Source organism: Centruroides sculpturatus, unplaced genomic scaffold, assembly GCF_000671375.1.
Source record: "Centruroides sculpturatus isolate CEXI.00-Female unplaced genomic scaffold, Cexi_2.0 scaffold871, whole genome shotgun sequence".
Lineage (NCBI taxonomy): Eukaryota > Metazoa > Arthropoda > Arachnida > Scorpiones > Buthidae > Centruroides > Centruroides sculpturatus.
The window spans coordinates 1-68,232 of NW_019385033.1; the positions used below are offsets into that span (position 1 = coordinate 1).

The 68,232-nt window shown below is 28.6% G+C and overlaps 2 protein-coding genes across 2 annotated transcripts; both read left to right on the forward strand.

The window, feature by feature from the left end:
- Window positions 1–140: 140 nt before the first annotated feature.
- LOC111633679 (reelin-like) lies at window positions 141–2,748 on the forward strand (the record flags this gene model as incomplete). Its single annotated transcript, XM_023378292.1, has 3 exons — window positions 141–349; window positions 2,338–2,513; window positions 2,592–2,748. Coding segments are annotated over 3 exons (524 nt in total), but the record flags the coding sequence as incomplete, so codon positions are not given.
- Window positions 2,749–22,725: 19,977 nt separating this feature from the next.
- Window positions 22,726–59,282, forward strand: LOC111633683 (sorting nexin-16-like). Its single transcript, XM_023378295.1, has 8 exons — window positions 22,726–22,905; window positions 23,753–23,825; window positions 33,947–34,367; window positions 51,636–51,725; window positions 51,809–51,957; window positions 58,168–58,308; window positions 58,852–59,013; window positions 59,083–59,282. Exons 2-8 carry the CDS (start codon window positions 23,770–23,772, stop codon window positions 59,165–59,167), a joined length of 1,104 nt encoding a protein of 367 aa, XP_023234063.1. The 5' UTR covers window positions 22,726–22,905; window positions 23,753–23,769; the 3' UTR covers window positions 59,168–59,282.
- Window positions 59,283–68,232: the final 8,950 nt, after the last annotated feature.

Consider the following 68,232-nt stretch of genomic DNA (forward strand, 5'->3'; position numbering starts at 1 on the left):
TAATTTTCACAATAGGTTAATAGTAGAAAACACAAGGTTTCTTCATTTTTTTTCATATATTCTTTTATTTAACAAAAATATAGAATTTTAGCTTTTAGTATACATAGAACATACTAAGATGAATATGTAATTTTATACAGTATTTATTTTTAATAGATGGACTCGTTTTCATTGGAATCAAGAAGCAACTCAAGAACTTTCAGTTTCACATAATTGGGGTATAAAAGATATTTACATTGGTCCAGCCTGTAAATATAATTGTTTTGGACATGGTTCCTGTTATAAATTCCAATGTAAATGTGATAAAGGATATTCTGGAGAGTATTGTAGAAATGTAACAGCAAATATAGTAAGTTCTAACACTGTACTTAAGTTTTATTAAACATTAATACTTTTTTTTATTTTATAATGTTCTAGTAAAAATATGATACAAACTAAATCACAAATCTTATTTATTAAATATAAATCTGAAAAGTCAAATAATTTCAGAATATGTTAAGGCTAATTTTTAATTAATTAATATCAAAATTTTATCTAAATATAAGCAATACCTTAATGAAAAATGAATAACTTTAATCAATTTCACTATCAGGTGAAATTGATTCAAGTTATTAGAACAGGCAAAGAATAAGTTAGAATATTTCTATAAGAAATAATAGGAAACATTTCCCAATATCCAAATTCTTTGTATTTTGAACTATTTTTGGGACTACATTAGATTTGGATGATGTGGTATGTATATATTTTATATTTTTCAGATATCTTTAGGATGCAATGCTTCATGGAATGATCCAATAATACCTGTCAAATTAGAATTTTCAATTGATTTTGGACAAACATGGCATTATGTTACTCCTCAGTTTTTACCATCTGATCCTGGATTTTCAGGAGTTGCACAGTTTCCATCAATATATCAAGCACCTATGAAATGGCAAAGAATTACCATTCCTTTAACTGGATTAGCTAAATCCAAGTAATGATAAAAATATATTTCAATAATACTTTCTCATGCATAAATTTGTAAAATTTAAGTATAAAATAATAAATTTAAATATAAAATAAAAAATTTAATAAGCAATTTAAAATGTTTTATTTTTACTAAGATAAACATTAATATTACAGACTGGCAAAGTCAATAAAAGATTATCCAACCACTTATCAAAACAATCTACAACTCATAAAATTTTGCAAAACAGGAATATTTCTATGGGGAAAGCCAATAGCATCTCTAGCTTCTCTTGCTAATTCAATTGATGATAATTTATGAATAATTTGAAATGAGATTGAGAAATTTTAATATAAGAAATTACCACAGTACCTTTATCTAGTATAGTACACTTGTTTTTGTATTAAACAGAACTGATACTAAGATAGTTCTGTTTTATCATAGATGTTATGAGTTATGTGTTTAAAAACTTTCACATTTAAAAACTGTTAAATTTAAAAATTAATTGAACAGAAAAGTCAAAGATTTTAATTATGCTTAGAATTTGATGATGGATGCTGCAAAAACAGTTGATTATTATTGACTAGAATTCTTTATTGAATTCTGTTATTACAGTCAAGTCCACATAAGTCAACACCCCAGGGGAAGTGGAAATGTTTCAAGTTATCCGATATAATGACTAAAACAAAGTTGAAAAAACCACAAAACTACAATTAGAAAAATAAGTAGTACTTTATACAGTACATGCAATGTATCTCTCTGACCATCCATCACTGGCACTAATGTTGGTTTCTACTCCAAGTAACTCAGTGATTTCCATTGCATTTTGTTTTAGAGTTGGTCCTGAAACAGGAAGATTTGATGAACAAATTTGCTTTAGCCAACATTCCAGAGCATCTTTGACATCTTTCTCTGGCATTTTCAAGATATGTCAACTTTCTCTGGCATTTTCAAGATATCCATGACAAAGACTCAACAAAAAGTTTTTTAATTTCCTCTTTTTTTCCAGAATTCTAATGTTGTTCTTGGAAGGTTTTCTTGTTTTGCAAATTCGGTTTGCAAAGTTTTATTACATTCAAATTCAGATACAAGTTTATATTTTTCCTTCAGCATAAGCATTGTTATGTTTTGAATACTCATTTATAACAGAAATGTGAAACACTTGCTGCAAATAATACATGAATGAAAGGTGAGAATATGCAAAATTGGATTCTGCTAAGACGTTAAGCTGTGTGCTGTGAACTTAATTTTTTCAGGAGGGCCAGTTGACTTATCAGATGTCTAAATGAGTGTGGGACTGAAAAAGTATGNTAAAACATTAATGTTTTAAAACTTGCATTTAATATTTTTGAGTTTTAAAAAAATTTAAATAATGGTTTTGATATTTTTAGAAATATTTTAAAGACACATTCAATTATCCAAAAATTGACACCACCTATTGGTCCCAAATATTTGGTGGTAAAATAGATTATCCTTGTCAATCTTTGATAGAAGGTATGTCTATTACATTTAGTGGATGGGGATTGAGGATATTAGAAACAACAGATATGGATTTAAGAGATGCAAAGTATGTATTTTTCTGTTTAATTTATTGAATTATTTCATGCAATGTTATGTAAAAATTTATATAGTTTTCAATTTATAGATTCATTCAATATATTGCTCATCTTGGTGGAAGTGGAGATGGAATTGCATGCATTGATGCTTTATATAGAAATCAAAGTATTTTATTGCAGTTTTCTATAGATGGAGGTATGAAAAAATTATTTAATTTAGTTAATTAAACTATATTGAAGATATTTCATATATTTGACCCCTTTAGTTATTCGCCCGACAACTACATAACTGGGGCAGGTTACATAGCGTTACAGAAAACTCGGTTCTTTCGGCTCCCCAAAAAAAATATTTTTTTGGATTTTTGGAATGTTTTTTGTCTCCAAATTTTTTCAAAAATTTTTACCCGCGCGAAAAAAGTTTATCGCGATTTTAATTTACCTTTAATGACGCACGATTGTTTTTTAATGGGATTTTTTTATCAAATTTAATTAATCATTCTAAAGTTGTAGTGCACGGATTTTACTTCCGTAAAGTTATTTAAAGCTACTTTCTGATATCAAAAACGATCTCCAATAGTTTTTTAATTTTTTTAATTAATATATTTAATTATATATACGTTTAATTAAGTCGGGGGGTCGGAAATTGAAATAAAAATTTAAATTTTTTAAAAATATTTAAAAATATACGGACAGCTAGTATTCACTCTACTTTAAACCCTTGTCCTCCCGAGACGTCTATGAGAATGTCCCGGGAAATCCGAGACCAGATGTTCTCAAGGTCATCCAGCTGTGTAAACAATGACTCATCAGTGTCAAATTTNATTCCGACTGAAAATCTTGAATAATCTTATGCAAAAGGATAAGTATTTGGTATTGTTACGAGATTATTTTTTAAGTATGTTTTTGTATATTAAGCTGAAACATTTAAAGATAAAAAGTATGAATGTATATAATAATAAACTTTAAATTGTTTTGTATATTCTCTAATTTAATATTATATTGTTTTCTTTATTTTACTTTATTTAAATATATATGATTACCTAAAATAATTTTAATATATATGACCATAATTTTTTAAAACAATTTCCTATGGCATACTATAAAAGAGAAATTTCTGGAAAATATTTTAGGAATTAAATTTTTCTCAGAGAAATTTTTTATATATTTTACGATTAATCTAAATAATTATTTTAATTTAATTAAGTGAATAAAAGTATAAAATTTTGTGTTAAATGAGATATAAGATTATATCAATCAATCATTCAACTTTTATTGTATAAAGGAATTAGTTTCCTGTTATATCGGGGATAATACAATATTTATATTATAATTATTAGTTATAAAAATTCCACAACAGTTTCTTTTACATTTTCTAAATAAAAAATTAAGATTAATTTGTTCTTAATTTAATTTCGGTTATAAACGGAAGTAACATCTCCAGTTATCTGCAAATTAGAGTATTAATAATTGTAACATGATTATTTTAAATTACAATATTTTCCCATATATTTTTAAGACTTCGTAGGGAAATAATAAATTAATCATATACAGTATGGAAAAGCTTTAATACTTTCCAATTTAAGGAGTTGTATCTACATCGTAGTTCATTAGTTTTATTACAAGCAAGAAACGTGAAGTTTAGAACTTATATTGTTACATCTATAATAATTATCATTAGACAAATCATATATGATCTTATTAATTATAACAAAATCTCTATTCAATCTCAACTGTATAAAAAGTTTTTAATATTAAATGGTAAATTAACAAAATAAATAGTTGTCGATTTGTGGATAATTTAAAATAAAAGAGTACCGTTCACGATTTTTAACTTTAAGTTTGTCTATATCTTTTGCCTAGAATATCTCGAAAACATTCTGGACCAATTGAGAGCAAAGGTTATTACTAGTCTTTCCTCTCCATAAATAGCCCTATAGAAAATCCATATCTATTCAAAATACAAGCATCTTGATCAACCCAGTTATTTTCATTAGAGCTAGTTCGCATTTTTTGATACATTTTTAATAAATTTGATGGTAACAACTCACACTCTCTTATTTTATTTATTTATTTTTTTAAATTGACTATATTCCTTACATAAAACGGATACTATCCGAATCTATTTAACTCTAGTCCGAAAGCTCTTCCAGGTATATTATATTCTAATGAGACCATCTTACAAATAAGATTAAAGATTATATTATATTAATGGCGCTTAAACTCTAAAAATTATACTATTTCAAGATTTAAATCTGTGTTAAAAGTTTGCACAGGTGTAGTTAGTTCTACACAAATTAAGGCATGGTACTTTCAGGAACCTCAAATAAGCACAAACATTTATTGGCACTCGATCTTGGTTCAGTAATATTAGCTAGAATCACAACTTTTGAAAATGTCAAGTAACGTGTAATAGGGTGTTTACGTTATATAAACTTATGTAAAACGACTTCCACCAGTACCAGATTACTCACAAAGCCCGTGAGGCATATTTCTAGGAGCCTCAGCTGTAAAATTATGTAGAGAGGCGTCCAATCTTCTGTACCTAGGGACTCGGAAGGTCCACCACTGACCTCCACGCTTCTAGACTTAGAACAATGTAAAAAAATTCAGCAACGCGAAAGTTAATTTCCCGGTAACATTTAAAATTGCATGTGTCGCCATCTGTTATGATATTTTATTTTTAAAAATTTTATATTTGTAATTATTATAAAATGGCAAAAAGCTTAATTTTGAGAAGGAATGCGAGAGTTTTACTAAAAAAAATGGTAAATTGGTAAATGCTAATAATCGAGATATGATACACGACCACCTTTATCTTCTCATCTGTTCAACCTTTTACCACCAAAATTTAACTGCATCAATACCCCTAATACACAAACCTCCTTGCAAAATTTCAGAAATTTTCGACAAAAAGCACAGAAGTTATTAAGCTTCAAAGAAGGTGAACAAAATAGTACACGCTACACACAATTATCCATACAAAAAACACCCAGTTTTTTTGCATTTCTCGGCGTTTGAAGGTACCCTGAGTCCACAAATGTAAAAAATTGGCTCGAAAAAATGTGTATATTGTATAAAAGATATATGTAAAAGAAGTAATTTATAAATCTAAAAATCTTCTTTATTCTTTTAGACTATTAGGAAGAAAGAACGAAAAATTTTAAAATTAAGTTACATTAATTTTTACTAATAAATCTGTTTCTAGTGTGATGTTGGCAAAGTTTGTTCAATAAAAAAATTAAAAGAAAAATTTTTCATTGAACGGAAATCTTTTATTATATGTAGAGTAAGTAAATTTCTATTTCGGTATTAAATGATTTTATTTTATTAGGTTCTTTTTTCACATTTACAAAGTTTCTAAATTTAAATTTTTAAATTGGAAATCGTACAATACATTTAAAGGCCAATAGCAATGTTTGATTAATCTATATTTAAACAAATTCCTTTTAATATCGTTGTTACTGTCCAAACTTTTTTCTTTTTATACTTAAATATTACACTGTTTATAAGTAATTTATTAACTTTAAATTCTGTATTAATTTTTAATTAAATATTTTAATTATTTATTTGAATATGTATAATTTTTTTAATTTCAGTTTTAATCTATAATCAGTTTTCATTTGTAACGTCGTTTATAGTAAAAATACGAAGGAAATTAATTTTAATTTTTTAAGAAAATTTATAGAAAATCTTTCAAAAATACTTTGAGATAAATATTAATCTAGAAACAATAGAAAATAATCTGATTAAATTATAAATTTATTTTGATATTAAAAAATTTACAGTAAATAAGTTTCTAAATTATAGTAAATATTTTTTTTTTCTTTTTTTCCACTCTGTAATCACTAAGAGGGTCTTCTACCATGTTCATTGTGGGTTTTGTCCAAGGTCCTAACCTTGGACAGAACCTACAATGGAAACCCACTGATCGAACCCACTGATTGAAACCGAAGGTCCTAGAATATATTCTAGGACCTTGGGTTCGATCAGGCCCACAATGGAATGACAGAATGATGAGGGACAAGGTCATAGAGAACTTGTATGAGACCCGAGGGTAGAGTGGGCCCCTTTTGCCAGTTTTTTGAACAAATGAAATACGTGGAATTAATTTAAATATTTTATTTTCTCTTAGTAAAAATAGAATTAATTTGTAAGGATAGAAACCACTTCAGATATCATTAAATTTTTTTAATTAAAAAATTATCAAGCATTTACTTGATACAGGTAAACTTGGTGAATTCTAACCGGGATAACTCGAAGTCATTTTCTTTCCCAGATCATCTAGCATAGGGAATTTACGCGTTAAATCAAACTGGTATTTCCATAAATAGAATAATTAACGTTCATCTATCGAATAAACTAATCAGAAACTTTCTATAAAGTGCGGAAACTACGCATGACTAAAAATAAACATCCAGTGATGTCATGGTGGGAGGGGGTGATGATTTCTAGACAGCGTGTGACCTAGATACCGTAATACCATTCGAACCTGTTTTTTTTTTGTAATTTGATTGCTGATGGATTTCTCCGACTAACAATTCTAAGTAAAAGTTTATTAGGAATCATTAATAAAACCACGCATGAAATTTCATTTTTAGGCGAATCCATATAACTCGAAGTCCGAAATTTTTTCCTCGACCGATTCGATTTAACCAGGTTCTACTATATTATTTATTTATATGAATTGTGTTAGCTAGAATGTGGTCTAGTTAAATATTGTCTAATGGGTGAAATATTAAATTTAATGCTCGTTAATTAGGTTGACGACTTCTATAAAATAATCAAACCTGAATATATCTAGCATACTTCTATATGAAAGTCAAAATATCGTATTTATTAACCTCTATTATCGAAGAGACTAGACAAAAATATTGATGGTTTCTGCGTTAGAAATAAGTATACGAAATAATATACTAAATGAAACAGACAGCACTAACTAAGTTATTTATGTAAGATAAACAGTATCATATAGAATTTCAGGCGAACAGTAACCAAATACATTTAATTAAAGCAACATTTGATATTTATTCTCAGAAATTATTTATGGTAAATATATTTTTCACTTATTAGTTAGTTTCATGTATACAATTAAAATTGCAAATTAGCGATTTAGTCTAATTGTATTGTTCTAAAATTGATGTACTTCAATATACTGTATATTTATATATTTAAATATATATTACAATATATATTTCACAATGGATCGTACTAACAGATAGCATTTATTGCGTATTTTACGACATATAAGATGTGACTTTCGTTCAAAAAACAGGCTTAAAAAATCTTCTTGCCTCTTATAAGTAAAGTTGTGATCTCTCGTAGATCAATGAATTCCCTAACGCCCTTCAGTAGACTACAGTAATCTCTGCTTAACCTATCTCTTGAATAAAAATGTTATTGTTTAATAAAACATTATAATTACTGGGCTGCAATCTGAAAAAACTTGTAGACCTATAAATTCCTACTGTCGTCCGTCCGTCCGTCTTTCATTAACCTTGAGAACGGAGTTAGGTAGTTGAAAGTCAAGATAGATTTGGAAACCTTAGGGACAGAAGATCCCGATTAATTGTATATGAACTTCCAATGCAGATCGGAAGTTACGTTATTTCAATTCAAAACTTTTCCCCTGAAAGGAACTCTACAGTTAAAGGAAAAGTATGATGTACAGTACAGTGATTTAAACTTAGTAAATTCTTTATTTTATAATCTTACAATTTTTATTCTTGAATTTAAATAAAAGTGTCAGCAATGGATTTTTCGGAATCTGTACACTGAAATGCTGTAAGATTGGATTTTAAAGGTGTCTATTATAATTCTTAACTTTGAAACAAAGTAACATCTTCGTTTTACAGGTAGAATATTCCAGTAAAGATCTATAGTATATCCAAGATCCAAGTAAAATTTTTATTTATTTTTCTATTTTTTTAAGTTAATAAGCGGAAAATTATATTGGTGATTCAGGATGTTTTAAAACATCATACGATGTCAGCGCATGCACATGCAGGTGACGCACCGAGTTATACGTGTGATCTAACGTGATCTCCATTGTTCCCTCCAAGAACTCGTTCTGTAGGATCGAAGTTTCTGTTATGTAATTTTAGTAATGTAATTAAATTGGTTTTATCTTTATCTAATTCGTAATAAAGCGTATTACGGAAACGAGAGGACTGAATTACTCTTTCACAGGTTATGAGCGCAGACTACACTTCCAGAACGAATTAATACTCTAATGAAATGAAAGTAAACTTTTTTTTCTAGAATAGTCTCTTAAGTCGTAACCCAAAACTCCACTCAACCTTGAAGATGAATATACAAATGTTTCAAATAGAAAAGTTGGATAAAAGCAACTATAATTGCTGGAAAATGCAAACGAAAATGCTTTAGATCCAAAATGATCTTTGGAAATATATATGTTGAAGAACTAAAGATGAATCTGATGAAGAATGAGCAAAAGACCAAAAGACTTTAGCAATACAGTGGTACCTCAGGATACGAAATTAATTCATTCCGAAATTGAGATCGTATCATGAAAATGTCGTAAGGTGAATCGTTTTTCCCCATACGATTACATGTAAAACCAAATAATTCGTTCTAACACCAAAACACACTCAAATTAAAGCTAAGTAGTACAATAAAAAAAATAACTATAGTAAGGAAAACACCGAAAAATACGTTTTGTAGTTGTAAATGTATAAATAACCATAATAGAATAATAATTGATAAAAAAATAATGTAATTTTATTTGCATTTTACCTTTGAGGATAGATGACGGTGGAGGTGTAAACTGGTGGCGGAGGAGAGAGAGAAGGGAAATGATACTAAAACTTAACTTACATAACATAGTGTAACAATAACTTAAAAATAACTTAGAAAAGATTAAAAAAATAAATTAGTGTTGTTTTGAATATGTATATATAATTCAAAACAAATATATATATATTTCAATATATATATATATATTTTTTTAATTTTTATTCACTGCTTTTTGCTTTCTTTCCTTCACTTCTACCAGCAACTTTCACTGGATAGAGGTTGCTTGGTAAAATATCTATCCGAAGAGGTTTGGCTTTGCCTACTTTTTAAAATGTTTCTAAAATTACTTAGGCAAATACCGAGCAGCAATACGGCCAGTGTGAACCATTTCGGAATGTTTCTTTTCAATAAAATCAGTCACTTTCTGATAATACCTCAAGATTTCCTTTATTGAGCGAGATTCTTCCACGATGAAGCAAACACGCGGACTGAGACCAATGAACAGAATTGAATAAAAAATGGCGCTGCGAACTAATGTAACGTCGTATGGTAAGTTTTTGTTCGTATCGTGGAGCAAAAATATGTTCGAATTTCATGTCGTATCCTGAAAATTTCGTATGCTGGGGCTTCGTATCCTGAGGTTCCACTGTAATTATTTTAAGCATAAAATACTCANATGAAAAATGCGAACTAATGTAACGTCGTATGGTAAGTTTTTGTTCGTATCGTGGAGCAAAAATATGTTCGAATTTCATGTCGTATCCTGAAAATTTCGTATGCTGGGGCTTCGTATCCTGAGGTTCCACTGTAATTATTTTAAGCATAAAATACTCACAAATAATTCACGTTAAAAGTTGTAATACAGTACATCAAAGGAAGCATGGGACAAGTTAAAAGAAATACATCTGCCAAAAGAGCCGATTACGAAAGTAAGTCTTACGAAATAACTATTTCAAATAAAAATGAAGCCGAATCAAAGCATAAAGGATTATTTAGATGTCTTCCTTGGAGCACTGGATAAATTGGCAAAAATTGACGCACGTATTTCTGATGACTTTTTGTCAGTATGAGAATTATAGAATGGCAATCGAAATAAGAAATCATATCCCTGAACCCAACGTATTAAAGGCGAAACCTACAAGAGGAGAAGAGGAGATGCAAGAGGCAAATATAACAAGTAAGCAGATAGTCTTCATGAGACACTCAAATGAAAATAAAGGTATAGCTCAACTTAACTCTAAGAAAAAGAAACAATTCTCTTTCAAGTGCTATACCTGCGGAAAACAAGATACAAATTCTCTGATTGTTGGTGGAACAAAACGAAAAAACACAACATATCTTCAAAAGAATCTAACAAAATAGCAAGAGTAGCTACATTTGAATCTTGCGAATCTTTACCTTAAACTCTAAGAAAGGAGGAATGGTGTTTCGATAGTGGAGCAACAGCACACGTATGGAGCTGGAAATAACGCAGATTGATCCGCAAAACATGCAAAAAGGATGGGCTTGGATGTTTTAAGACAACCTACAGAAAGTTCTGCTCTAACTACTGTAGCCCAGAAGCGGCAAACAGAAGAAATTAATCCGAAAATGAAGGATATCAAGATATGGCATGACAGACTTGAACATCTAAACTACAGTGATGTAAAAAACTTACAAACGAAATGGTGCATGGCTTGCAATTTGATAATTCTTCTGAAGATCTGAGGCTTGTGAACTTATTATTAGAGGAAAACAGACATGGTTATCATTTCCAAAAAAAATCTTCCTCGAGTTCAAATCATGTACAACTAGTTCATACAGACATCTGTGGTTCAATGAAGGTTAGATTAGGTCTTCTCTTGGTGAGCAAATATCTTGGTGGCAAGATATTTTGCCACGTTTATAGATAGATGATAAATCCAGATGGATGTCTTTCTACATACTGAAGTACAGAAATGAAATATTTGATGCATTTAAAACGTATAAATTAAGCTAAGAGAAGCAAACTGGACAAATATAAAAATGATTAAAAGTGATAACGGACAAGAATGTCTAAGCAAGAAGTTTACAAAATTTCTTCAACACGAGGGAATAAAACATCAGCTCTCAATATTCAACCCTACAGAATGGCAGAGCTAAACGTGCTAATAGAATTGTTGTAGAGATGGAAAGATACACGTTGATAAATTCAGAATTACCGGAGTCATTATGGGCTGAGATGATAATTATCGCTGTATACATCAAAAATAGCCGTCCTACTAAGAACATAGACAAGATCCCAAAAGAAATTTTAACCTCAAGAAAACCTACCATATCCCATATTTGTGCAAAGCTTTTGCTGTAAATAATAAACCTGAAAAAGTAAATTTGCGCCAAGAAGTAATGAATATACAGGGTGTCAAATAAGTCACTAACAAATTTGATTGAGGATAAAAAATCAGGGATTTGTTGCATTGACATGAAACTTGGTGAGAATACTACTGAGACCAAAGGTAATTAGTAGATGAGGTTTTCGAGTGGCTTTCCTTCGCGGGCGATACAGGACCGTAATCAATGCTCAAAACCAGCGATCATATTCGCCAGAACTTCATCAGGAATGGCAATAGGATTCCGATAAATCCTACCCTTGAGATAGCCCCAGAAAAACAAAAATCCATTGGATTGAGGTCCGGGGAATAAGATGGCATGAAATTCCTCCTTTGCCGCTCCTCTGGGAACCCTTTAGCGATCACCCTTGACCTGAAATATGATTGTAAAATGTTGAAGGCATTTTCAGTTCAATGAAGAGGCGCTCTATCTTGCAGTGAGGTTTTCATCACATTTGTACCAACGTTTAACCAAAAAAAAAATGCATTTATCCACTGAATATTTGCTCGTTTTTAAATTTTTCTCGAAATTTGCCCGTCAGTACTAAAAAATTGCCTTTGTTTACAAGATGGTAGCTGCAAGATATCAGGATCCTCGGAGGGATTAGTTAAAAAGTTAATCCTCAAAGTTGTTAGTGACTTATTTGACACCCTGTATTTTAATCGGAAACAAAAGCATGCAAAAGCATACCGTATTTAGAAACAAGGTACAAACCAAGTTATCAGAAGTAGAGAAGTCCATTTTATTGAACTAAGCCTTACCACAAATTCACCAAAAACTAATGATCCAAGTTGTTATAGTATCTCGACCAGCAGGAGCAGATGGAGAAACAGGAGAGAATAAATTGTGATAAAGAAAAACAGCAGTGCGAGACAAAAAATAAACTCAGAATTTCCAAGACAGACAAACAGGTAGAAATTCTGTTGTAAATCCATACGAAATATTTAGAAAAGGTAAATATCGGTTGCTTGGAAAATTCTTCATATAACAGACAATAATTCGTTTAAAAAAATTTACAAATAAAATTCCTAGTACCAGGTAATAATCAGTTAACTAACTTAACTAATTTTTGATATCTTGGTTAAACTGACTTCTGGACCGCTATATTAAAATTTTATTACAAATTCTACATTAAGAATAATCTATGGCGAAAAATCTTAAAATTTGAATCATTTACATCATGTAATGGCAATATTTTTAATGCCGTATTAGAAATTTGTGAAAAATCTCGCGATCACCGAGAACGGATTGTCCTCATAAATCCCTCATAAATTCCTCAATTACTAAATGTACAATTTTTGCATTGTCAACGACATTCATATTGTCAAACTATGTAACTTTAAAACACTCAAAACATGTGTAAACTTCATTACTTATTGTTTGAGGCATTTCAGTTTAGACACTTGATTTAGTGTCATTTTCAGAAGTAAACAAATGATACTTAGTACCAATTCGAAGTTTCACCGTATATAATATATTTTATGTCAAAGTCAGAGTTGCCGATTTTCGGGAGTCGATTTCTCCTCCCTTCAAACACCTGAAGTAATTCTGAATATCTCATTCGAAAGAAAATTGTCTTCTTAGGCAGTGTGCAAAATTTCAAGATTTTCCATAAAGTGGTTGCCGAAATGTAAACAATTGAAAAGTGCAAAAAATCGCCAAAAAGCTGTATTTTTTCCTTTTTCTTCACCTGGCACTGCAGACGCTCGTGGAGAAAAAACTACTGGGTCTAGAAAGCTCAAATTTTAAACTTAAGCCTTTCTCGTTATCAGTGAGGTCCTGGAGACACTTTCGGGTCGATAGGTCAAAGTTCACGGGAGTTTCCCCTAAAACTAATTCAGTTTTACGGCTAAATTTATTTCGCCTCTAAGCCCCAAGCTTATCTTTACCAAAAAAAAACTGATAATAAAAAAATTTTTACTGTCGTCTAAATTGTCATGTTTTTCTTGGCAAATTTTTTTTACATCTCAGATGTTTTTGTTTGGATTAATTAATTCTTTAAATTTAAGGAGGGAGCGAAAAGAAAATATTTGCAAAAACAATCAACAAAAAACAAAAAAAAACTCCGAAACAAATGAAAGAAAACCAATTCGGATAAAAAGTTTCTATTGATTTTTAGATTCCGTAAAGTGAATATAAGGATAGAAAAAGACAAATGACATACTGTATCTCAAAATCAACGCGTCTTTGAATTTGAAAAGAAACAAATAATTCGAAGAGAAAAAATGAATTATGAAAATGAATGTATCTTAAATTCGTTATTATGCTATGAAGTATTTTTGATTCTAATAAAATCGATAATTTAGAATTGTATAGAAACATGCGTGCTGTTTTACCAGTTTAATAAGCGAATTTTGTTTTGTCAACCTATTTACGTAAGACAATTTTTCTACTTAAAATCGACAAACTTGATCAGGGCTGTAAAAGCGGAGCTAGGGCCTGAAAAAGACTTAGTGGTTCCTCGCCTATAAAATTAATGTTACTTTTACTAACAGAACACAAAATCTTTAAGCTGTTTTTTATTATTAAAAAAATCATTCTATGTATTTAATTTGTTCAATATATATATATAACGGGAGCGCTCTACTACCCGGACCCCAAATAAGCTCTTGACTGCCCTGAATTTGAAACACCTCTGTAGAACTGTTTAATTTTTTACATGAAAATTTGGATACAAGCAGTTTTCCAACTCAGAAGGAATGAATCTGTATTCTGCTGAGATATCGATGTCTACTCGAGCTTGGGAAAATTAACTGGCTTCCGATTCTCTTTTATGGATCTAATGAAACTAAATGCTCGAGTCTTAATGTTCAGTTGTTGATGTACCAAAGTTATTAATCTTATAATACTAACATATACTCGTACGTCCATTTTTGATCCTACAAGATATCTATTAGGATCTGTATTAAATTGAAACGTGTTGTTCTAGTATTCTGGAGAACAGTTTAGTGACAATGACATACACAGGGAGAGGAACCTTGTGATCTTACATAAAGATACAAGTGACATAATGAAAGGGGGAGGCATCTCCCTAGGTAGATCGCCCAAGTGTTGCGTTGCCATAATTTAACAAACATTATTGATATAATTCATATATTGATATCATCCATATATTGATATAATTCATAATCTTTGGAACTGAACATGGTTTTACATATTTTTTAATTTGTAACTGATTATTTAGTCTTATTATTTGAACATCAAAAAAATTTAACTTATTATTATCTTCATTTTCTATTTCAAACTATATCATTATCTAAACTGACCTTTAAATTTGACCTTATTTAAAATTATCTGAATATTGGACCTTCTTACATCATATATTAAAAAGTAATCATCTACACAGAGCCGTAACTAGGCAGGTGCAACAGGTGCATTCGCACAGGGCCCACTTGGAAGGGGGGGCCAAACTGCTGTTTACAAGAAATTTTAGTTTTAAATCTTGAATTTTTCCTCCTTTTTATTGGCGATTACATTTTGTCTTATTTAGACCCTAGATGTCTGCTCACCAGTATTCCCAACCGTGGCGACTTTTAGAGGGACGTAGTGAGATAGCGGAGACAGCAGACAAATCAGCCAATCAGCGACTTTTGAAATTTTGTTTATTTATTTTTTGAGAAATTTAAATTTATGTTTGTAGTTTTCAAATTTATAGATTTTTCTCTACTTTATAGAGCTCTCTGGCGACGACTAATATTATTACGATATACAAAACTGTATTTCTAGATTTTTCTACAGTGTGCAGAGCTAGAAATCTGTAAAGGTAACATTTTGTAACAAAAATAAATCTGCCCGAGGATTTTTTTAAAATTACTAAATTGAAAACGGTAACTCCCGAATAAAATCTTAGTCTCGAGGTTGTAAAAGGCGTGCAGAAATTCTGACATCATTTTTTGCTTTATAGTGGTACGCATATGTGGTGTATACCTGAACGGCGGATTAAGCGGTAAGCGAACTATGCGGGCGCGTAGGGCCCCGAAGGGGCTCCCGCAGTCTTTAAAATGCTACTGAAAAAAGGGATTGCGAAAACGCAGAAGATAGAAATAGTCCAAAAAAACGCTTCGATATATATAGATACATGGAAGTAATAAATGATATAGCTTTATGGCCAACAATATTAACAGATGCTATTATTGATCATATTCTTAAAACAAACCAAAAAGTATAGAAAAGGGATTTCTTAATAAACGAAAAAAAAGAGTTAAGATAATGGAAATAGATAAAACACCAGATGAAGGAAGTAACTTGACACCCGAAAAATTATTTAAAATACAAATTTACAGTGTTCTTGACACTCTATTGTGTCAAATAGATTGGCGTTATGAAAAAATGAAAACTATCTGTGACGATTTTTGCTTTCTCTGTGGCTCGTCTTTACAGTACACGATTGTTGCTGATTTAAAAAAATCGGCTGCAGATCTCGCTATTAAATATAGCAAAGATTTAAAAAAGTACGAATTCACAAGTGAAATTGAAAGTTTTAAGTTTGAAGTAACGACTCTTATACAAAATATAGAAACTGCATCTCCGCTTAATATTCTACAGGCTCTTCATGATTTTGGTTTAATTGAGTCTTACCCAAATATCAATGTCGCTCTTCGAATATTTCTAACTCTTCCCGTTTCTATTGCTTCGTGCGAGAGAAGTTTTAGCAAGTTAAAATTAATAAAAAATTTATTAAGATTAACTATCGGGCAAGAACGATTGTCCAATATTTCTATTATTTCAATAGAATACATTATCATTAAAAATATTAATTATGATCATGTAATTAATGAATTTGCTGAAATGAAAGCCAGAAAAGTTCAATTAAAATAAATCTTATTAAAAATCTATTGTAATATATTTGTTTTATTATTTTCCCAAACCAAATAAATTAAGGGGCCTAAATGCAAATTCTTGCACAGGGCACAGGAATGGCTAGTTACGGCTCTGCATCTACATAACAAAAAATAGTTTTATACATTGTACCTTTATCATATGCTCATGCAATGACCTCATACATAATTCAGCCAAAATGGGGCCTATGCATGATCCCATTCGAATACCATTCTCTTGAACGTAATTTTAATACGCATATTATCTAAAACTGTGAAATAATGTTAATTAACATTTTTTCTCAAAATATAATTTTTTTTTAATAATTACTGCAATGATATAAGTAGGCTATATATTGCAGATATTTTGAGTTTTTGAAGTTTACAAAATAAAATCAGATTTTTATATTTGTTCAAGTATTATTTATATTTCTACACAAATAAAAATTATATAAAAGGTAACGATAGTTTCTAGTGTCGGTTAAATAAGCAGTTTGGAAAAGGGATCTAATGAAACTAAATGCTCGAGTCTTAATGTTCAGTTGTTGATGTACCAAAGTTATTAATCTTATAATACTAACATATACTCGTACGTCCATTTTTGATCCTACAAGATATCTATTAGGATCTGTATTAAATTGAAACGTGTTGTTCTAGTATTCTNTATAACAAACAGAAATAAATTTCACAAAATAAATTGTAGCTATACGTCGATTCCGCGCGACACGTCCGAACATGTAAGCTGGACAATAGTGTGGGAGGGAGTGAATAATCAAGAGTTGCGTGGCGCTTAAACAAAAGATGAATCGACGAGATTTGAAAATCGCGTAACTCCGGGTTCGCGTAAGTCGGGGTAGCGTAAGTCGGGGTATGACTGTACAGTACATTATCATTAAAAATATTAATTATGATTATGTAATTAATGAATTTGCTGAAATGAAAGCCAGAAAAGTTCAATTAAAATAAATCTTATTAAAAATCTATTGTAATATATTTGTTTTATTATTTTCCCAAACCAAATAAATTAAGGGGCCTAAATGCAAATTCTTGCACAGGGCACAGGAATGGCTAGTTACGGCTCTGCATCTACATAACAAAAAATAGTTTTATACATTGTACCTTTATCATATGCTCATGCAATGACCTCATACATAATTCAGCCAAAATGGGGCCTATGCATGATCCCATTCGAATACCATTCTCTTGAACGTAATTTTAATACGCATATTATCTAAAACTGTGAAATAATGTTAATTAACATTTTTTCTCAAAATATAATTTTTTTTTAATAATTACTGCAATGATATAAGTAGGCTATATATTGCAGATATTTTGAGTTTTTGAAGTTTACAAAATAAAATCAGATTTTTATATTTGTTCAAGTATTATTTATATTTCTACACAAATAAAAATTATATAAAAGGTAACGATAGTTTCTAGTTTCGGTTAAATAAGCAGTTTGGAAAAGACATGGCGCAGCTATCTGTTTGACCACTCTCTTGTTATTTGCTCTCTAATTATAAAAAAAAATATGTAGCGCCATCTATTGATTGTAAATGTTTTTAATACTGATGAAATTGTAGAACTGAAATTTAAAAACTATTTAATCAATAAACAAATCCATATTATATTTAAAAAACTGAAGATTAATTTTATTTTTCCAGATTCTTGTTATATTAATTTCTTCAATTTATTCGTTGTTTAAAATCTGGTGTATTCCCAAGACACCGCACGGTCGTGTAATACGAATTCCTGTTTGAACTTTCCAAAACATAAGATAACATTAGAATAAGTGAATTTACTTGAAATCTGTAAATTTCCTTTTAATAATTCTATTTATTAGAAAATAGAAACATTTTAATTTTTAAAGTGAAATAATTCAACCCAATTATTGTTACGAGTACAGTAGAGCTTCGAAAACTCAGCACTCGATAACCCGGCACTCCGGATAACTCGGCCACACCCTAGCAGGGCAAAAAAATCCTTAGTTAATTAATTTTCATTATAGGCAGCTTTATGCCTCATAAAGTATTTTTCTGGGGTCTGTCTTATCAGGTAAATTACTATACACAGTGTATTCATTAATTTTCATTTTTATGTAGTAAAGGCTCTATGCCTTCATAAAGATCGTACTTTTCCTTTGTTTAAGGGTATTTGGGCAGTTTATTCTCTGTTGTATTCTCAAGTAAACAATATATACAAATACAGTACAGTATTTTCTGAGGAAACACTCATACTTAGTTTTTTAACCCCATTCCCGATAACCCGGCATTTTCACAAACTCGGCCACCCTTCGGTCCACATTAGGCCGAGTTTTCGAGGCTCTACTGTATAACTAACGCGTCACGTATTTGTCAAAAGTAACCAATTGTTAGAATGCATTGTTGAATGATTCCATTGTTCGCGTCGTTTTGATGGAGGAGAAAATACGGAATCGCTAAGAGAAGACGAAGAATCGTTAAGCAGAAGTCGGCCCGCTCGGAGGTAAGTGTCTCCTTTTGAATTTTGAACATTTCCGGGACAATTTTCGTTAAAATTGTGAAATTTTTTCAGGCAAACATTGTTCTCTGAACAGAACCGCGAATAAAAGACGAAGAATCGTTAACGTTAAACATCGTGCGAGTTAAGTGTGAGTTAGGATGAATGAAACTGCACAAGTGATGTTAACCCAGTGGCGTACCGTAGTGAGGGCGGCAGGGACGGCCCGCCCCCGGGCGGCACTTTCTAGGGGCGGCAAAATTTCACAATAAATAATAATAATATCTTGTAAAAATTTGAGACATCCTAATCTATACTTTTTTTTTTTTGTTTGTACGATTCATTCGCGTTTATATACACCACTAATATCCAATAGAACTATATTAAACAAGTCGCTACACTACCACCGAATTTTTCATTGCTCTTCTGTAACAAAACTGAATTTCGGTCTTTTAAATTGAAATACCTAAATAGGGGGCAGAAATTTTCCTCCGCCCCGGGCGGCTGACACCCACGGTACGCCACTGCCAAGTAGTTTATTAATTTGCATTTGTATATTAAAATACATATACATACACACGTTTTTCAGGTAATTTTACCCAAGTCCAAGCCGATCAAAATCTGCGGATAGCAGGAGCACCCGTACAGTACAGTACAGTACAAGTATGGAACTTAGGGCATGTGCTTCCCTTTGTCGTAGGGATGCCCTTTTTGTTAATTCCCAAGGGACCTCTAAAGTTTCATTTTACTTTTAAATTAGTTATTCATTTTTATTACAGAAAAATTTTTTACTAGTGACCAAATTAAAATTAAAATATTTCTATTAACCGAAAATTATTCTAGCGGATCGTGATTGTTTGGTAGAGTTATCGAGTTACCATTGTATTTGATTAACGTGATTTTGATATACGCTGTAGCTTCGCGAAATTAGTTAACTGCGTTAATGGCATCGATACACAAGTTACCATGCCAAATTTAGTTTCTTATTCTTTACTCCATCTTGAGATATTAAATGAAATTGACTCCTCCCACACACCCACATATCCACGAAACTTTTTTCCATTTAAATTTGTTTTCCTTTTTACTTTTTGAGTTCAGAAGGTCTCAAAACATGGAAATTTGCAAAAAATCAAGAGGGTCAAATTTGACCCCATTCTAGTACTTCCCCTTGTTATATATAATAGCCCGGAAAGTAAAATCAATTTTTTGCAACTTATAAAATGAACTGTCCCTTTTTATTTGCAAACCGATAAATTTGCATGCCGTTGTGTTTTGATCTGAATTGACAAATCATTTTGTGTTCCTGCGAAATTTTTGTTAAATTATAAAAAGCTGCTATTACGAACAGATTTTATAAAGGATTTAAAAATAAGTCACGTGTGTATTTCTTTTGTTGTAAATAAAAAAATTATTCGTAAATAATAATCAAATTTTAATGATTTAAAACTCAGAAATTTTTCGTTTTTATTCATCGAAATAGCGTTCTTGTAAATTCATTTAAATTGTTGTCAGTTCTTGTTTAATCTCATTTCTTGAACGCGTACTTCAGCCATATATTAATGAATATTCACTCATTTTTCAGGCGCTATAATAATCCGTTTGGTGTAATCCTCTTTGACATTGTACACATCGAATGATTTTGTTGGTCTTTTCATGTTGTTTCCCGAGGTTACGTAGTCCTGATAAAATTACTTTTTTCACACAAATGACATGGCGTAATAACTAGTCATGATTTTCTTGATTTCCTGGATTTGTTTAATTTGGCGTATTGGAAATCGTCATATCGGTATTGGACATCGATGATTCCTAATCTCCGTGGCACACTTAAGTCCTACAGAACATATGGCCGCATGTTAGTGGTCTGCTATAAATATTCAAATCAACAAATAACAGAAAATTCACGACTTCTAGTCTATTCTACAAATGTAAAAGAAACTAATGAACGATATTTGTCCATTATCACATGCAATTTCGTCGTATGTTGACCAAGTTAGCCCCGATTTCAACCAGTGCCACCTTGTGGGAGCGCTGATACATCAGAATCACATCACAGTTTGGAACTTCTTACATAATGTATGATGCCCTTTTTTACACTTTCTATACTCTTTTTTTATAGTCTTTGGACGCTGCTGACTGCACTTAACAAACAAACCAAACTATAACGATTTCAACGATCGAGTGAATGCTTATGAGATTAATTTTTCTCTCTCACTCGTCAGTGTGAATGAAGTAATGCTTCAGTCGTTGTCGCTGCGATTATACTCAATCGGATAAAACGAGTAAAGGAACACACATTGAGGAAATTCCCACACACGTTAAGGAAATCCTTTGAGGAATAACTGGGCAGGCCTGACCTTGAGAAATTCCTGTTAGTGTGTGGGGGAAAACTGTACAGGCCACCGGAGTAGAAACGAAAAACCATTTGATTTTCGTTTCTACTCTGACCGTAAGTTGTGTGTCGTCGTTTCCGTTCAGTTGTGAGGCCGCTGAGTGAGAACACTATCCCGAGAATGTTTAGAAGAATTTTTTAAGATTTACGAAAGTGAACCATGCCTTTGGCATGTTAAAAGTAAAGATTATTGTGACAGAAGCAAAAAAGAAGTTGCCTATTTACGTTTAATTGAAAAATTGAAGGACATTGAGCCAAATGCTAAACAAAGAAAGTGTTGTAAAAAATTAATAATATTAGGAGTGCATATAGGAAGGAAATTAAGAAAATCAAAGCATCAGTCAAGTCAGGATCAGGAACTGATGAAGTATATGAACCAAAGTTGTGGTATTTCAAAATTTTTTTTTAATGATTGGTTACACCAATCATAACAGATTTAAATACGTTTCTTCGTCCATTCTCAAATAGTTGTGCCAATCTTTAGGTACTAACTTCAATTCTGAGATCAGGTTCGTATGGGAATACGACCCTTTTTTTTTAGCCACTCTTTACACCACAGATTTCTACGCACATGTTTTTTCTGCGAGTTTTAATACAGTTTGTTGCTAATAAATATCCAAGAACAGCCTGTACGTCCTCATCAGATGCCATGATCGACTGATTAACTGGGAGATTTTCCTCCTCGTGTGTGGGCGATAGGAAATTCTGAATTTCCTCAAGACCAGGCCTGCGCAGTTATTCTTTAAAAGGATTTCTTTAACCTGTATGGGGCCCCCTTTAGCTTTAAATTCTCGTTGCGTCGCCGAAAGTTGCGACTTGCATTTGATAACTATTGAGACAAATTATTAGCGATTATGATTGTCGCAATTTTTTTGTCTATTCTCGCAAATCGCTGGCTACGCGAAACCGCCTTTAGCGTTAAAAAAAATACTCTGATTGAACTACTAAAAATTCTTTCAGTGGGAGGAGTCAAGTATTGGTTAGAAGTGAATTCAGGGTCGCATAGTATCTAGACTTAACAAGAATTCTGCGTTAATGAATGTGGCTTAGGATTACTTGTTAGGTTTTTTAACGTCGTTATCCCGAACCAGTTTTTGCTTTCAACTGTATAGCGGTTGACACACTAAATATTCTAGTCACTGTAGTAAAGCCATCAAAAACATTGGGCATAATTTATAAGTTGTTATTTTTCTACGTTTGAAATAAAATAATTATTAAATAAATTCAAACTAAATATCATTAATTAATTTATTTTTATTCTAAATGAAATAATTTTTATATTTCTAAAATATTATTATTATTATTTAATTAAAATTTTTATTTTTTATCGTAATAAAAATAATATTTTTCAAATATTATTCAAGATATTATAAATATATTTTAAACGCTTTAAATTTAATTGTTATATATTATAAAAGAGGGCAGCACTGAAACAAAACAAATGCATGGAAAACATTAAAGGAAGGTATTAGGCACGAATACGCAATGTTATTTTGCTTGTTATAACGTGATATAAATTTATTATTGAATTTATTGACTCATGCTGACGCAGGAATGCTCTCTCGTTGTTGTACATTTATTTTAGGGTAGTTTCTCTTTATAAATGGATAACGATAGGTGAGTATACATTTCTGAATCAGCTGATTGTTACTGTTTAGTGATAGTGAATAGTTTCAATATAAAATTTATTGTTTTTTTTTTCATTTAATCTATTTATATAAAACTTCTACCTAAAACTTTATGTATAATACTTACATTACTTATTTAATGTACATAATAAAATATGAATAAATATAACAATACTTATTAAAATTTTCATTGAAAGCTTTCAATAGATTTTATAATTAACACAAATATAATTTCTATGGTAATAGTTAGTAACCAGTTTGTCTTTTAGAAAAGAACTAGCATTACTAATTAGGAATTAATTGTATAAAAATTAAACTTTAATTATTTTAAATTGCTGTTTAATATTGTCTGTGTTTTTAATGTATAAATGTTTTAAATTTATATGATAGATAAGCTAACTTTATCAAATTACTCTAGGCTGAATTTCATTACATTGTAATTCTTCTATTTAAACTTAAATATATCTAAACTATTTAATATTATAAAATTATTAAAAATTTTAGATTTGTTTTAACAGCAATTATTTCTAAAATGTAGCAGCATATAAACTCTCATTATTATTATTTTGAATTGATCCTTTAATTATTATTTTCTATTGTATATAACATAGAATATTAACCCAGGAATCTTCTAGTAAATCAGATATTATTATAACAATCATTATTTTAATTTATTTTTTTTTTTGAGTCTATTGTTTTGGAATAGCAATCATGTGTAATGACAGACTTAATAAACTAATCATTTCAGTAAACTACTAACATATAATTTATCCAATAAAATTATTCAATTCACTAAACATGACCCATAAACATTAACTTGGTTTTGGATTACTAAGGTCATTTAACTGATGCTATGGGTTCTGCACAATCAACAGATTTTTGGCAGTTATTCACCTTGAATGATTTCAGGTATGATAGCATTATTATTTTCCTTCTTTTTAATATCTTAATAATATAGGAGCAAAATATTTTTCATGTTTTAATCACCTGGATAAATTTAAGGTAAGATTAATTAACCATTAAAAATACATTAATAGTAATTATTAAATGTTCATATCTATTATCTGATTACCTGAAATAAATGTTATTTTTATCTCTTAAGATTTACTGTATATGTTTAAACAACACCATCACTACTAATAGAATAATTGTTAAATACAGTATACTGTATATAATTTTATCATTAACCTATTTATAATTCTATAATAATTATTTATAGAAAACATTGTCTAGTAGAATGTAGTAAATTTTTATTAGTAACATATCCCAATAAAACTGCTGTAAAACTCAAGAAGTAAGACATAAAGGATTTATTTCAGCTAGCATTAATGATATCTTAAATAACTTGAAAGATGACCAGACTGTCCTAAAGAAAGACTTCTCTGGTCTTTTTTTCTTTCCACGTTATTTTCCTTATCTGATTTTGTTTTTTACGTGACATCTCGGTAAAACACATCATCGCGAGGAATTGCTGTAGACAGCTAACAGAGGTCATTGTGACTGCAGTAGGAATAGCACTGGAGTAAGTAGGATTACAAATTTTTAAATTTCTCGGTCAGCTTTCCGCCATTAGTAAAATAATTTTCATTTACTTATTAGTAAAGTAAAATGCTTTAATTAAGTAATAAGTTTGTTATTAAAACTTGCACATAATTAGAAGAGACCAAAAGAAATGACTTTTCTTCATTCAATATCAGGATTAGGATTCAGTTTCAAATATTTAAGTATTGACCTAAAAAACTGTGATTATTCGTTATCTTTAGGCCATTTCATTTTTAGTATCATAATGAATTAAGCAGTCAGTGTAGACGTTTTAAAAAGTAGACACGTCAAATTGGAGAAAAAAAAGTGAGTAACGTAAGCGGTAAAAGTAGAAATGTCCTTGAAACGGCGTTACGATGCAGTTGATTTGGTACGTAGAAGTTGGTATCAACAATATAAAAATTTTCCGCTGCAGAAAAATCCTATTTAATTTATAAAAGACGTGTTTTAGTAATATGCAGGAAATAAAAAAATTCGTGACTAATCATCGCATTGTTGATATCAATTGTATAATTGACCTATTATGTTCTATTTATGAAAAGCTATTCTCTCTACGTCAAATTTATAAATACACTTAACTATAAAATTTTGCAATATATATATTTATTCATTTTTCGTGAGTGTGTACATGTACACGCCTTTTCGTACTGGAAATTTTAGCTTTAAATTGCCATTTTAAATATCTTCAAATTCAAACGAATTTTGATATTTAATTGGCATTTAATTATTCAAATTAATATTGTTTGTTGATTAATATTCAGTTTCTGAATATGAAAAATATTTTTTTTACATCTTAAAATGTGATATCATTAAATATAAAAAAAATAATACATTGCAAATAAACTGTTGCTTTGTATATAACGAAAAATGATGAGCAATCTCTAATTCAGTAAATATTTAATTTAAAAGTATTTCGTAATTTTCATTTATTTATAACATCAGGATTTTGAGCTCGGGTATTTAAATGTGAGTAAGCTTTTAAAAAAATTTTAAATTTCAAAATTTAACACTAATCATTCGGACTGGCCGACCTCATTGTAGGTCAGTTCCCTTCAATGGGTCTGAAATGGGTCTTGTTCTCAATGGGCAAATGTCAGGCCATATACAGTAGCATATAGTAGGCTTACAATGATCTCTATCTCATGGCAAATTTAAAATGTTGATCGATTTTATTTCTAAAATCGTTACTTATCTTGACAATGTTTTTTCAAACTATCAGCTTTAAATTTTATGATAACCAGATAAAATATGTGCGAGGGTTTTTAATAAAAATCAAATAATTTACTAATTATCAAAGTTGAACTTTTGATTAAGAAATTCGATACCAATTTCTTGATCAAATCCTAAACTGAATATAAGCTAATATTCGTTATAGAATTCTGTTTTTCCCCCACAAACAATAATAGATGATTATCTTCTATTAAATTTTTTAATTATTTTAAGTCTTGTTGTTGAACTCAGGACAGGATTTACTCACAAGCTACAGCTTAGGGCATCATGCTACGAGGCTATTACAACTTAAGGCCTCACGCTTTTAAATTTATTATTTAATTGACAGAAAAAGGCTTCTTATATATTATAGCTAAGGGCCATAAGTTTAAATCAGATTCTGGTCGAGTTAAAACGTATGAACGTGAGATATTTTTAGTACCAAATATCCATGATTCTGAGATTGTAGAGATTAAAATTCTTCTTAAGATTAGTTGAAATTTATTGACATTCTAGTATAGAAATAAATGAATTTTTTAATGTCGCAATGTTTTTATAGATTGAAATACAAAAGAATGTTTTAATCTATAATTAAATATTGTTTTTTAAAGTTATATTTAGTTTAAAAAAATTGATACTATAATTTATTATTGTTTATAATATGTTTCAGCTATTGCATTTAAAATATATACAGCCTATATATTTAATATAAATATTATAATTTATATTATTATATATTGAATAATATGCATCAGAATATATAAATATATATAAACCAGAATGTTGAAAGATAGTCAGGTTGACATGAGAATCGATGAGAAACAATTAACACGACATTGATGAATTTAGAATAATTTTTGCTTTGTATTTTTCTGTTTTAAAACATGCTTTGTGTATGACGAAAATTATAAATGATAGTTTTCAATTGTTACACGCGAATTCGACTTTCCACAGGTTAATAAACTATATATCATGTCAAAAATTACAAAATCACTGAATTCTTTCACAATACGAAGATGATTATTTATAAGAATGCATTCCCTTTATTGTTACATCGTGATTCGGCTTACGCTCTTCTGAATATCATGTAAATTAAAAACAGTTTCACAAGATAAATTATCATATAAAATATTTTTTGTATGGCTCGAAAATAATACAACCAATTGTAGCTCAAAAGCAAAGCAATAGACCTATTGTATATGGAACGAATGCCTGATTTAGGGTTATGAGCGCTGCAGGCTGCTAACATTTTGTGCGCCTTTTTTTCAAAAATCATATTTCCGCCTTTAACGTAAATTATTTTGTAAGTTTGTAATAAGAAATTACATAATTTTAGTGGAAACTTCATCAACACAATATTTTTTAACAGATTCTCCAAAAACAGGGATTAAACGAAAAATTGTGTGCTCTAGGCTATAGCCTAGTCAGTCTGTTTGGTAATCAGGTAATGTATAGAACTATAGAAGGAGAAATGTAAAAAAGACAAAGAAAATGATCTTGAACAGCCATTACTAACGTATCAGGATTATTTGTTTTTTTAAATGTTAATATTCATTTCACATTTAAGTTAATCTATTCTTAAAATTACAAAAGTTTATAATAAACTTTTACAAATGTAATAAAAATAGCAGAATTTAAATGGTTGTTTATTTTTGGATCAAGGTATTAAACGTAAAACTTGCATTCATATTTATAGTTAAAGTAAAGAATATAACTTTATATCGAATTTAAAATTTGTCCTAGTGCTCTATTAATCCCGAACAGGTTTTACGTGTCCTTCAAAGATCTATCGTTCATAAAAATAAATTATTTTTATATTAGTCGTTTAAGTAAAAATAATAGTGTCTTCGCATTTTAGTTTCGAAAAAGATTACTTTCTCATTATAACAGAAACAAACGTTTACAATTATTTATTTCTCTTTTTATTTGCGTTATTTCTATTTTCAATGGCTGACTTGTAAGATCTTAATCTTTTCCTGCCGCTCTAATACTATTCTTCGTCACTCGCTCTTCGCTTCAAATCATCCATTCAATGAATGATCTTTCTTTCGATTTTCTTTTATATTCTTCTAGACATTTCCGACAGAAGTTTTTTCATCCCTCATTCTAGTTTCGTTTGAAAATTACTATTGTCTGTTCTTTATTTTACACCGTAACTTCATCTTAAATTGTTTCCTTCCTTTATATTTTTCATCTCATTTTTCTTATTGGAGCCTCTGAAGAATTTTTTTCTGTAACAGTTTTTTTATTTTTAAATTTTGAGCTTTGACAAAATAATGTTTTTTAAATTGTAAATTATTATAATTTTCAGCTATTTTATTTTATGCAATTTTTATTAGCTCTGTAACAATAGATTTAACTCCCCCCGGTCCACTGGAAATGATTGTGTGATGAAACATTTGCATTCGAATTCGATTCGGATTATCATTACAATGTATCAGAACATCATCTCCTGTACTTGTAGATCCCATTTGTAGAGCATATTGACTAATTTAAATTCATGAAAGGAGTTAAAATTATTTAGACTAGTAATTTATAGCGATTGAGATTTGTACTGTCGATGAGTAAGGAGAAAACATTAGTATTTGCATTTTTAAAACAAATTTTAATGTTTTCATCTTACTCATCGACAGTACAAATTGACTATGACTAATTTAGTTTCAAAACTGATCATTCTATGTAGTTTATTGTGCGTTTGTTAAATTATTTACCAAATTGATTATATTATAGAAATTATCCTAGCATATGGTAAGCTGTGATCATTACCTTGAAGTTCTGTTAAGAGTAATATTTTAATAACATTTTAAATTATTCTTAATAAGTGGTATTAGTTTAGTGTGGTTTGTTTTAATTATTGAATTTAATGACTGATTAGTGTAATAAACTATTTTAAATTGATTGATAAATTTAGTTTCAAGATTTATATTTTCATTTTCGAATATTAAAACAAACATTCAAATTAAAAAAATGAAATTAATATGTAATGGTATGTATTGAATTTTAATTGAAGCAGTCGAAAATATATATTTTACAACATTTTACCATATAAACAAATATTTTAAAGATTAAAAGTAATTTAAATGTAAAATTTATGCGAAAAATTATTACGCTTCGAACCGAAAATAGGTCTAATAATTATCTTATATAAATCATATCATATATTTCAATTCCGATACTCTATTGTATGCCAGAATTTTGTAGTGTCGCTTGAAAAATTTTTCATTCATATTTTCTGTTTCAATATTTCCCTCCAGCAAATAATTACGTCGATCAGATGTAACGTTAACGGCCCTCATAGTAAATCTAATCTTTTCTACAGGAAAATGATTTACACATGCAATTTTTTTTTATCCATTATGGCTTTTGACACAAAAAATTATCCTCTTAATGCTCATAGGGCGGAAAGTTTAAATAAATAAATAATTCAGGTTAGTGCAACGATGGAATTTTCAGGATTTTTATAACAACGTTCTCATAAATGCAATTAAATAACTAATAGTTTTGTATTTCAGGAACATCATTGAAATGATAAATTTCTAGAAACAGTGTTAAGAACAATATTGTTTCAGAAATTTTATATGTAACTTCTCATATAATTCGTTGGTGACGTGTTCACTCTTCGCGTTTTACAGATAATGTTATCTTTTATGGCATTCATTTCATTTTGTAGAAATCGGAATTGCTAAAAATGCGTGAAGTCAATGGCGCGGACAAAATTTAATCTTGGTGGAGCCGAGAACGTATAAAAAAATTTTTTAATGAGAATTCAATAAAACTCCCACTTTATATGACCACTAATTCATGATAATATAAGACACCACATAATACAGTATAAATAAAAATGAATTTTAATTAAGAAAAAAAATTTTGGAGAATTTACTAGTGTTGTTTTCCTTTTAATTTGGGGATGCCAGTTTCGTTGGCTCCCCGTTGGATTCGCCACTGGTGAAAGTAATCATTTCTTCCCACAGACTTCATTACTAAAGTTAGGAACACAAAATCTTTCATTCGACTATGAATTAAAATTCTAGCATTTGAGATTTTAATGTAAAATCGAACTCAATGACTGTGTGATGATTACACCACGGCGAAAAACTGCTCATCAAAAAGAATAAATACAGTATATCTTTTTCAATAAAAATAATTTAAAACATTACTAATATTATATCTAAAAAAAATGGACATAAAGATTTTTAAGATTAGAGTTCCTTTTCTTGTATCATTTCCACTAATAATAATTCTTCATATCGAAATCTTCATATATATAACTTATACTAGCTGTTACCCACGACTTCGCCCGCGGAGGTTTTGCAAGCAAACCCATTTATATTCAGTATTTCAACAACCATAGTAATTGTTATATAACACCTACTACTGAGAATGATGAGAATTGCTGAGAATCAAACAAACTGTTTTCAATTTGATCAATTTTCTGGAACGTTTACAATCGTTCTATAATCGAACCGATACGTAATAACAAATTCGAATCTAAAAAGGTTCGAACGTTTGGTTAAAAAATCGAAATATATAAAAATATTTATAACAATGTCTGAAATGTTATAATTTAATACACCTAAGTACTTAATGAAGACTAATCGTAACAAAAAATCGCATGTGAAATAGTACAGTAGAAGCCATTCTTCCTGTTAAGCCTTAATGCTCTCCCTCCCCCCCCGCGGGGGAATTTCGAAAAATCCCTTCTTAGTGTGCGTTTTCATGACGTACCCTAACTGTGTACCAAATTTTACCACTTTAGGTTCAGCGATTTGCTGTAGGCCAAGGGTGGCCAACATGAGGCCCGCGGGCCGCATGCGGCCCGCCTGGAGTCGTGTTGCGACCCGCGGAGCTTGGTCAAATGAACGTAAATGTTAACTTTATTGTACATATCATTAAATGAACATTAGAAGAGTTAAGGTTTGGAAGAATTCTATGAAATGTATTTGGACAAGGATAAATATCCTGCGTTTTACAAACATGCTCTGTCGATGGTTTCGCTATTTAGAAACACTTATGCGTGTGAACAACTTTTTAGTCGCATGAAGTACATCAAATCACAAGTGAGAACACGAATTACTGATGTTCATTTGGAAAATTGTTTGCGTGTAGCGACAACATTAGTCGAGATCAATTTTGATGCACTTAGTTCTGTAAAACAAAGTCAGATGTCTCATTTTTAAATATTTTTTAATTGTCTAATAAATATGTTTCTCGGTTATTGAATAAGTGATTCTCAATTATGTTTAATTTTCTTCAAATGTTTATTTTAATGTTTATTTACATTAAACCAGGCAAGTGTTTGACCACGACCTCACCTACTGGAAAGCAACGATGTGGTTGAAGCTGTAGCACGCTTGCTTGTTTACTTAAATTAACAAAAAAAATTAGGTGCGTGGCCCGGCAGGAAATATTATTTCTGAAATTTGGCCCGCCTGCTAAAAAGGTTGGCCACCCCTGGCGATGATGAATCAGTGAGTGAATGAGTCAGTCAGGACAAGCAATTTTATATATATAGATGAAGATTTCGCTGAAACTGTCTAATTTTAATTCGTAACTTTCCGTTATGTTTAAGCTAAATTTTCAGCTCCTTATATCTATAAATGTAAGCATGTAATTGTTAATATTTTATTAAATTAGTAAGAACGTTAAAATTGATTTAATATTACTAGAAATTATATTAGTTGTTAAATTGTAACTTAAACTTTGTGAGTTTACGATTTTTGTTAGAGAGAGAACCATTTTTTTATTTATTATTATTATTATGGCCTACATGGATGTCATATGCATAGTGAAATGCAAAGTATTGATGAGAAATAATATTTTTTTTTCGATTTTCCTTTAGAATTTTTTCAGAACTAGTTGTCTTAAACTAATCAAATAATTCTTATCGCATTAGTGTACGGAAGATTTTAAATATAATTATTAATTAACAAACCGTGCACAGATAATTATTTAATATTTTTTATGCTGTAGAGAAATGAATTTGAATAATTCATAGAACTAAATTTAAAAATGGGTTTTCTGGTTACTATATAGACATTATTTCAGAAAAAGTGTGTTTTAATTTTTAGTTATATATATATACATATACTGGATATACTTTCGGGCGGTATTTATTTGCTTCAAGAAACAAAATGTTGAACAGGACGGGAGTTAACATGCAAAACAACCCTTCAAGGACGACAAGTTAATGGAGAAAGAAACGAAGCAGGTCGATGTAATCGGTCTGTTTAGTTTTGACATTGGTGTCTTTTACATCTGTTAAATTTGGCACATTTTTTTACATCAAATTTAAAAAAAATTACTGGATTTTGCTTATTTCTGTGATAATTAAGAAGGATTACTGATAGGTAAATAATAATTAAACAGTTGGTTATATTTAATACATATTTTAAAATGTAAATTAGTCATAATTATAATTTAACTTCGAAATACACTAATATAATGATCTATTAAGCACGGTTTAAGGTTTTTGAATTAATAGAAAATTATTTTAAATTGCTGTTCATGATTTAGAGCAATAACTCACTTTGCATGTTGCATGAGTATCTTTTCGAATGCCAAATAATAATAGAATTTATTAATCTTAAATACGATTAAATTTGAATTTTGATAGTAGTTAATATCTAAGACAATAAACCGAAGTTAATAACAGTTCGATTAAATCTCTAATATTTATTTTTATTTATTTAACTATAACCCCAAACTATAATTAGCATATTGTTCTTCGGGCATTTAAAGTATAATGCTAAAGAAACTTTGCAAAAACACTTTATCAGCCAGAATTTATGATGATACAAAACTGTTTATCGGTATGTTTTTGATGTCTTTTGATAAGAACAGTCTTTGAGAAGAACAAAAAATTTGAAATTGTTAGTTTCGTCAAATTTTATAATTTTAACGTGACTTATAATTATTTTAAATACAAATTCTACCAGTAGAAATTATTAAAATACGAATAATTGTAGAAAATGTTTCTCGGGAAATAAATCTTTCAAGGTTTTAAGACTTACACAGCAAGGATTTTTTAAAGCATTAATAAAAGATGGTTCAGCTTTGGTAAATACATTTTGTGTAACATCGAAGAAATGGTTTTTATATTCAAACATTTGCATATTGCATTATTCCATTTTGTTTAAAAACATTTATATTATGATCAAAATTTTCTAATATAAAATTGAATGAGGTACAGATAACCTGTTGTTAATGAATTTTTATTTTTCAATAATTCTTATTTTGAATATTCTTGTTTTTACTTATCAACAAAACAATAATATGAGTTTGATATATATATTATCAGAGCATCATTTGTTGTTCGCTTTAGAATGACAGTTAAACAGTTATTAACAGAATAACAGTTTAGTCAGTTATTTTATTTTATTTTTTCTTACGTTAGTTAAGCAATCTTTATGTGAAGCTGGTTTGTCGATGACTAAAAGTTGCCGATGTTAGATTTAGAATATGCTAAATTCAATTATTTCCAAAAAATAAATTACATGTTTTACAATATAATATTAATTAATATACAAAATATCCTAAAAGTACTTGTTTTAGGATCCAAAAATTTCTAAAGCATTCTAATTGTAAGCAGAGGTTTTTAACTTGCAAATAGTGTTTCTTAGGAAAGTAAATTTTATTCGTATCATTAAATTCATCACTTAAATTTCTGAGAGAACTTTCTTCCATTTTATTTACAGGACTTATCTTATTTTCTATTATCAAAAAAGTTAGCTGCTAGACGTACAATTTTACAATCGTATACATTCCAATATTTTCTGTAATTCTGTTAAATCTATCTTTAAAATTCCATCATTCAATGTCAAAATGTTTGTAGTTCGGAAAACCGTACCTGTCAATTAAATTCAAGTAATTTGTCAATAATTTCCTATAAACATTAGACATTTACATTTCTCTTCTGAGTCAAGGATCTAGTTAAGAATAAGTCCCCATAAAAAATATTTTTAATTTGTGCATGATGAAACTTGTTCGCGCATTTAAAAGTTTAGATAGATTAAACTAAAATACATTTTTCAAAAAGAATCTTCGAAGTTAAAAAAGTATCAAAAAGGTGCTTATTTAGGAGGAAAATACATTTACTATAAAGCATTCCAATTACGTTCAATTATAAGCTGTTTGTTCGAGTCAATTTTTCCCATGATGGACAAAATTGAGGTTCACGAAGGCATTAATAATGCTATGTTTATACAGTATATATTCTTTAAACATTAAGTGTAAAATGATAATTTTATTGAGAGAAAGTTTAAAAAATGATTTATTTTCAGAACAAAGCATCAAGTTTTGGATGAAATAGCTAATAAAGATTCAGGCAAATATATTAACTATATGAAAAACAAACGAGCATTAAATACAACCATAACCTGTAGTAATATTGATTCATGGACTATTGCTGACAATGATTCTTTGGAAAGTGAAGATGGGGCTCTTCAACCAAATCATTCCCAGTCTCTCTGCGAAAGTAATGTAGAATCTCCATTAAAGAATGATATGGGAAGCAGACTAAGTTGTGCAAGTCTCCATTCCTATCGTACATATAATGATAGCTGTAGCAATTCTGATTCTGACTCTACTTCTAATCCTTTACAACCCATATTTACAAATTCAACGAATGAAACATGTACAAATTTAGAATATAAATTACCAATTGTTGGATATGAAGTGATGGAGGAACGGACTAGATTTACAGTAAGTGAATTATTTAAATAGTATTTTAATGTTATACGAAATTTTATTAAATATAAGTTTTCTAATTTATCATTCATTTAAGTTGCTAATATTTGATTAATATGTGTGTACGGATGTAATAATGCATTTAACATATACCATAATCGGAAAGTAAGTTTGCATAAATGATTTTTCAGAAGTTCTCATGTTTATCAGTATTATATCACTGGTTCCATTTACTAAATGACTTGCAACGGAGTTATCAATTATGAGTAAAGATTTTTAACTATTTATGAAAAATCATAAGGGTGAAAAATGTAAGAGACTCGTGAAAATTATTACGGATCAAATTTGAATCTAGAGTGGACAATCTGGTCATTGTCATCTGGTGATTTCAGAATTATCAGATTTCCACGCAGTAAGGATTTTCTATCACTACCAGCAGTCTAGATTTGAACTTGATCTGTACATTCGTGAATTTCAAGATTAATTTGAATTGAAATAGAATTGAACGTTTTTTTTTATGTGCTTCATTTTATTCTTCGGCGATTTTGTCTTTTTTCGACCTGTTCGCAATGGCATTAGCCAATAAATTTTTTTTTGTGAGGCATTGACACAAGCAAACCCCCACGTATATATTAAAATTTAAATGGATTGCTTGTCTTTCGTATTTTTGAATGAAAGAACTTCTTCTCGTATATTTATTGATTGTATAAGATGCAATTGTGTTTCAATTAAAATACAATTTTTCTTATTTATAATAGAAAATTGAATTACTTTTTGCAAAAAATATTTCAGTTATAATTTATCAATTGATTTAAATTTTGAACATTAATCATTTTTAAATTTGAGTTGGATCAGATTCGATTCAGGCCTTCTACCATGGTTAAAACAAAAATAAGTCGACCCCCCTATAACACTATTGATTATTCCGTTTTATATGAATTCCATGATGTACGAGTCACTTAGATTTTACAAATACGTGTGCCGGGCTGTGAACGGCTCACGTATTTGTAAAATCTAAGTGACTCGTACAACATGGAATTCATATAAAACGGAATAATCAATAGTGTTATAGGGGGGTCGACTGTATCATAAGAGATTGTAGCCGAATTATTTAATACGCGAGGTATAACGAACAAAAAATATCCGGATTTTTTACTAACATTTTGTTTTTTTAATATTTAAAACATGTTTTCGATTTATTTTTATTTTATTATTTTTTTACGTTAAATAGTTTTACTATTACAAAATGAAATGGCCACATAAAAACTGTTTACAATAAATTCAAAAAGTTAAGATTTCTTAAGAATGTAATATTAACTTTTAAAATATTTTGAAGTGTCTTTTGAAATGTTTTCCAGATTAAATTTATATATTCAAAATTAATTGGAAAATAAAATAGAGGACAATATGAATAATGAAGGTTCGGTACACTTTTTTAAAATTATTATCAGCAAAAATTTTGCAACGAATAATGAAAAAAAAATCGTAGTAGAATGTAAAAACCTCATCTAATCGGCAATCTTCCATTTAAATATTTAATATTTTCATATTTTATTGACTATAATTTAGCATTATTAACGTCGTTAATTATCATTTCAGAATTATTTCGGACTGTATAAATGATTATTAATAAAAATAATTTGAATAGCAATGTATGTCTTTAGTCATATAAAATTTTTATACTTTTAATTTTATAAAATTAAATACATTTTGTATAAAGATAAATGATACTGATCTGTTTTTTTTCATACTTTTTATCCACTTTAAAATATTTTGTTAGTAATTAAATTAATTATATTCAATACTTTAGCTACATATTAAAATTAGCTAGCTGCAATTTCAAATGTTGTACTGTATTCTAATCACCTGACTAATCATTACTAATATCAAATGACCGCGGTTCTTACGAGATTCAATTCCTATATATCATATTTATTTTTTACCTTATTATGTTTATATAGACACGCAATCCATCTTCAAATTTCGAAGAGGATCAGAATTTTCTATTTTCGTTAAAAATGTACTAAAATATCACCAGTAAAATAATAAATAATATATTTGAACCCGTATTTAGATTTTAGTCATTGGACCTTAGATAATGATTACTATACAATACAATAGATATAAAATCACAATTTTTTTATAGTCTTCGATAATGAGCTTCATAATCAATACATAAGTATTTAAACAGCCATTTTATATCTTTTTCAAATTATTTTGAAATCCTAAACAAGAATTAACCGTTTCTTGTTCTGAAATGTTTAAAAATCTGTAAATCAATGAGACGGCCCCGTCCCTCAGTACCAGGCCATCTCATTGTGGGCTTGGCCGAACACGCGATGGGATTGATAAAAAGATCCTCTTAGTGCCCACAAGGCGGAAAAAGTAACAACTCATCATTTTTTTTTAATTGTCCGTATTTTCTCAAATTAATATTAACCGTTGATAAGTATCGTGCCCATTAGTGGCAGAGTGGATAAACCACTGAACACTGATCATGGATTCGTGTCTCGCCGATGGACTGGCTACATGGAGTTTTCCTGGTTTTCTTTACGTTAGTAACACCTAAATAGGGACCAGTTTCCCCATAAAAGACTTCTCGGGAGGCATTTCCCCCTTCGGCAGATCACCCATGTGTCGCGTTGCAGTAAAGACAAGTAGTCATTTTCTTACAAATGTCTAGCCATTTTAGAAGTACTCGTTAAAACTCGTAGACAACTCGTGACGATAAAATTATATAGTCGGAGAAGTCGGAAAAATGCTATCTTAGGTTATTTCTTAGGTATATCTTAGATCAGTGTTTTTCAACCTTCTTGAATACGCGACCCCTTTACAAGTTAAAAAATTCTGGCGACCCCCCCAGGGCCATATTAAAACTATATCAGTGATATTAAAACCTTTGTATTTAATATTTTTTCTGACTTAACACAAGAACTCAAGACAAATTAAGTATGCAGCTTCCCTTTTTGGGGGAAGCTACATACTTAATTTGTCTTGAGTTCTTGAGCCGTTGATTTTTTTTTAGATTCAGTATCNTTTAGTACTAATGAATTGTAAGTCACAAATTGTACTTGGTGATAAGAAATGAATGAGCTAAAATTCTATTTTATGCTTTTTTCGTAATGTAAATGGGTAATAATTTACAATTTATAAAACTTAAATCATAATTTATTATTCAAAATACGAAAAAGTTTTTATTTAGATAGAAAATATAAAGGAAACGAGAATTTGACAAAGTGAATACTGTATTTAAGTTTATTTATATATAAGTAGACAATATGTAATTTCTAAATTTAACTTTTTTTTCTAAAGAAAAATGTTTAATTATTATTATTCTTAATGTAAATATAGAAACAATTAAAACAAATTATATAATAACTGAATTAAAATCCTAACTATCTCTGCTTGATAACACCATGCAGATCATTTAATAATATCTGTCTACGAAATTGCCTCATAGGTTGATAAACTCATTTAGCAACGCTATCATTCGAATCAATAATCTTGACAAAAGAAAACGATACTACAGCAAAATACTTCGTTTGCCGAGTTAACAAATTATTGAGAATATTGTGAAAGTGTAAAAATTTTCAATTTGATTATATAATGAGAACATTTCTAGATATTTATGAGCAGTGTTTAATAAAATAATCAGCGATGCTTAGTTAAGTTAAAGCTTACAGTAATGCAAGTGTATTTCTAATACGATATATTTCGCCATCGTTCTCAGAAAACTTACCAAATATCATTCATTCTTATTTGAAGGGTGAAGCAATGACCATAATAATCTGTATTGTAGATGGAGAAATTTTGAAAAATTCCAATATGACCATCTGTTTACAATGTATCCTAATTTTAATTATTTGAAATTATGAAAATGAAATTTGTTTAATGAAAAAGAACTACTATTAAATCAATTTGACTTAAATATTTTTCAAATTTAACGAGCACAATTAAAATAAGTCTTTATTACATTACAACTAACTTGTTCAAGTTTCAAAGGGAATCCTAATTGCTTGAAATTATTTAAGTTTCTAATTTTGGAAATCTTAAATTACTTGCATTAAATTGACGTCATGCATTACATAATCTATCTAAATTTAGGCGTCATTAGATAATTAATTAAAGTACGTTATTATGTTTTAAGTTTACAATTATTCATTTAAAAGTAATAGTAACTTTACAAAAGCAAATATATATGTATATTGCATTTGATTTTTTCCCTTCCCATAAAAATTCCGATTGAACCTTTATTAATTAACCTTTCTTTGTTCATTGAAATTGCAAACATTTTTATCATGGACTTTTAATTTATTATTTATATATGAAATTAGTAAGCTATAAAGGAAGTAAAATCAATATGTAAATAATTTTGTATAAAATCACATGCAGGTGACAGGAATCTAATTTTGCATGATTTTTGTTTTAACTTACGATTAATTCGCTGTTATAGATTCAGCAATAAATTGCTGCTTCTTAAATTTATATTCCACCAAACACTAAATATTTCGATTGTTGATGTACAGTTTTATATAATAATTCATTTTGACACAAAATGTAAATTTCATTCAAATTTTAGTTACTGTAATTTTTGTTACAGTATTTGTATTATAAATTTCTGCTAAAAATAGCGAAATTAAAAACAAAATTTTGATTTTTTTTATAATTTATTGTCATTTCAAGTAAAAGGCCATTTCATTTTTCATATATTTAATGAATTTTAAATGAAATCTCTTTCAAATCATTTATTTTTCCCAAATCCATGAGATGAGTGAAAAATTTAACTTACACAATCTAACATTTTAAATAGAAGAATAAACTATGCAATTTTTTAAATTTTTCTAAATATATCTGTCTTTATAAAGCAAACAATAAAATTCATAACCATAAATATTGACAATTTGTAGTATATTTTCAAGTAATAAAAGGAAAATTTAATGGGGTAATATTGTAATAATAATTGTAAAAAAGAAAAGAAGGAAGAAAATGGAAACGTATCAATTATGAAGTTATATAATTGTTGCTAATATCTTAAATTAACTCTTTTTTTTTTACATTTTATATACTTTTATACTCCTTACATAAATAACACTAAGTGAAATTTGTAATTATAAAAGATTGTTTTTTTTTAAGTGACGACCAAATTGACCTTTATACGTTTCCATCAGTGTTGTAAGTAAACGAAAATGCAAAAGTTTCCGGAAACATTCAGGGGCCAGCATCAGGCTTCTACAGAAGACTTTCTTCTTTTCTAACCGAACTTTTGGAATTTGAAACATTTTTAATTAAAGAAGAAAACAAGATTCTGGGAAAAATCTCTTAAAACAAACAGTTCATTTTTCATATTAAATTTTTTAAAATTTAAATAAGTTATATTTTTTTAAAATTAAAAAATATTTTTTTAAAATTAAAAAACATTCAAACTTCCAAAAATTTGTCAAGAATAATAATAATTATATATGAGATTTGATTTTTTTTTACTATACAATAATAATATCGTTTTTAATGCAAACTAAATGAGTGAATTCCAAAATTTTGTTTTTAGGCAGCATTAAAAGTCGTGCCAAATGACATGATGTATTTACAAGGAAAACATAACTTGTGATAAATTACAATTTTTTTTGTAATTTTCAGGAATTTTGCATCACTAAATTTAAATAAATTTATTATAAATAATTTATTAAAGAATTATCTATTATTATAAAGAATTATTTTATGATATTCATTTTTTTTCCTTCTTCAATATATTTGATGTGTTTTACGGTGCCAAATAATTCATTGCATTACATTCACCACGCAATTATACTATTTAGATTTTACAAGAGATGGTTATTAATAACCCAAGGTTTCATTATGAAATTTTATTACAAGATAATACAAAACAATTTTCTATACAGTTTATTCTTAATATTTTCGTGATAAGCCTAAAACTTCTTAAATGTTTTTACAAATTATAGGGCTTTATAGAATTATAGTCCAAACAGATTTTACTGTCTCTATTTATTCAAAATTTTTAAAAACATAGTCTTTTAAGCTGTGTGTTGAAAATTTTAAATGATGTCATTAGCTTTTGTCTTTCTGGATTTAAGATTAGAAGCATGTTGCAGTATACCATTTCTATCAATATTAATTTAAGATTACAAATAAATACTAATCATTAAAAATTTCTCTATGAAATAGGGACTAAGAAAAGCGCACTGAAGTTTCGAAGAACCATTTTTACTGGAATAACCTTGTATATCCTGGCCTTGAATTTATCTCAGCTTACGCTTTATAATCATTTATATTATATTGTGTTTTTCCTTGTGAAGTAAGACGCAATTCAGCGTAAATTGTTAGATAGAAATCAAAAATTTAGTTTTTTATTTTTGTTTTTTTATAAATCTATCATTTCAAAGATAAATTTAATTTTCGTGTTTAAACTTAATTTATTTTCCTAACATTGCGGCAACATTCACTGACATTAAGATGTTTTTGTATGATTAGTATGACAAAATATTAATGAAATTATCTTGAAAAGGAGGATATTGCATACAAGGATAGTTTCGCTAGAATATAATACAGTTTATCATTTTATTTTACGTTTGTAATGAATAAATTATGTACTTGACCATCTTTTAAGTTTTGAGTTGACCAATTGTTTCATGTGTGTGATAACAATTGGTCAACTCAAGAAAAATGAAATGGCCTTTTACTTGAAATGACAATAAATGATAAAAAAATCAAAATTTTGTTTTTAATTTATTATTTTTGATAATTTCTAAAGCTAAAACTCACTAAAGTCAACCAAAAATTTATTTTTACCTGTTTTGTAGGATAGATATGACTACTATTACCGTATTTATTCGCATATAACACGAGGTTTTTATTAATTTTTCACTGCTTCAAAAATCTAGGTCATCCTATACGCGCGCGCAAAGGATTTTGCGTTTTTGCAATAATTTTTGTGGACCGTGTATTCGCATTTTTTACCGGATGCTCACCCTCTGGTGTTTAAAAACAAAAGTGTTTTATCTGGGTCGTTTGAATCGTTCTTGTGTATTGTCAGCAGTAAAGATGAATAGCAAAAGCAAAGCTTTTGAATTGAATTCCAAAATTACACGGGAGCCCGATATACGATTTAATTCATTCCCACGTGAAAACAGATGATTATTTGGACATCAGAATTCGAAGAAACTCATAAGTGTGGATTCGACTGTTAAGAATTGACAAAAAAGGTTCCCGACTGTCCAACTTTACGTGAACAAATGTCGATTTTACAAGATTTTTCCTTAAAGTTTAAAATGACGACAGTAATTTTTGCGGGACAATGTGTGCATTTACGTGCATTTGATAATTTATTTGCGATGAAATGAAATAAAATTAGAATTGTATTAATAAATCTAATTTTCTTTATTTTGATCTTTAAAGTCACACCTCGTCCTATATGCGAGTATATACGGTACTTGTACTGTACAATACTACATACTAGAAATCTATTAAATCGAATTTTAAAATTTCTGTTTATTTGACATGTACTCATTAATTACGCGCAAAATAGTTCAATTAATTAAAATTCGTTTGATTATTAAATTTATTCAAAAATATATCTTATCAAAATTTATTTTTTAACCTGAAAAGCTTAGCTAACGAGGAAAATTTAGCAGCAACATTTTTTTACTATTTACTGTTTATATAATTTCTCGCGATTCGTGTTAATTTGAATTTTAGGAGTTAAATTTAACTTAAAATTCTTAAACGCCATAGTAGGATTAGCATGGTGAATCGGCTTCAGTCAGATAATGGGATGAAAATTGGCAGAAGTAGGTATCAGTGAATGATTAACTATATCAAATATTTCACGAATTTTGAGATTACATACGAAAATGTACGTCCTTTTCTCGAAATATCACCGTTTCTTTGCGTCGAGTCGTAAAATTAAAAGAAAAAAATGAGGCATAACGAAGTGGTATAGGCTATATAAGAAAATTTTGGCGCGAAATTCAAATATTTGGATAGTTGGAAAATGCATTTTATTTAACCAGGATGAAAGTACAAAAAATGTATATTATTTAATGTGTAACATACATTGCTGAATTGGAATCGATATCATTTTTAATGGAAAATAAGATTTGATTATTTCTAATCATTGTTAAATAATGACAGCCAATAAAACGACGACTTAAGTAAGTTACAGTATATTCCTTTAAATTTTAATTCGTGAAGTGTTAATTAATAGATGGAAACGTAATAACTGTCAAAGTAATTATTTATACTATTCTAGAAACGTTACAAAATTACATTTCAAATAATTTATGCTGAATTTTTGAACAGCATTGTATTTTCTGTCTAACCTGAATCTACTCTACGCAATGCGGTGTAACAATGGAAAGAGACATGCAGGGACTAAACCCACATGTACCAAATTATATAATATTAATAAATTATTTAATTTATGCTATCATATTCATTAACTGTGCCAAATCAAACAGTACTGCAAAAATTACATGAAGTCTGCATGCATATAAATTGCACTTCAGATTCAAATCTGAATTTCGCGCCAAAAATTCATTATTGTGAATATAATACTGAATTTACAGTATTTTTTTTTTTACTTTTTCGTAATTAAATGCATTACTAAAAAAATATATCCACACCTTTAAAACGTTCTAAACATTTAGGTTTTGAAGCTTTTTTAATAAAATTAATTTTCTCACATGCTTGTATTAAAAATACTTTTGCATAAATAATAATTAGTTGTGTTTCTTGTAAAAACACTCACTTGAATTTTTACACCAATAATTGCATATTATTTTATTTAAGCAATATAATGAATATTTAATACTGTGTGTAATAAATATTTAATATTTATTTGTACTTTTTTTTATCGTATTTGGTTCAACAAATAATAATAAATAAAGATGGAAAGATTTAATCGTACTTGTTTAACTTTTGATGAATTTGAGTTGATAATTTTGAATCCATTGCACAGTACTACATAGGACCAACAGAAAACAAAGCATGTGCCACAGATTACTTTCAGATGTATATATGTGAGGACAGGTGGCATATGCATGTATGACATCTGCAGACACCAATGCCTACAATTTTTATTTGACTGTTTTTAATACAAACAGAACATTTTTGGATAGAAACAGCCAAATATGGGACATTCTGGAAAAAAATTTTCTAATTGGGACATATAGCAACTCTACACCTGAAAGAGCTTTTTTTTTCCATATCCATTGTGGGTTTGACCAGGTCCATAAGGAGGTAGCCAAGTGGTGAAGGATGGGGCCCAACTTATCCAGGATCCCTCTTATTACCTCTCAAAATATTCCTGGAATTGTTTGCTCAGATTTGATTCCTGGTTCCCCAGCACTGTAGGCTGATGCCTTAATCACCTCAGCCATCTTGCCTTCCATTCCTGCTAATAATCAATAAATTACTAATACATTTATTGCAACATGTAATAAATGCATGGTTTTTTTTGCAGAAAGAGTATATTCTATTATACATAAAAATTTTCAAGTGTAAATGATTTCATGCAGTCATTTCACCTATACTGTGATATGTATGCTCCAAAAAGTTGCTGCATTATAAAATTTTACTCAATGAAAATATCAGGGTTTATGGGGAAAATGAAGTTGGTGTAAAATACTCAAAACCAGGACAGTTTTTCAAAATGTTTAAATATTCAGGAAAATCTTGAAATAATAAAGCTTTTCTTTATACAAATCCAAGTAGTGAATGAAAATCAAAATCATTTCTGGGATGCTGTATTAAGTATTTAGATACTTCTCTTCATAAGGTATTAAGACTCAACAGACAATTGCAATACAAACTCATAGTGCAATGTTAAACTTGAATAAGTGCAATAGTACAAACTTGAGTAAATTGGGTAAGAGATGAGATATGCATTCTTATGAAATGACCTCATGCTAGTCGTNAGTCAGTCAGGACAAGCAATTTTATATATTTAGATTATTTCAATAATAGAGATTTAATAATAATTTTTTCTTGAAAATATTTTTTAATGCATAATTTTTAGGGATTACAAACTGTTTTGTAATCCCTGAAAATGCAGTAATCCCTCCATTCACATGAATAATTGGTTTCAGGAAAACAGTGTAAATGAAGTGATGGAAAGTTGTTTCAAAACCAGGATTTTCAACCACAGTATTTATTATTATGGGATAGAGAAGTTTTAACTAAGGTTTATTTTTAAATATACGTGTACAGTACAGGTACACAAGAGAGTACTGGTAACAAAAAAAAAAAAATTGTTGAATTATCATTTATTAACATTTCCATAAATTAGATTTATTCAAAATTTAAAAATCTTTCAATGGCATTAAAATGAATTTGCAAATGGAGGGATTACTGCAATTCCCAATATTTTTGTTTGTTAGTTAGTTCAGACTTTTGTTTAATTTATGGAAATTTTCCTGATTACTATAAATTTGTTTTAATTTATCAAATTCAAAATTTACAATAAAAAGTTCTATACAAATATATATATAAATGATGATTGATGTATGATATTAATTAATACTAAATAAAGTTAAAAAAATTACTTAAAGAAGAAAGCCCATGGAAAAACAAGGCAAATGCTTTCTACACCAAATCATTGGTGGGAAACTGTTTTAAAATAAACAATTTCCAACAAATGATTTGGAACATTAGATACTTAGATCACCGAATAAATCCAGCGATCCAACATTCGGTTTTTGGCCGTATTCCAAAATAGGACACAACTTGATATTTATATCTTAAAATTCCAGTTTTTCTAGTCTGTAGAAATAATAAAAATACTAAAAAAAAAAAAAGAAAACATCATCAAGAACCTATATCCAAGGGTCTAATTTGACCGTCTTATTTCTCTCATCAACTGCTCAATTCACAATAGTTTATCCTGCGTCCTAAGTGGTAGTGCAGGACAAAAAGGAGTAATTAAAGAGACCTCTCCTAATTAACAACAATGCTCTTGCATCATATTCTGCAACTTCCTATTGAAAAAAAAATTGCATTTATATTCATTTAATTTCTCCTGTAAGTACGAGGAGTGTCATTTAGACTGGAAATTATGTTAAGGAGTCATAAGTCTCAATATATAATTCAAAAACGATTTAAAATCACCACATTAATAATAAGAAAATCTTGATTAAAAAAAAAGGGGGAGAGATCTTCTTGAGTAAGCCCCATTCTGGTAGCAAATTGCCACTTGCATTCCTGTTTGAATGAGACCAGATTCCCCACTCAAATCGCGCCAGCTCGGTTTGCCCTTCACAGCATAGGGCACGACAGCGAGTAGGGTAGAGACTTTACATCCCGGTACTTTCTACCTTGGGTCCGGGGACTTTCCCCAAAGCTATTCAAGGTCACAGAGGACCCGTCTGTTGCTTCGGCCGCAAGTCTAAGAAGATCTACATTATCAACCTTCTCACTAAAAATATATATATATTTTTTCTTAATGTAAAAAATGTTTTTTTTAATTCTGAAACAAATTAAAAATTAAAGATCACAAAATCAACAAATAAGAAAAATTAAATTTCACTAGTTATTTATAAAGTTATTTAATATTTGATAAATAGATTTAGGAAACATCTTCAATTGTACAATTACATTTACAATTAGAAATTTTAAATAACATTTACAATTAGAAATTTTGAATATGTTTCCGCAAAGATGTTTGAAGCACATTCAAATATGAAATGTAAAATAAAAATGAATTTGATTATGTATTTCCTCTAAAGGAAATCAAATATATTTAGTAACCTAAATATATTTCCTCTTTTTTTATGTGGGAAAGGCTGTATATTAAGTGGTGGTAATTACACAATGCTATTCATTATAATATGCAAATATAGTTACTGCATTGTCTATTTGTAATTTATGCAAGTAATGTTATTAAAAAATAACTCTTCAATTTTAAAGTAATTGTTAATTTTATTATATTATATGATCATAAATTGCATAATAAAAATTAATGATAGTTTTTTAAATTAATAATTTTACATTTATATATATATATATATATATATATATATATATAAATTATTTCAATAATAGAGATTTAATAATAATTTTTTCTTGAAAATATTTTTTAATGCATAATTTTTAGGGATTACAAACTGTTTTGTAATCCCTGAAAATGCAGTAATCCCTCCATTCACATGAATAATTGGTTTCAGGAAAACAGTGTAAATGAAGTGATGGAAAGTTGTTTCAAAACCAGGATTTTCAACCACAGTATTTATTATTATGGGATAGAGAAGTTTTAACTAAGGTTTATTTTTAAATATACGTGTACAGTACAGGTACACAAGAGAGTACTGGTAACAAAAAAAAAAAAAAAAAATTGTTGAATTATCATTTATTAACATTTCCATAAATTAGATTTATTCAAAATTTAAAAATCTTTCAATGGCATTAAAATTAATTTGCAAATGGAGGGATTACTGCAATTCCCAATATTTTTGTTTGTTAGTTAGTTCAGACTTTTGTTTAATTTATGGAAATTTTCCTGATTACTATAAATTTGTTTTAATTTATCAAATTCAAAATTTACAATAAAAAGNTTTTCCTTCTTCAATATATTTGATGTGTTTTACGGTGCCAAATAATTCATTGCATTACATTCACCACGCAATTATACTATTTAGATTTTACAAGAGATGGTTATTAATAACCCAAGGTTTCATTATGAAATTTTATTACAAGATAATACAAAACAATTTTCTATACAGTTTATTCTTAATATTTTCGTGATAAGCCTAAAACTTCTTAAATGTTTTTACAAATTATAGGGCTTTATAGAATTATAGTCCAAACAGATTTTACTGTCTCTATTTATTCAAAATTTTTAAAAACATAGTCTTTTAAGCTGTGTGTTGAAAATTTTAAATGATGTCATTAGCTTTTGTCTTTCTGGATTTAAGATTAGAAGCATGTTGCAGTATACCATTTCTATCAATATTAATTTAAGATTACAAATAAATACTAATCATTAAAAATTTCTCTATGAAATAGGGACTAAGAAAAGCGCACTGAAGTTTCGAAGAACCATTTTTACTGGAATAACCTTGTATATCCTGGCCTTGAATTTATCTCAGCTTACGCTTTATAATCATTTATATTATATTGTGTTTTTCCTTGTGAAGTAAGACGCAATTCAGCGTAAATTGTTAGATAGAAATCAAAAATTTAGTTTTTTATTTTTGTTTTTTTATAAATCTATCATTTCAAAGATAAATTTAATTTTCGTGTTTAAACTTAATTTATTTTCCTAACATTGCGGCAACATTCACTGACATTAAGATGTTTTTGTATGATTAGTATGACAAAATATTAATGAAATTATCTTGAAAAGGAGGATATTGCATACAAGGATAGTTTCGCTAGAATATAATACAGTTTATCATTTTATTTTACGTTTGTAATGAATAAATTATGTACTTGACCTTTTAAGTTTTGAGTTGACCAATTGTTTCATGTGTGTGATAACAATTGGTCAACTCAAGAAAAATGAAATGGCCTTTTACTTGAAATGACAATAAATGATAAAAAAATCAAAATTTTGTTTTTAATTTATTATTTTTGATAATTTCTAAAGCTAAAACTCACTAAAGTCAACCAAAAATTTATTTTTACCTGTTTTGTAGGATAGATATGACTACTATTACCGTATTTATTCGCATATAACACGAGGTTTTTATTAATTTTTCACTGCTTCAAAAATCTAGGTCATCCTATACGCGCGCGCAAAGGATTTTGCGTTTTTGCAATAATTTTTGTGGACCGTGTATTCGCATTTTTTACCGGATGCTCACCCTCTGGTGTTTAAAAACAAAAGTGTTTTATCTGGGTCGTTTGAATCGTTCTTGTGTATTGTCAGCAGTAAAGATGAATAGCAAAAGCAAAGCTTTTGAATTGAATTCCAAAATTACACGGGAGCCCGATATACGATTTAATTCATTCCCACGTGAAAACAGATGATTATTTGGACATCAGAATTCGAAGAAACTCATAAGTGTGGATTCGACTGTTAAGAATTGACAAAAAAGGTTCCCGACTGTCCAACTTTACGTGAACAAATGTCGATTTTACAAGATTTTTCCTTAAAGTTTAAAATGACGACAGTAATTTTTGCGGGACAATGTGTGCATTTACGTGCATTTGATAATTTATTTGCGATGAAATGAAATAAAATTAGAATTGTATTAATAAATCTAATTTTCTTTATTTTGATCTTTAAAGTCACACCTCGTCCTATATGCGAGTATATACGGTACTTGTACTGTACAATACTACATACTAGAAATCTATTAAATCGAATTTTAAAATTTCTGTTTATTTGACATGTACTCATTAATTACGCGCAAAATAGTTCAATTAATTAAAATTCGTTTGATTATTAAATTTATTCAAAAATATATCTTATCAAAATTTATTTTTTAACCTGAAAAGCTTAGCTAACGAGGAAAATTTAGCAGCAACATTTTTTTACTATTTACTGTTTATATAATTTCTCGCGATTCGTGTTAATTTGAATTTTAGGAGTTAAATTTAACTTAAAATTCTTAAACGCCATAGTAGGATTAGCATGGTGAATCGGCTTCAGTCAGATAATGGGATGAAAATTGGCAGAAGTAGGTATCAGTGAATGATTAACTATATCAAATATTTCACGAATTTTGAGATTACATACGAAAATGTACGTCCTTTTCTCGAAATATCACCGTTTCTTTGCGTCGAGTCGTAAAATTAAAAGAAAAAAATGAGGCATAACGAAGTGGTATAGGCTATATAAGAAAATTTTGGCGCGAAATTCAAATATTTGGATAGTTGGAAAATGCATTTTATTTAACCAGGATGAAAGTACAAAAAATGTATATTATTTAATGTGTAACATACATTGCTGAATTGGAATCGATATCATTTTTAATGGAAAATAAGATTTGATTATTTCTAATCATTGTTAAATAATGACAGCCAATAAAACGACGACTTAAGTAAGTTACAGTATATTCCTTTAAATTTTAATTCGTGAAGTGTTAATTAATAGATGGAAACGTAATAACTGTCAAAGTAATTATTTATACTATTCTAGAAACGTTACAAAATTACATTTCAAATAATTTATGCTGAATTTTTGAACAGCATTGTATTTTCTGTCTAACCTGAATCTACTCTACGCAATGCGGTGTAACAATGGAAAGAGACATGCAGGGACTAAACCCACATGTACCAAATTATATAATATTAATAAATTATTTAATTTATGCTATCATATTCATTAACTGTGCCAAATCAAACAGTACTGCAAAAATTACATGAAGTCTGCATGCATATAAATTGCACTTCAGATTCAAATCTGAATTTCGCGCCAAAAATTCATTATTGTGAATATAATACTGAATTTACAGTATTTTTTTTTTTACTTTTTCGTAATTAAATGCATTACTAAAAAAATATATCCACACCTTTAAAACGTTCTAAACATTTAGGTTTTGAAGCTTTTTTAATAAAATTAATTTTCTCACATGCTTGTATTAAAAATACTTTTGCATAAATAATAATTAGTTGTGTTTCTTGTAAAAACACTCACTTGAATTTTTACACCAATAATTGCATATTATTTTATTTAAGCAATATAATGAATATTTAATACTGTGTGTAATAAATATTTAATATTTATTTGTACTTTTTTTTATCGTATTTGGTTCAACAAATAATAATAAATAAAGATGGAAAGATTTAATCGTACTTGTTTAACTTTTGATGAATTTGAGTTGATAATTTTGAATCCATTGCACAGTACTACATAGGACCAACAGAAAACAAAGCATGTGCCACAGATTACTTTCAGATGTATATATGTGAGGACAGGTGGCATATGCATGTATGACATCTGCAGACACCAATGCCTACAATTTTTATTTGACTGTTTTTAATACAAACAGAACATTTTTGGATAGAAACAGCCAAATATGGGACATTCTGGAAAAAAATTTTCTAATTGGGACATATAGCAACTCTACACCTGAAAGAGCTTTTTTTTTCCATATCCATTGTGGGTTTGACCAGGTCCATAAGGAGGTAGCCAAGTGGTGAAGGATGGGGCCCAACTTATCCAGGATCCCTCTTATTACCTCTCAAAATATTCCTGGAATTGTTTGCTCAGATTTGATTCCTGGTTCCCCAGCACTGTAGGCTGATGCCTTAATCACCTCAGCCATCTTGCCTTCCATTCCTGCTAATAATCAATAAATTACTAATACATTTATTGCAACATGTAATAAATGCATGGTTTTTTTTACAGAAAGAGTATATTCTATTATACATAAAAATTTTCAAGTGTAAATGATTTCATGCAGTCATTTCACCTATACTGTGATATGTATGCTCCAAAAAGTTGCTGCATTATAAAATTTTACTCAATGAAAATATCAGGGTTTATGGGGAAAATGAAGTTGGTGTAAAATACTCAAAACCAGGACAGTTTTTCAAAATGTTTAAATATTCAGGAAAATCTTGAAATAATAAAGCTTTTCTTTATACAAATCCAAGTAGTGAATGAAAATCAAAATCATTTCTGGGATGCTGTATTAAGTATTTAGATACTTCTCTTGATAAGGTATTAAGACTCAACAGACAATTGCAATACAAACTCATAGTGCAATGTTAAACTTGAATAAGTGCAATAGTACAAACTTGAGTAAATTGGGTAAGAGATGAGATATGCATTCTTATGAAATGACCTCATGCTAGTCGTCATCTGATCTAACTATGAATACATCATAATTGTTTCCAGCTGTTTTTCTATAAAGTAATTTAAATCAATTAAAACAGTTTTATCTTTTTAATCAAAGCATATTTATTTTTTTAATTATTCTTCATAGACTTATAATAATAAATATAATATACATAGTAAATGTAATAGAAAATTATAAGTCTAAATTGATTCTTAGATTATGATTGAATCAGGAATGTAACATTTTACTTGCTATCAAAACAAATAAGAATACAAATTTCAAAATTATTATATGAAATATGGAAGAAATAACAGTGCCCTTACTGGTAGTATAGTATATTTTTTAATTATAAGAAAATACTTTATCAAGAAATTTCCTGACAAATTGCACCAACTGTTTTATTAATTTTGTATTTAATTTGTAACAAACTATTTTAATTTTACTTATTTCATTTTGCTGAAATGTATTCAACATTTTTAACTGTAAACATTAAAAAAATATTAACTGAAATACTGAAAACTGGAAATAAACTACTATATTTATTTAGGTTTTCAAAATTCAAGTAGAACATAGAACAACAGGAAATAGCTGGTTTGTATTTCGAAGATATACCGATTTTGTTCGTCTTCATAGAAAGGTAATTTTAAATTTTTTCTTGATTTAAATTCTCTAGATTATCAGTGTGAAAAATTATTCTAAATTTTTTTTATTTTTATTTAGTTGAAAGAGTTATTCCCTTCTATCCATTTTGCTCTTCCACCTAAAAAATGGCTAGGAGATAATTTTAGTCCTCGTTTTCTTGAAGATCGATTACATGGATTGCAAAATTTTGTTAAAAATATACTGACACATAAAGATGTGAGAAACAGGTATGTAGTGATAAAATTTATGTTAAAAATAATTTAAGAATATATGGAATGAAGTATTTTAAGAAATTTCAAAGATTACCATAACAGTGTATAGTAATTAAAAAAAAGTATAGTATTGTTAAATTAAATATTTTGAATTTTAGTGTTAATTTAAAAANTTTTAATATAATAAAGACAATGTCTTTATTCTGCTTCTCACATCATGTTGTCGTGGTGAATCAGAATTTTACAGTTAGTCAAATAGAGTAATAAATTACTTCATATTAAATTGATAAAATGTTAATAGTTTGAAATAATTGTTGTAAATAAATGCAAATCATCCTTAGTATTAAAAAGTAATTAGAATGCTTACATGCATATACTGATAATTTTTAAATATCAAAAATTAATAAAAATTTGAATGACAAATTACCCACTCTAATTTATCTAACCAACTGCATTTCATACTGATTTTTTAAAGAATGTGAAGAAAGATTGAAATAAATCTTGCAAAAATGTTCAAATATAATATTTACTTTATTATTTTTAATATATTACAGAACTAAATTACATAGAACTAAATTACATAGAAACTAAAGAATTACATAGAACTAAATTTTTCTTTTTGTTTACAGGTTTTCATTTTTTTTATCTTAACAACAATGATATTTATCTGGTATAGTTAAAGTGATTTTATTGTAAAAAAAAATTAAACTACCTAAGCCTGATAATCAAGTTTTGTTAATCCAAAGTGATTCCAACTAAATATTGGGAGTATTTGAATGCAAGAATTGAGAACTATTCTAGTGCAAAAGGTTTTCATTGTTCCCAAGAATTTGTACAAGGTATTGTTTGCACTATAATGAACAAGCCAATTTGAGTTCCAAAAACTAGTCTGTCTTTGCTGACAAACATTTTAATCACATTCCAGTAATACAGAGAGAGAACAAGTTATTTTGTGATGTGATTTATTACTCCAGGAATTTAAATACTGTAATTATCCATGTTAATTGACTTGTTTTAGAATACTCAGTAGTTAGTAACAAAATAGTACAGTGTACAAGACAAACAGCATTATATATGACCCCATTTTCATTGTTTTCATCACACTATGTAATTGATCAGCTGATTTCATGTTTTTTGCCTTCCAACTCTTTGTCTTGCTGCCTTGAGAATTGCCCAAAATCCTTGATTGGCCTAGTTTCTGGCATGTTTACAGATCTATCTTTTGATGAAGGTGATGTTTTCTTATTGCAGAAATCCAATATTGTTTTGATATAGTGCAGGCATGGCCAACATATGGCCTGTCTAATGAATTTATGTGGCCCGCGATTAGCTACTCAAGTCCGAATAGCTCAGCAAAAAATTCTGACACCTAAATAAAAAAAAAGTTCAACAACTCACTGTGTGTTTAGAGTTAACACTGCATTACAAATCTCTTAAGTACGGCATAGAATGTTGATAAAGCATGATAATGTGAAAAATGTATCTGTAATCTCTATGTACAATTTAGTCTCTATGGGGTGACACCACAATGAGATCTTGCACCACCTCAAAATCTTCCTAGGGTAGCCTCTGGTTCGGCCAGTGAAAAAAGTTTTCTTTCCAATTTGGCCCTGGGGGCAAAAACTGTTGCCCACCCTTGAAATAGTGGGAACTTGCCCAATTTGGACAGAAGACATTCAAAAGAACTATTCTCAAGAAGAATGTAAGAAATCAGGTGATATCATATACATTCACAAATATTGTTGGGGATGATAGCAAAACTTGATTTTCTGATTATGGCTTGACTCAATCCTTTCATTCTGACTGCAATCAAAACCAAAACATTGCCCTCAAATTTCCCTTGGAAAACTTTACATTGGCAGGTGTAGAGGAGATTATCATTGGTATAAAATTCACCATCTTGTTGCACCAAGTGGGAGAGGATAAAGTAAGATTCATCTTCCAAAATTAAGAACTTTTCAGAGAACTTTGCATATCCAATGTGCAGAGGGTTATTGTGAAATATCCATTGATCTTTGTGTAAAGACATCGAAGACAATGACAAGTTCCATTGACTCCATGAGGCTTAAGACAAAAACAGCAGGTGATTCCAGAGAAAGATCCTCTTCAATCTTATGTTATATGTTAAAAAAAAAAAGTTCAAATGTGTGTGTATATGGTTTGTTCTTACTAAATACAGTCTTAATGGTTAAAGTCTGAAAGCAACTATATATAGCAACTAAATATATATATGTTGCAGTCAAAACCAGTTTTTAGTTAGGACATGTTTTAACTAGTTGAAACTANTTAAAAAAATTACTTAAAGAAGAAAGCCCATGGAAAAACAAGGCAAATGCTTTCTACACCAAATCATTGGTGGGAAACTGTTTTAAAATAAACAATTTCCAACAAATGATTTGGAACATTAGATACTTAGATCACCGAATAAATCCAGCGATCCAACATTCGGTTTTTGGCCGTATTCCAAAATAGGACACAACTTGATATTTATATCTTAAAATTCCAGTTTTTCTAGTCTGTAGAAATAATAAAAATACTAAAAAAAAAAAAAGAAAACATCATCAAGAACCTATATCCAAGGGTCTAATTTGACCGTCTTATTTCTCTCATCAACTGCTCAATTCACAATAGTTTATCCTGCGTCCTAAGTGGTAGTGCAGGACAAAAAGGAGTAATTAAAGAGACCTCTCCTAATTAACAACAATGCTCTTGCATCATATTCTGCAACTTCCTATTGAAAAAAAAATTGCATTTATATTCATTTAATTTCTCCTGTAAGTACGAGGAGTGTCATTTAGACTGGAAATTATGTTAAGGAGTCATAAGTCTCAATATATAATTCAAAAACGATTTAAAATCACCACATTAATAATAAAAAAATCTTGATTAAAAAAAAAAGGGGGGAGAGATCTTCTTGAGTAAGCCCCATTCTGGTAGCAAATTGCCACTTGCATTCCTGTTTGAATGAGACCAGATTCCCCACTCAAATCGCGCCAGCTCGGTTTGCCCTTCACAGCATAGGGCACGACAGCGAGTAGGGTAGAGACTTTACATCCCGGTACTTTCTACCTTGGGTCCGGGGACTTTCCCCAAAGCTATTCAAGGTCACAGAGGACCCGTCTGTTGCTTCGGCCGCAAGTCTAAGAAGATCTACATTATCAACCTTCTCCGTTCGCCGCTTATATGTGCTATTTCTAAACCGAATCGTTATCTAAGGTGTTACTGTAATAAATCTTTATTAAAACGGAATGAGTGCAATTTCATTCGATGTTTTCAATACGTTCTAAATTAAATCTAATAAGTCCGTCGATTTACTAAGAACGAGTGATTTACTTTACAATTTTTCTTGCGTATTGTAAAAAAATGACGATTTTAGTAGTAGTTGTGAAACCTTCTACTAGATGGCGCTACATTGGCGTCGATGGAATATAATTTGACGGCGCTCTTGGACTAGTTACGTTATATTAAAATGAAAATGAGTAAATCACGTGGATTAATTAGAACACGTAGAACATATTTTAGAACAGACTTTCGTGTGTTTTATCACTCATTTACGAACGCTATCGTTAATCTAATACGAAATTAAAATAGTAAATTATCCTTGGCGTCAAATTCCTGTGGGACCACCTGCAAGTGTTGACGTTAACTTAGGAAGTTTTTACTGAGAGAGAAATGCATAGCAAAATATTACCATATCTACTTCATTATGAGATGAATTGTTCTTTTTATTCTTAGAATCATAAACGAAAATGTCAAATTAATCATCAAATAAGATAACTTTTATATATGAAAGTCTTTATATTTTTAAAAAATCTATCGTAAAAAAACTGACGGTTTTTTCTAAAGCAGGTTGTCAATGTATTCATCTAATTTATATCAATACAAGTTAAAGTTAGAGTTACAATATGTGTATTTTAAAGGTCATGTCTGTAGTGTAATTAGAAAAAATAAAGAAAGTCCATACTTTTCAACTGATTGTGCAGTTAATAGTTAAATCATAATCAGTTAGATTTAAATCTGACAAAAAGTGTTAAATTTTTGATAATTATTATTGTATTTGTTGGCTACGTACCAATATTGTATAAGCAAATGTAACAACTCTTGCTTAGAGAACATGTGCACATTTACAAGGATTTTTTAAAATTCTTTAGCATTTATTGTCTAAGTGGTAAAACAGTTTTCTTATTTTTAAAATTGCATTCTGTACCCCAAAAGAAAGTGTAAATTGAAATTATATTATATGCCTATATTTTACTAGATTGAAAAATATGAATAAATTCCTTTTATTTTGTCTGCTGTCTGAGTACTTTTAATGCAAATCTGTCCATATTTTGCCTTCAACTATTACGGTAACCCTATTAATGTCTCCAGAATTTTTTTCAGTTTGAATAAATCAATGGAGATAGTCAATAGCAAATCTTGAAGTAGGCACTGCTGTTTCATATCACTGTCACTTCTTTGATCGTCATTACTTTTTAAAATCTAAATACATGTGTATTTCATGTACGGGTACATATAAAATTAAGTTTGTACATTTTACAAACAAAAACCTGTAATGTAAAAGAATATACACAAGTTTTGTAAAATACATTTGTAACCAAAAAACTTTAAATGTCTACATATCCTGAAATTTTGAATATGGAAATGAAGTAAATATTTTTATATTTTGTTAAAACTTTCAGAAACAGCAGTATTAGTAATTCTTGTAGGTGAGTGAAAATGACCTTTTACATTAACCAATATTACTATACTATACATATTAACCTTTTTCTCTAGTCAAAAATTAAGATAAATCCAGTTAATGGTTATCATAAGTAGTGTTATATGCTAAAGTATTAGGATTTCTGTTGGGACAGACATCAAAAATTGGTGGTGATAAACAATAGTTTAGGATCTGTTGTAACTGGAAATCATTTTGTAGCCATATCTTGCAAAAATATCAATAAATTATACTGCTGTTATATATAACAGTATAATTTATACCCATATATACAGTAATTATATTTATAATATATATATAATGTACATGGGTTGAAATTTTTTATTTGCTTATTTACTGTTGTTATCATGCAGCTAAGCAATAAAACAGAATTTTAAACTGAAATTTTATATGTAATTTTATGACAATTTTTTAAAATGATATATGCTGCAGGGCTGTCTGCAGAAACAACAGTTTATATATACAGCAGAGCTGTTAGCAATTTTTATGGCTCTCCAACATGTACAGTACAAAAACACAACCATAGACAGACTAGAATATATATAGATTCACTCAGTGCACTACAGGCAATTAACAGCTGTAGGATAACAGACCATCCAACACTCAACCAGCATACAATACCTACTCCAATGTAAAACATGCAGGAAATACAATAGCCTTCTACTGGCTGCCTGGACTCCAAGGAAGACTTCAAGGAAATGAAAATGCAGACAAACTCACAAAACAAGACAACAGAAACCAAGCATGAACTTTCAGACCATACTATAAAGACTTATCCAGCTGTATCAACAAGTACACATACAACAAATGGCAAGAGGACTGGAACAAACAACTCAACAATAAATTACACCCCATTAAACCAGAGTTAATAAAATGGACAACCAGCCACCAGGAAAACCAGAAAGAAGAAATTGTACTTGTCTGTCTGAAAACTGGACACAAGATTAACACATTGGGTATCCTTTGATAATAGATAGTTATCGATATGCTCAACATGTCAAACCCCCACTTACTCTCTGACATATATTAATGATGTACCCTCGGTATAAAACAGCCAGGGTGTGATACCATTGACAACATATATCTTTATATGACCAAGCTCTATGGAATATACTAGATGATAATAGACAAATTCAACCTACAATGGCATATCTGAATGCAATAAACCTATATATAGAACTCTAGAACATACATACATACATACATACATACATACATATTAAAAACCTGGCACTCTTTGGCATGCCTAGGCCCTTGTGCCACAAACTTCAACTCCAACCAACCTAAAATAATATCTGCTATTTTGCCAAAGAGTATTTAAATCAAAATTATAAAGTAAATAAATTTACATTATATATTAAGATTTTAAACAATGTTTTTAATAACTAATATAGTAACCATACACTGGTATATCAATAAATTTCTGATTACTTCTGCATAGAAAAATAGAAAACCTTTTTTAAATACACAATTTTATATACATCCAATTTTTAATATTAAATTTTTCAGGCTCAATGTGAAAATTTAGAGGAGGAAGTGTTTCGTTTACAGCAACAGCTAAAAGATAAAGATTCTGAAATTGAACAACTTCGTGAAGAAGTAGGAATGTTAAAATCACAACAAGATGCTTTGCTCAATTCCCTAAGGTAAAAATAAATTTCTTTTTATTGATAGATGTATTAATATCTAAAAATGAAATTGCAAAATTAGTTTTATTTACACATATATTAAATTTTTTTCAAATAACTTGTAGACCATAGGTTCTTAATCTTTTTGTTCCATGGTCTCCTTTCTAGTCAGATAAATGTCATGGACATCAAATTGGAATAAATGCATTACATAAAATTATAAATAGTAATAAATTTACTTCTTAACAGAATAATTAACAATTTCACACAATAACATAAAATTAAGTTGATTTTTATCTTTCCATCTTAAGGCAACAAACCCCTGGTTAAGAAACACTGCTCTAGAACGTTAATTTAATAATAATAATTGATTTATTCAGTATATTACTGAAATCTTTCCTAAACATCTGCTAAAATATTTAAAACACTTTCAATTTTTAATGATTTTTATTCTATTAGAAATGCAAACCTATTTTCATTTCATTACCTGATAACTAATTCTTATTTCATCAATGATTGATAATGTTTTAAAGATTCATTTTAATGTTACATACTTTTCAGATTAGAATGTGCTTTAACAGCTTATGCTCAATCACGAAATCCTAAGTCACCAAAATGCTCAGAAAATAGTCCATCTCATTGTTTGAGAGAAGCAAAGATTCCAAATTCGATTCATCAATATGCTACTGAGCTTCAAAATCTTAGTAGATCTCTAGCACAAATGTGAGCTTATTTACATTTTTTTAAATGCTATTAACTTGAATTTGTCTTACAATTTTTTTTTTTAAATAGGAATCATAAAACCTGTTTAATGCCAAATAATGACATTGAAGATACTACTCAAGTAAATGGATTAAATCATGATGACAAAAAGTAAAAGCTTTGTTAACAATAAACATTTTTATATCAGTTTTAAATAATAACAGAAATTATAATATACAATCAATAAATCTTTGAAAAAGATATAAATAAATATCAATAAATTTACTGAATAATTATGCTTNAAAATAACTTTCTATTTTTTTATTTTGCAACATTAAATACTCATCAGTATTAAGGTAGATTGATAGAAATTGATTTTGTATTTACTAAAACTGTATAGCTTGAAATACTGTGTACAAAATGGCTCAACTCTAATACTCATTATGTAAATTCACTTTATAACAAAAGCCAGATATGTTAAGATTTACCATGATTTATAAAGTTAAATACAGTAAAACCTGTCTATGGCGACCACCCACGGTTCCTTCAAAAAGTGGTCTTTTAGACAGGTGGTCGTTTAATACAGGTAACTTATTATGTAAATTGAAAATTCCGGGCCAGAAATTTTTGCCCGTTTTGACAGGTGCCCGTCCAATGCAGGTGGTCGCCTAAGCAGTTTTCACTGTATTTGTATTTTCATATTAAACAGTATTTGAACACTTATTAATAAAATTGGCAATCTAAAGATCATATTTTTTATTTAACTGTGTACTTCACTTGAAATATGCATCCACTTGCATACAAATATATTTTATTATTAATGTCAGTTTATCATATTTAACCCATAACCTCTGTTGTGCAGTCTGAAACTGCTAGACATTTTTATTGTTGTAGGATTTGTCACTAGTATAAAAAGTTAAAGCTTACTGTTTTGTGTACTTTTAAGTTAGTATGTGCTATGCAGTTAAGTAGTGTGCTTGCTATTTCTAGACCCATAGTTTATTTTCATAAATTTAAAATTTAGGACAGTCTGAGAGACAGCACCATAATGTGAATGTAATGTGTTTTCATGTCTAAAATAGCTTTTTTTGTAGAACTTTTAAATCAGTTTGATATGGGGATCAAATTATGAGAAATGTCTTTTCAAGTGGTATGAAGCATCTTGTGCTGATATAAGTGAAATTAGCATCATTCTTACAATTAATTTTAAAGGCCAGTCATTCTCTCATGACACTAACAGTGAAATATGTGAACTTGAGTGTATTAGAGAATCAGTACTGGTTGATTTACAAAAGTCTAAGATGTTGTAAGAAGCTAATGTGTGTTGAATGAACAACAAAATTCTAAAAATTGCAGTTTCAAACTTTATTTAATAAATTAATGGTTGCTAAACCATTTAATTCCAATATTACTCTACAATAAATAGTATATTTTATTCAAAACAATTACTTGTCATATATATTCAACATACCAAAGTTGTTGTAAGTTTAAAATTTCAAAAATTTTGTATTTGAAGAAATTTTTAATTGGCATTATGAAAAGGGAGAGATTTGATTTTGTTAATATTTACATATACTGATTTTAAAAAATACTGATTCAAAACTTTGAACTAAATTTATGGAAATAATAGTTCAATAAAAATTCTAAAAAACATTTCCTAGATAAATACAGTTTTGTTTTAGAGAAAGATTGAAAAAGAAGTAAACTGTTTTATAATTTAGAATTTTACTAGAACCACTTAGGTAACAACATGACAGATAAACAGTTTCTAAATAATGATTAGAATTATAAGATTTGATAAAGAATTAAGTTCAAATTATATTTTAAAACATTGATTCTATGGCCTGAATAAACAAAGATTTCTTCAAGTTAACTATTTAGTCTACAAATATGATACAAATTAAAAGGATTTTAAATTTATAAGATATATCAGAAAATAATTTATCTTCCCTCCTAATATTTTAAATAATTATCATCTGAGAATTTTGCTAAATATCTGTTAAAATCTGAAGACAACATAATACTATCAAGTTATGTTCTTTTGTTGTTTTTGTAAAAACTTTCATATTGCATATTCTAACTTATTTTTTGCCTACAGAAATTTTCTATGGAACTAATATAAAAAATACGATCATTGAACTTATAAAGGAACTAAAAACTAATTTTTATTTCTAAAATGAAGTGAAGCTTGGAAACTAAAGCACAAAAAAACTTTAAAGTTAAAAAAACTAAGTTGCTAGATTTGTGTTTTAAGTAGTTATCTAACAGATAAAATGGCTATTTTACAAAAGCCATCATATCATTTAATGAATAATTCATATAAAATTTGAATGCAAAATAACAAAAAATTATAAAACAGTAATCCTTTCTCGTGTATTTCTTAAATTTCTTGATTTAATATAATAGTAATAAGACATCCTTTTTAATTTTCAGTAAGCCTGTTCGATTATTTTTTTGTTTGGATGAACCACCAGGACTACATGATACCATTGAAGAAAGCAGAGTAAGATTTTTTTTTTACTTGGGTATTATTTTTTAAGTAATGTAATTGTATTTCCAATACATTTGTAGCATTACAAAATTGCATTAATAATTCATTTTTTAAATATTAAACTACATTAATTTAAATCTGTAAAACATCTATAGCTTTAATATAGCTGATACTAAAAAAATTATAAAGAAAATATNCGGCGCACAAATTCTCGTGCGTGGCCACACAGCTTAGAGGGAACATTGATTGCAAGTATGTATTGTTCAATTGTGCCACTATTTAATGTTGCTAACTATGCTGTTAATTCGTTAATATTTTGAGGTCTAATTATTATGAAAAATATTTTTCCTTTTTTTGGGCACAATTTACCATAATTATTATTAATTAAAGAATCATTTTAAAATAAGTATGAACCTATTTGAAAACTTAAATGTACTTGTTCAGGTCAGAATTTGACATGTCCAAAGAAAACTTCTTGCCACTAGAAGAAGTGCCAGAGACAAATGTATCTTTAAGAACTGCTGCCAGGAAAGCAGCCTTAGGAACAGGCCAAGGATTTGTTTGCTATTTGTATAAGAAGGCGTGTATGTCGAAGAGGTGCTTTTGTAAGAAAAAAAGGCAACTTGTGTAACTTGTAATGTCATGATAGTTTGCCTTACAATAACAAGTAATGTAAACTTAATTTTATATTTATGCTCGTTTATTGAATGATTATTTTTGTATGACTTTAATTAATATTACTGATGTTGTTTTAGTGTTAATATTGCCGACATGGCTCTGTGATTGTCCTTAAAAATGTTCCTATAGTGTATGATTAATTTTATTTATCGCTTTAATTAATTTTAATAACACACATGTATGACCAATATTTTCAATAAATATTGTATTAAATAATACAAATGTTTTAATCCCAATCATCACTTTATTTATAAACATATTTATGTAGCTAAAATTAGTTTTAACTAATGTTCAAAGTTAAAAGTAGTTTTATCTAAAATCCGAACATGTACAGCAGTAAATTCTAGTTATAACTAGGATATTGTAGATGTAACAAAGACATCCAGTATAAACTAGTTTCAACTAGTTAAAACATGTCTTAACTAAAAACTGGTTTTGACTGCAACATATATATAAATTACTTACCTATGAATGATTGCTGTATTTCATTCATCATTTTTACAAATGAAGTAGTTTCTCGGTACTTGAACAATCCAGTATTTGAACACAATTATGGAAAAAATTTGCTCAGTACTCAACTGAACACACACAACCCTCTAGAACAAATTTCCAATTAACAACAAATTTTTATTTCATCAACCGTAAAAATTTTTTCTGATAAAAAAAAAAATATGAACATTTTTATCAGAAGTATCAGCAACATCAACAAAAACGTTGAGATGAAGAAGATACTTTGTAAAAAGAAAATACCCTTGTTTAACTAAAATTTAATATTAATGCATTGTACAGAACTTTTGTGATTATTTCCANCTATCATTAATTATTAATCTTTCAACATGATAACTATCAAGTGATGGATTGGAAATCAAAGTTTTTAGGAGTTCAGATAGATTTGATAGAATGGTAATTATCAATTCTTATTTTTTCTTAATCTGTATATTGTCAGTAGTCATTAGACAGACAATTGATACAATAAGGAAATAATTGGTATCCTGAAAATTTCCAGCATTCATGTCTGTTATAATAATTACATTTTTATATCTTTTTGATAATTTGAATTCAGACATTTCTATTTACTTAAAAAATTTAGAAATAGGAAGATTATATAGTACATATATGAAAATTTGAGTTTTTAATTAACACTTTTATGAATTTATAACTGAAACTGACTTGTCACAGATTGGATTTATTTGATGATAAACTATTGTTTAGTAATCATATACCAATGACAGAAACCTATTTTCATTAGTGTATAATTGTTATATAATTTTAAAACCATTTTATAATCAGATTTTTCTTTTTTTTTATTCAGGTTTTCGTATCTATGCTATTCATCTCTTATCTTTGACAATTACTTAGATTGGTCTTTCTTTAATGAGGAACTTCTTTTATTCTTATTTCTTAATCTATTTTTGTATTTGACCTTCCTGTTCCTTCTTTGTTTTATGTTGTTTACAGAAATGTTCTGCTATTTACTAGCTAACTTTTTTCTCATCAAAAATACAATAGTATTTGGGTTTTTATACAAACTAAATTAATATATTAAATCTTTTTCTGTTCATCTACAGATAAAATAAGATGAATCTTTCCAAATTTTCATAGAAGAAAAGTAATTAAAAACTAATTCAAGGTAAACAACATAGAAATAAAAATATATATTTCATAAGCAATCAAATAAATCTGAGGAAATTTTTGTTAGTGTAGAAGTTTAATCAATTTGTGCAAAAATTTTAATAAAATTCTTCCAAACATTATTAAATTATTATATATTAATAATGACATATTTCTAATTTGAATATCATCATCTACCTTTTGACAATATTTGAGATAATTGGGGATGATTGTAAATATAACAAATAATCAGGAGATTTGTACCGTAATCAAGTTATTATCAATATAACATAAATATTAAAAAAATGTGTAATATGCTAATGATGAATTGTTAATTGTATCTGATATCAAGTTTTGTCTGTGCATTAAAGTGTTTTTTATAGAGAATTTTTTAAATATTTAATTATATCAATTAAAACAGTAATGCTAGCTTTAAATATTCACTGTTTCTTTCCAATTAATGAAAGCCAAAATGTCATAGGTTAAAATTATTGATAAATTATAGTAATATCCAGAAGCAGCCCTAGAATTTGTGAGGCCCTAGGCAAAATCTATTTTTTGAAACTCATTAAAAGAGTGGTAGATATAGGTAGTAAATTTATTTAGGTCTACAGTGATATGAACATACTTAATACAGAAACATACAGTAAAACACATAACGAAGTAATGAAAATACAATGTACAATACAATGTACTGTACAATAGTTTTACAATGAATTGGAAAATTCAATGAGTTGTACAGAAATTTACATACAAAATTGTTTTCTTGCTTCAGGATCAGTTTTAATTAATTAAATTAATTTTTAAAATATTTCTGCAAATACCACAGATATAAGAACAATTTAAATCATCAAATTGGTAATTATTGAAAATTTAATATAAATACTAAAATGTACTACCAAATTTGCAAGGTCCCTGGAAGCAGGAGGCTCTAGGTATTACCTTTTTCATCTATGTGTGGGGCTGCCTCTACCTATTTATTGTAATGTCATATTTTTTACTAAGATTATTAAATACATACATTTGTATACTACAGCTTATTTTAAATGATTTTAGAATAGTAAAATATTTTTATAAATTATACAATGTTAAGCAAACAAGTCAGATATTTCTTTTATCTACAATAAATTATTCAAAAGATGCAATTGTTCAATGTTTACTCATGAAAATTTTAAGGAATCAAATCAAGAATATGACTACTGTACAGTATTTTCTCTTTTAGAATAATTATTTATCTTAAAATTGAAACAAACATCAGAATATCTAAATTTACTGCAATATAATATTTATAACCCACAGTGACATATTGTATAATCTGAAAAATTATTAGAACACAGCTTATGTCTGCTTTAAAATTGACTAAACCATGCAACCCAAATTATATGAAGAAAATTATAGTACATAATTCATTTGCTGCAAAGTATAGATTTTAATGATATCACATATAAAATATACATAATCAGGTTTTCAAGATTTGATTTATTTGAAGTATTTTACATCATAAAATATTTTAATAGAAAAGTTTGGTAGTAAAAACTAAGAAGTCTGTAGCATTGTAAATTATAAATATACAGTAGAGCGTCGATTATCCAATCAATTGGGGACTGGGGTTGTTCGGAAGAGCGATGTTTCGGATAACCGATTATGTACGAAAAAAGATATTAATTTATCCCATCTTGACATTTTTCTCCGTTGCATGTCGCTTTGCGTTGAATTTTCGTCGATGTTAAGCCTCGCGAAGAGTATTGTATCGTTAAAAATTTTTTTTTTTAATTTTATACGAACAAAATAAATATATTTAAAAATATAAAAACAAAAAATTATACTTCAGAAGTTAATTTAGTATCAAAAACGTAAAATATTTGAGTAGCCCAACACATAGCCAAAGATTGCGGCGCTACAGCACTGGCGAAAATTTAAATATGTAAATTTTAAAATTCGGTTACATTGTTTTAACTGAAGAATACTCAAAACATCATTAACTTTTTTAAATAAAAGCAAATTAATATTATGTATCATTGATTAAATAATAAAAATATTACACAAATTCTTAATTTTATTGTTATAAAATTAAGAATTTTTTTATGCAACTTATTTTCTTCAGTTGTCTTTCCATTAATGTAACTAATTTTAAAATGTTTTATGAAAATAATGCTTACACTTACTCATACTGATGCTACAAAAATTCATGCATATTAATAATACATTTCAAAGATTTGCTTTGTCTTTTAATTTATTTGCAACCAAATATGAAGAAATTATTATACATTTCAAGATAATTTAATCCTAATTGAATAATAATTTTATTATTTTTAATTTTAATATAATAAAGACAATGTCTTTATTCTGCTTCTCACATCATGTTGTCGTGGTGAATCAGAATTTTACAGTTAGTCAAATAGAGTAATAAATTACTTCATATTAAATTGATAAAATGTTAATAGTTTGAAATAATTGTTGTAAATAAATGCAAATCATCCTTAGTATTAAAAAGTAATTAGAATGCTTACATGCATATACTGATAATTTTTAAATATCAAAAATTAATAAAAATTTGAATGACAAATTACCCACTCTAATTTATCTAACCAACTGCATTTCATACTGATTTTTTAAAGAATGTGAAGAAAGATTGAAATAAATCTTGCAAAAATGTTCAAATATAATATTTACTTTATTATTTTTAATATATTACAGAACTAAATTACATAGAACTAAATTACATAGAAACTAAAGAATTACATAGAACTAAATTTTTCTTTTTGTTTACAGGTTTTCATTTTTTTTATCTTAACAACAATGATATTTATCTGGTATAGTTAAAGTGATTTTATTGTAAAAAAAAATTAAACTACCTAAGCCTGATAATCAAGTTTTGTTAATCCAAAGTGATTCCAACTAAATATTGGGAGTATTTGAATGCAAGAATTGAGAACTATTCTAGTGCAAAAGGTTTTCATTGTTCCCAAGAATTTGTACAAGGTATTGTTTGCACTATAATGAACAAGCCAATTTGAGTTCCAAAAACTAGTCTGTCTTTGCTGACAAACATTTTAATCACATTCCAGTAATACAGAGAGAGAACAAGTTATTTTGTGATGTGATTTATTACTCCAGGAATTTAAATACTGTAATTATCCATGTTAATTGACTTGTTTTAGAATACTCAGTAGTTAGTAACAAAATAGTACAGTGTACAAGACAAACAGCATTATATATGACCCCATTTTCATTGTTTTCATCACACTATGTAATTGATCAGCTGATTTCATGTTTTTTGCCTTCCAACTCTTTGTCTTGCTGCCTTGAGAATTGCCCAAAATCCTTGATTGGCCTAGTTTCTGGCATGTTTACAGATCTATCTTTTGATGAAGGTGATGTTTTCTTATTGCAGAAATCCAATATTGTTTTGATATAGTGCAGGCATGGCCAACATATGGCCTGTCTAATGAATTTATGTGGCCCGCGATTAGCTACTCAAGTCCGAATAGCTCAGCAAAAAATTCTGACACCTAAATAAAAAAAAAGTTCAACAACTCACTGTGTGTTTAGAGTTAACACTGCATTACAAATCTCTTAAGTACGGCATAGAATGTTGATAAAGCATGATAATGTGAAAAATGTATCTGTAATCTCTATGTACAATTTAGTCTCTATGGGGTGACACCACAATGAGATCTTGCACCACCTCAAAATCTTCCTAGGGTAGCCTCTGGTTCGGCCAGTGAAAAAAGTTTTCTTTCCAATTTGGCCCTGGGGGCAAAAACTGTTGCCCACCCTTGAAATAGTGGGAACTTGCCCAATTTGGACAGAAGACATTCAAAATAACTATTCTCAAGAAGAATGTAAGAAATCAGGTGATATCATATACATTCACAAATATTGTTGGGGATGATAGCAAAACTTGATTTTCTGATTATGGCTTGACTCAATCCTTTCATTCTGACTGCAATCAAAACCAAAACATTGCCCTCAAATTTCCCTTGGAAAACTTTACATTGGCAGGTGTAGAGGAGATTATCATTGGTATAAAATTCACCATCTTGTTGCACCAAGTGGGAGAGGATAAAGTAAGATTCATCTTCCAAAATTAAGAACTTTTCAGAGAACTTTGCATATCCAATGTGCAGAGGGTTATTGTGAAATATCCATTGATCTTTGTGTAAAGACATCGAAGACAATGACAAGTTCCATTGACTCCATGAGGCTTAAGACAAAAACAGCAGGTGATTCCAGAGAAAGATCCTCTTCAATCTTATGTTATATGTTAAAAAAAAAAAGTTCAAATGTGTGTGTATATGGTTTGTTCTTACTAAATACAGTCTTAATGGTTAAAGTCTGAAAGCAACTATATATAGCAACTAAATATATATATGTTGCAGTCAAAACCAGTTTTTAGTTAGGACATGTTTTAACTAGTTGAAACTAGTTTATACTAGTTGTCTATTTATTGTAATGTC

Coding starts and splice junctions, on each gene's coding strand:
- LOC111633683 (XM_023378295.1), top strand. CDS start 23,770: ATGGGTTCTGCACAATCAACAGATTTTTGGCAGTTATTCACCTTGAAT. Junction 51,726..51,808: donor TTGTTCGTCTTCATAGAAAG/GTAATTTTAAAT, acceptor ATTTTTATTTAG/TTGAAAGAGTTATTCCCTTC. Junction 59,014..59,082: donor AGTAGATCTCTAGCACAAAT/GTGAGCTTATTT, acceptor TTTTTTAAATAG/GAATCATAAAACCTGTTTAA.